Source organism: Euphorbia lathyris, chromosome 9 (assembly GCF_963576675.1).
Source record: "Euphorbia lathyris chromosome 9, ddEupLath1.1, whole genome shotgun sequence".
In the NCBI taxonomy this organism is placed as follows: Eukaryota; Viridiplantae; Streptophyta; class Magnoliopsida; order Malpighiales; family Euphorbiaceae; genus Euphorbia; species Euphorbia lathyris.
In genome coordinates, this window is record NC_088918.1 from 43,493,654 (window position 1) to 43,565,742 (window position 72,089).

The 72,089-nt window shown below is 37.4% G+C and overlaps 3 protein-coding genes and 1 long non-coding RNA gene across 6 annotated transcripts; 1 reads left to right on the plus strand and 3 right to left on the minus strand.

Annotated features, from left to right (window-relative positions):
• Positions 1 to 3,299: 3,299 nt before the first annotated feature.
• On the minus strand, positions 3,300 to 12,631 carry LOC136205199 (uncharacterized). The gene is made up of 3 exons (XR_010675855.1): positions 6,186 to 12,631; positions 6,062 to 6,107; positions 3,300 to 5,906 (listed from the first exon to the last, which is right to left on the minus strand). It is a non-coding gene; the product is annotated as an uncharacterized lncRNA (long non-coding RNA).
• Positions 12,632 to 14,299: 1,668 nt separating this feature from the next.
• On the minus strand, positions 14,300 to 18,265 carry LOC136206950 (uncharacterized). The gene is made up of 6 exons (XM_065998161.1): positions 17,694 to 18,265; positions 16,886 to 17,053; positions 16,678 to 16,803; positions 15,649 to 15,849; positions 15,156 to 15,320; positions 14,300 to 15,045 (listed from the first exon to the last, which is right to left on the minus strand). Exons 1-6 carry the CDS (start codon positions 17,928 to 17,930, stop codon positions 14,581 to 14,583), a joined length of 1,362 nt encoding a protein of 453 aa, XP_065854233.1. The 5' UTR covers positions 17,931 to 18,265; the 3' UTR covers positions 14,300 to 14,580.
• An 11,905-nt stretch (positions 18,266 to 30,170) lies between these two features.
• Positions 30,171 to 33,563, plus strand: LOC136206217 (uncharacterized). Its single transcript, XM_065997184.1, has 2 exons — positions 30,171 to 30,438; positions 31,280 to 33,563. The coding sequence occupies exon 2, from the start codon at positions 31,280 to 31,282 to the stop codon at positions 32,999 to 33,001; it is 1,722 nt and encodes a 573-aa protein (XP_065853256.1). The 5' UTR covers positions 30,171 to 30,438; the 3' UTR covers positions 33,002 to 33,563.
• Positions 33,564 to 42,280: 8,717 nt separating this feature from the next.
• On the minus strand, positions 42,281 to 45,177 carry LOC136206794 (protein PIN-LIKES 6). 3 transcript variants are annotated; one of them, XM_065997969.1, is made up of 9 exons: positions 44,882 to 45,177; positions 44,704 to 44,772; positions 44,287 to 44,606; positions 44,082 to 44,206; positions 43,690 to 44,003; positions 43,330 to 43,404; positions 42,963 to 43,063; positions 42,820 to 42,872; positions 42,281 to 42,741 (listed from the first exon to the last, which is right to left on the minus strand). In XM_065997969.1, exons 3-9 carry the CDS (start codon positions 44,562 to 44,564, stop codon positions 42,431 to 42,433), a joined length of 1,257 nt encoding a protein of 418 aa, XP_065854041.1. In that variant the 5' UTR covers positions 44,565 to 44,606; positions 44,704 to 44,772; positions 44,882 to 45,177; the 3' UTR covers positions 42,281 to 42,430. The 3 variants fall into 3 exon arrangements, with proteins under 3 accessions (XP_065854041.1, XP_065854042.1, XP_065854040.1); XM_065997970.1 differs by lacking the exon at positions 44,704 to 44,772; XM_065997968.1 differs by having other exon boundaries at positions 44,704 to 45,177.
• Positions 45,178 to 72,089: the final 26,912 nt, after the last annotated feature.

A 72,089-nucleotide genomic window follows, 5' to 3' on the forward strand; every position in this document is an offset into this window, starting at 1 on the left:
GGCCCATGGACATAAGGGGGTCGAAATTCATGTAGTGATATACATGAATAATTAATTTGATTTTGTTAATCCTAATTAAATTAGGAATATGAATTAAATTAATTAAGAGATAATTAAGTTAGGAGTTTTAATTAGATTAATATACTCCTATTATTATCCAATAAGGTTATTATTATTATCCTTAATATATTAGATATATAGTGAGATAATAATTAGGAATTCTATTCCGAATGGAATTCCTATTCAGTAACCTAATTCTATCTAACTAGGGATTAGATACAAGAGATTATAAATACCCTTCCCTTGAGATTTTCGAAATCCAAGCAAGCCATACCCTACTTGTGATTTTCGAAATTCACCTAGTCCAAGAGAGAGAAAATTCGACACCCCTAGTTCGAGGACGAGATTTCTCTACGGCTTCGTTTGATCAATTGATTTTCATCTATTTCTTTTATCCTTGATCTTGTGTTGATTAGTTAGAGGCAATCTACTTTGGTTGCTATTCAACGGTTGATACTAAATTAATCTTCCCGTGTTTTATTTCGTGTTTGGGAACTCGAAGAATAAAAACAAACAAAAGGGAGAAATTCGTTTTACTACTCCTACATCAGGTCAGTTCACGCTTTCGCGGATTTCTGGAGATTGAACCGTCGGATCGTCGCGATATTTGGACAGGAGCTTCTAGACATATTCTTCCACGTTTCCACCGAAGGGATTGTCGTTCGGAGGTCTGGAAGGTCTGTTTCGGATAGGGGCAGATTGGTAGACAGTTTCTATCTCTTTTGAAGTTGTGGGCACTTCGTTTGCAATGGTAGATAGAACTTCTAAAATGTATTTCTTCTTATCCTTCTTTATATGAAATAACGGTTAACGGATCTTGTGGTTAAATGGAAATAGGTTAAAATTTTTATATTTCCGCTGCTATACATTAGCCTAATTTCCAACAGTATTATCATGCAATATTACATAGTCCTACATGCGTATTTTAACCTGTTTTTGGCGAAACAAGTAATACAAATTTTTACACGACAACATGCCACGTTCGTGCGGCATATATACAGAAATTAAAAATGTATAACCTAATATATTCAACATATGAATAAATATATGACAATATACAAATAAGAGAATTATATATATAAACAAGTATAAGTGATATAAACAAAGGGTATTCACAAATGAATGCCTAAACTAACAAATCGACCTTATTGCAGAAGAAATAAATCCCCGGCAACGGCGCCAAAAACTTGATGCGCCTCACGGTGTGCGGTACCGCAAGGCTCACTAAGGGATAAGTGTACCCCGTCGTTATTTGGGCTTAATCTTCTATAGGGTCGTCAATCCTATAGGCACTGACTAGGTTAGATTCAGCTCGCAATATGTGCCAACTTAATTTTGGGATTATCGAATGAGTTAAACCAATCAGACAAAGCGTAAGACAAAGATTTAAGCAATAAAACAATTGAATAAACAAAACTATAATATATATTAAAGATGAAAAGTATTGTCACGAAGATACAATGAGCCTAGGATTCATAACATGGATCAGAGGCTAGACAGAATATAAAAAAGAAAAATCCCTTTCAGGGAACCTGTCTACCAATGCAGGCGTCTTCCTAGAACTTAAGGATGGAACTTGAGCAATCCTCGGTGAACGGAGCTTCGGAGGTGTCTTCAATGGAGGTTTGAAGGAGATGGAGGAGGTGGAGAGGATTTCTCAAGGTGGAAGCTAAGGAAATTACAAAGATAAAAGATATCTATTTTACAATTGGAAAATCCTATTTATAGACGTGGTTCGGGCCCTCTTTCTGACCTAATTCGTATCCTTTTGCAGGTGGGAAGACGTGGGGTCGATCGTGGCATCGTGGGACCGAGAATCAGTCTTTTGACTGATTCCCGCTGGGCGAGCCAGCTCACCCGAGCAGGCCCCTGAGGGCTTGCTCGGCGAGCTTGCCTATAGAGGCCAGCTCGCCCGGGCAGGCCCCTGAGGGCCAGCTCGGCTAGCTGGCCTCCAAGGGCCAGCTCGGCCGAGCTGGCCCTTTAAGGGCCTGCTCGACGGGCTGGCAGTGCCAGCTCGACGATCTGGCCCCAAAAAGGCCATTTCGACGAGCGGGAATGCCCATAACACTTTACGTTTCGGGACATCCAGCAGTCGCGCAAGGTGTTCTGGGCATTCCCGCTCGTCGAAATGGCCTTTTCGGGGCCAGATCGGCGAGCTGGCACTGCCAGCCCGTCGAGCAGGCCCTTAAGGGGCCAGCTAACGCAACTTTCACCCGAACTTGTTCCTGTTTTAGCCTACACATGCACGAAAACTCCAAATAACATTAGTTTCGAGGCTAAATTGACCCGTCAATCGCTCATTTTGAGTAAACACTCCGTTTGGTGCGACTTTTGGCGGATCAATTAGCTATAAAAGGTAATGGAAATTTAACGTACATGCTAATTTGGCCATATTTGCCTAAAATAATCATAAAACGAGCCTAAACAACGAAAAGTAAATAGAACATATACAATTTCTAACTAACTCACACAAAAGCATATAAATGCGAGAATTGCTCGCTTATTCATAAAATAACGCTAAAAACCGTCCTAAAACCGTACCCAAAGATAGGGGTTTTTTACCCCTATCACCCAGCACTTTCATATTGCTCGCTACACATCATCTTCATTAACAGCTCCTGTATGTGTATTTCATATTGCTCACTACACATCATCTTCTTTAACAGCTCCTGTATGTGCATTTTTATCTTAGCGGCTGCAATCACTACGCCAAAACCCCTTTCAGACGATGGTTAAAAACCGTTGTCCCGCGAGATATAAATCTGTCACGGGGCTCGCTGCCGTCTGTTGCCCCTTCAGAGGACGGTTAGGTTCTGTCATGTGACGGTGCGACACATGACATTATCCTATCTGCGTACTATCATATTAATCTTTGTTACGATGCAGCCAATTTATTATTACCGTCACCTTTAATGTCATCACATGACATACTAATAATTAAAACCGTCAAGTTTACGTGTGGGAATTTGGTATATTCAATTTGCGATGACAGTTCGTATAATAATTTCTGCCATCGTAGCTTGTTTTAGATGGCATATATCTTAATCAATCATGTCAAATGATGTATTTTTCAGATGACAGATTCGTTTATTTCAATGTCTTTTTATTGTTCTTTATATAATAATTTTTAAAATTAAAATGTCACTTTTTGCCTTCTTCTTCGTATGGATTTCTGGTTTTTACCTGAATAATTAATACACTCGAATATGAACATGAAATTCTGTATAACAATGGTTTTAATTTTATTGGATACTAATACTCATAATCTGTTTACATTTAACATACATTCCTGAATTAAAACTAAAAAAAAAAATAACCATTACATATCCAAATTCTGAAATAAATCGATCAATTCATGTATCCATATCTTGGAGTCATTATTAGGCCTATAATCCCAAAGTCTTGATATCTGCAAAACCCAATGCAGGTCTTAATATATAGCATCATTACACATAACCCTAACCGCACTAATTAAGACCCTTCCCCTTTCACGACCTTTCACTTAGCCACCACTATCATATCACTATAAATAACAAGCATATCACAATCGTTCAGTTTCCATTCAACCCAGAAAACTTACATTATACAATGGATCACCTTGCGCTTGTTCAACAATGGATAATTGCTGAGATGGAGAAACTGTACATTGAGAGCCCAGGGTGGCTTCTAGCCATCGATGGTATGTCAATCCATATGTTGTTCTTCAACTCTTCCTGGTTTCTTCTATTTACTTGTAATGATTCTTCTTATATTGGATGATAACATGTCCTCTGGATGATAAATTCTTCAAATGGTCGATCAGAATAAAAGGCCCCCAATACACCCCATATGAAAGGGGTGTATTTGAAATCAGAATCAGCTACCCTCCGGATTTCCCAAACAGACCTCCAACAATAATATTAACTTATCTCCTTAAGATATATGAACCTACATGACATTGTATACATATACACTAATCAATGTCTCTTCTTATTCTCAGTTTCGCTTTCGAAATAAGGTTTATCATCCTAACGTGGCTCCTCAGGGGATGATTCATCTTCCCCGTCTCCTTACTCACCCTCCCTTTCCCATTGCCACAGTTGAGATATGCCACCATTTATCTATTTCATTTGATAAACACTTAATCATGTTTGTGATCTAATTATTCTATGCATTTTGTAGCTTCTGTGGCACATATATGATCTACTACTACAACCCCACATTAAGGCGCCATATCCTGGGCAAGAAGCAGTTGCTGAGCAATACCTCAGCATCAGGGAAGTGTATGGTGTGCTCGCTTGGAGATGGACTGAGCAGTATGTAAGGTGGATATGAGGGTGTTCAGATCTCCTAAACTATCTTGACTAAGAGAAAGGAGAATCGAAAGGCAATGTGAGCTCCAAATGTGGTTCTCATTCCAATTCCAAATTTCCTTTCTCTAGTCAAAATAGTTAAGGAGCTTTGGACCTTCAATTACAACCGAAGGGCAACACTCATCCCCCCTTTTGTAATATAACATAGAGCTTTGCTATTCAGTTCGTATGTATATGTATATTCAAGCCATATCAAAAGACATCAGTTCGTATATATATGTATATTGACCCTTTTACAATGTTCCTCCCACTTGGATTTTACTTGTTGAACAATGAACTTCGTAATGAGGTTTATGATGTTGTCACCATAAGGGACTCCCTTTATGTTGAATGCATCATAAAACTATCACCATGCCGAATGCTTTTGTTTACGATAACAAGCCAAGTGAAAAGGAACATCGTAAGAGTATTCTCATATCACAATGAACATTCATATTGTTAGACTATGCCTAATGATGCTACATGTCCAATGAACATTCATACACATACTCAATCAGTCTAGCTTCCTAAACAGAACATAAAACAAGCCAATATGTGCTTCATACACATACACATACTCAATCAGTCTAAGCAATATAGCTCGTAGGTATAAGAGTATTCCCATGAGTTCTAGCTTCCTAAACAGTTGTATAGCAATGCACGTACCAATAAGTTCTAGCAATATAACTCACATTCATACCAATCACTTCATGCATTGTTAAGGTATTTAAGCAAGCAGTTAATAGCAATGCACATACATAACCATTTACAATGTTCCTCCCACTTGGATTGTACTCGTTGAAAAGTGAGCACGGTGATGAAGTTTGTGATGCTCTAACCACAAGTTCATAACTTATGCTGATAGCATCGAAAACTCATCACCATTCCGAATGGTTTCAATCAGATAACAAGCCAAGTGGAAGGTACATTGTAAACCTATCTCAGCAGCATCACCCACAACATCATACATATACTCATTGAGTTTTAGTTTCCTAAACAGAACATCAAACATACCCACAACATCATACACATACTCAGTCAGTTCTAGCTTCCTAAACAAAACATCAAGCATAAACAAGCCAACATGCTTCATACACATACTCATTCAGATAACAAGCCAAGTGCAAGATATATTGTAAACCTATCTCAGTAGCATCACCCACAACATTATACATATACTCATTGAGTTCTAGTTTCCTAAATAGAACATCAAACATAAACATGCTTCATACACATACTCAATCATTTCTAGCTTCCTAAACAGAACATCAAGCATAAACAAGCCAACATGCTCCATACACATACTCATTCAGATAACAAGCCAAGTGGAAGATATATTGTAAACCTATCTCAACATCACCACCCACAACAACATCATACATGCAACCAATTAGTTCAAATCAACATAACAATAATATATACTCAATAAGTTAAAAAAATCTTCCCATATGCTAAACGCAAGAACTGATTGACAATCTCTTTAGTCAGCCTTCACATGTAGCATTCTTACTATCCCTGCAAATATTATGTTCAAATAAAAAGAAATCAGAACATCTTCATCATCAAGCATTGTATTGCCCTAGGTTAAAAAAGATAAAGACCCAAGCTTTTCAGCAGTGAATCTAACAATGAATACAATAAAAGTAGTGTATTTAAGCGAGAGATCCAACCCTTTCAATGATAGGTCTGAAAATCAATAGATCCTTATTCCAGCTGCTGAAATTGACATACAAAAAAGTAAATCGGATGAGGAAAAGATAGAGTAAGGAATAATGAAAATCAATAGATACTTACCAGTACCGTGTTTCGAGCTCACTGATTGCATGTAGGAATCAACCATGGAGATAGAGAGAGATGAGAGGGATGAAGATTGCGTAACCTAAAAAATGGGGTTTTGGGTGAGATACAGGGTTTATATATGAGCTGAAATTTCAGTTAAACCATCCAACGCCTAAATTTGGTATATGGCCGCGTAAGTGAAATTTCATTTGCTGCTTTTTTTGTTTTCCTTATACAATGACAATCATTTATTGTAGGTGTCATCTGATGAGTAAGTGAATTTAACAAAAACACGCGTTTTCTTTGGATGACAGGATTCTATAATCGTAACGTCATCTAAGAATCGAGCGTATTTTTTATTTCTCCTTCAGATGACATAGAGTTAAAATACTGTCACGAAAAATATTCAGATGACACGGAAACAAATGTATGTCATGTATCTTGTGTCATGTGAAAGGGAAAATGGTATAGTGAATTACCGCCTTTTGCTCTTTGGAGGATTTAATCATCGATCTCTTCGATGATTGGGGCGTCATCTAATGGTCTGCTGGTACTTGGCACGACTAGAGATCTTTCTTGCTTTAGAGCTCTCCTTTCTCCTTTGGGGACCATGAAACATTTTTCCGGCAAGCCAAATTTGTTCTACCCAATAAATCTGATTGGACCAAAATCTCTTCCATAGAACTTGGCATCTATAGCATTTGATGCTGCTACAAATGGTTTCTCGTCTGCCCAGACCACCTCTACCTCATTTCCTTTCCAAAACAACAAGAACTGATGTAAAGATGATGGCACACATCAATTCGAATGTATCCAATCCCTTCCCAATAGAACCTGGTAATTGGTTGAGGAATCAACCACAAAGAAATCATACAGATCTAATCTGGTCCCCACCTTTATTTCTAGAGGTAAAATGCCCAAGGACTTAGTGACTTCTCCATTAAAGGCTGACACCGTGACTTCGGTATCAATAAGATATTCTTTGCCCTTTCCCAAAGCTTGTACCATCTTCCATGGCATGATGTTCACAGTTGACCCATTGTCTATCAGTACCCTAGAAGTAGGTCTTCCATTGAGATGTGCCTTGATATACAATGGTTTGTTATATTGAGTCATCTGGACAGAAGACTTTTTGAATACAACCTTCTTGGGGCCTCTGTTGGAAGAACCTAAATTGTGATTCTGCTACTAACCTTGGGCACTTCCTTTGGAATCTCCCAAGCCTCAAATTTCGCTGTCATCTCTTGTACCTCAGGCTCTTGAACAGTGTACTCTCTTCTCATGCTCTCTCCTTGGAAATACACGGGCAAAGTAAGTGATATTGTATTAATTAGGATTACAATATCACCTATTCCGATCTCCTTTAGCCCTGGGCTCTTTGTGCTTTGCGCTTTGGGTTTCCACACTTTCTCTCTTTTCCTCATCTTATACTTCTCAGCTAACCTTTTCCTCTGTAGTCTACATTTTTGGGTCCTGGTCAACTGTGCGGGGAACGTTTTGTGCTTGACGACCTGCCAATCCTTGCTTGGCTTTATCGGAGAAGGAACCACAAACCTAGGTTGGTTCCTAGTGAACTTAAGTTGTGGATCTTTCCCAATAGAGCCGTCATTCCTACTTCTACTTGGGAACTCCAACCTCTCATGAATGCTGATCCTCCTCTTTAGCACCCAACACTTGCTTTGGTTCAGACTAGATCTTGGTTTATACTAGTTTGCTCTTCGACCTCTTTCTGAACAACTCCTTCGGTTGTCCAAAACCTATTTAAGATCAAAAGAAGTCATGTTAACTAAAGTCGTAGATGGGAATGGATCTTCGTCTATGATCATGGGCTATTTCTTTTCTGGAAACTTCAGCACTCCCTTCTCAATACGATCCTGGATAAGGTTTTTGAAAGACCAGCAAGATCCCGTGGAATGAGTCCACGTATCATGGTATTTGCAGTAAGTCTTACCCTTTATTTCTTTTCTGGCAGACATTATATAGTTTGGTAGGAAAGTGATGAATTTTTCCTTCACCAGGTGTTCGAAGATCTCCTCAATTTTGCCTACATCAAAAGTGTATTGGACTGCATTCTTTTTCAGATCAACTTCCTTGATATGTTTGAAATGGGCTAGGCACACCTTTGCCCCCTTGTTCAGCAACTCTGCCACGGCTACTTCTGCTTGCTGGCCTCCTAAAAGTAAGAGCCCATTGATGTTTTCTTCCGATAGTTGTCTTCTCTTAACAAGTCATCGTACTCCGACACTTTCTGGTCCAGCTTGCAGAAGTCTCTAAACTCCATTCCCTGGAACTTCTTGTGGAGTTCAATATCTAGGCCTCTTTGAGCCATTTTGACAAATTCATGTTTAGGAAGGAAAAATCGGCATCGGCTCCTCAAGCATTTGAATCGTGCGATATAATTATCAGCCATCTCTCCATTCCTCTATGAAATCCTAGACAGTTCTGCTACACATACCTCTGGCTCTGCATGATAAAACTGAGTATGAAACTGTCTCTCTATGTCCTACCAGGTGAAAACTGAGTTACGAGGCAGTGATAAAAACCAGGTAAAAAGTCACACCGGTAAGGGAATTGGGGAACAACCTTAACTTGAAATAATCAAAGTTAAAAAGATTGGCCAGTTCCCCACATTGAATAGTGAACCTTGCACATGTTCCAGTGTGGATTGTCCTTCCTCTATAGAAAAAAAGCCTAAAGTCAGGAATATGATATCCTCTTGGGTAAGGATTCTCTCGATCGATGGCCACTGGATAAGGCTTATGAAACTCCGGCTTTCCCACCTGTCTGAGGTCAGGTCTATACAGCTCTTGAACCATGTCTCTTACTACATCCATATTCATGGTTGAATTACCTAGTTCTGATGAGTGCTGGATTGTAGACAAAAAGATCCACCACATGAACTGCTCCCTCCACCTCTAAACTTCATACCCTCGAGTCATGAACTGCTTCTTCCTTCAGGCGTAAAAATAAGAAGCAACATGCATATTTTTGTGAGCCTGTAAATGTACAGCTGGTGTGACAGGTTGGTTAGATCTGGTACCAACATGACTTTGGCTCCCAGCATTGGTGCCTTTCAGGCTGCAATCTTCCCTTAATGATGGTATCTGGTACTTTTCAAGCTGTCCTATAGCCTCTTCTAACACAACTACATCATCATTCCCCTTTGCAGGAGAAAGAGCCATGATTGGCTCCGTTTGAACCATTATGGTTCCTGTTGAAGCCTTCGTCTTCCGATTCTGTGCGAAACCATCAGTGATCTGTCTAGATATGTTCTCTAATGTTTTCTGCATATTATACAATGCACTAGCAATTGCCATTGAATTCTGTGCCTCGGGTATCTGCACGGAACTTTCTTTGGTTCGACTTGAGCGAGCATATCCCATATTACCAGGCACTAAGTCTGCATCAACAGACGCATCAGAGTAAGACAAACAGTCTGCAGAATAAAACAAACAGTCTGTAGAAACAGACAAAAGTAGCACAAGCAGACAAAGCTACTCATAAAAGGACAATATACAACTTTCTATGTGCCATTAAAGACACACGCACAACACTATTTGTTTAGATTTTATTACATTAGCCTTGAAACTCCATATTCCTCCTTCCCCAAGCATCTACCTCATGTGACCTCTTTTTCTCTCTCCTGGTTTGACCTTTCTTGACTCTTTTAGAACAAGCAAAAGCATCGAAGAACAACCAGCACAGATAAGGCAAATTATAAGGCTTTATGAATAATAATTGGTTCACTTAAACTCTAAATCAGGCCTAAATCCTGTGATTATATGGATATAATTTGCACTTATTAAACACCCCCAAAATAGACCTTGCTTGTTCTCAAGCAAGAATGAAACATAAGAAATGGTAGGGAAAAGAAATGATTAGGCAGCAAGAAAGGTAAGATGGGTTTATTTCAAGTCTATAATCATAGAGCTATTAACAAAACAAAAAGGATCCCACATGTGTTAAGAGATGCTCAATCCACCAAAGGATGCCAAATAGTCAAGCTTTGAAATCATGTGTTCGAAGTGGTTCTGCAAATATGATTGATTAAGTGCGATGAAATAAAGTCCTAGCCAGGTTAAACACAACACTCAGATCTTGGAATGCCTCACGAAGTGATTTATGCACTTTCTCTCAATGTGTTTAGGATCAAAATTAATCACTCAGTCAGCCATGTCATGAAATAATTAAGTGCCATATGCTGGCTAATCGGTCCATACTTTGCTACTTGTTTTTAGAATGTAACACTATCTGAAGGGCTTTTTATGGTGGTTTGGGTTTTTTTGTGCGATGGTTAAATTATTTTGCCAATATTTATTAAGAGTAGCTAAAATTTAGACATTTTGTCTTGAATTGGTGAGACTGCATAATAAATTAGAGTTAGACTTGTTTATTTTTAGATGGCTTTCTTTTCTGTTCTTTTCTTTCTAGCAGCATGGTTTTTGTTACTCACATATGGTTTTTCAGCAATTGGTTATGGAAAAAGTGGATGTTTGAGGGGTTAGGTAAATTTGCCTTCATAATATAGATTCCATTCTTGAACGTGTAGCTTTGTTAGGATAGCCAAAGCAAGTTCTAGACCTAAGGACTCATACAAGCCCTCTAAAAAAACTTGAGCAATACATGGATTGCTAATTGTAGGCTTAAATGCTCATATTATTTTGGGTTCACGCATTCTAGATCTTGAGAGTACATGATTTAACACAGGCCACAACTAAGTTTCAAGCAAAACCGGGCTCAAGTTCTTTTAGTCAACCATCGAGTTTTTAATTTCTTTCTCAAACTAGGACTCATTGGAATCCTAAGGGGATTGAACTTAACTCAAACCTTAAGGGTGCCTTAAAATTCTCCTAAAAGCTCTCGATCTTTAGACCAAACAATGGTGATAACATGCGGTGATAGGGGGTATGAGTATGTGTGGGAACAATGGAATAAATTTCTTAAGGACAAACAAAATCATAATTCCAAGGGATGGGGTCCAACTTCAGCGGACCCCAAAATAAGTGTGTAAGCCAAATATCAGTTTGTACGAAGGGGCCCAACTTTAGGGGACCCCCAAAATAAGGCTTTTACAATATTTTCATATAAGCAAACAAAAAGATTTTTTAGGGGAGGTCCAAAAACATGGGACCCCCCAAAATAAGCATCACACAAGCATATAAAAAATATCATATGAATATTGGGTGCTTAGCATGCAATAATATAATGAAAGTATATGCATTCATATACTAAGCCACCCCTAAAATGAAACAAGTAGTGTCCTTAATGCGTAACAAAAGATAAAGAATTTAATTACCATGTTCTGCTCAATCAATTAAAGAGAGAAGGGTTCAAAGACATTACCAGAAGAGAGTGAAAGAGGTCAGGCAGGAAAATCATTTCATTTGTTAAGGGAGGGAAGAGAGTTGTTATCCTCCCTAGCCTTTTCAATTGTAAGCACATTTAAGGCAGGAGTTTGTTTGATTACCAGGTCAAATGATGGGTTGTGACTGGAGCTCATCTACTGCTCAATGGGATGTGCAGCTTTTTCAGCCACCGGGAGTCTAACCTCAGCCAATTCTTTCTAGTAATCATTGCATAAAATCTCCAAGGCCCTGACTTGGCCATTTAATTTGCTAAGTTGCTCAAATACCTGTCTCATGGAGAGATCAGCTGCATCACTAGGCAGAGTTTCATCTGTGAATAGTCTTCTCTTTGGCTCGGGAGTTTCTACCGATGCTTTGCTCTTCCACATACTTTCCCTTATTTTCCTCTTGCCACTCTTTTCTTCTCTTGCTTCTTCTTTGGCTTCTTCGGTTATAAGGGCCCATGACTTCCCTTATTTGTGGCAAATGTCCAGTCTGCTCATGGAATTACAGTCGAAAAGCTCCATCTTCTCAACAACTATCAATATATGCAAGGATGGTTGAACATCCCCAACCCCCCTGGCCAGCTTCCTCAAATTGGCCCACATAGAATATAATTGGAGCTGCGCTGCTCCTGCCTAGCAAGGTGAAGTCCCAACTAGTGGCCAACATTGTCCCTTCTCTTGTTTACCATGCACCAAAGCACAAATAAATCGTTTGTTGGAACATTGCTCTGATTAAAGCGGCCAAACAGGGTTATTGCCAAGTACTTCTACAAAAATTGCATCTCGTGGGTTAGAATCTGGGCCGAATTTTAATCACTTGGGTTGTATCCACTGGTATTGCTAATCTCTTGCCAAAAGGTCTCTAGCTGGAATTCAGATGAGATCTCAGTCAGACTTTCTCTATACTCTGGTGTGCCTATCTCTTTGGCATCAATCAGCCACAGGTAAGCGTTGAATGTGTTCAGTGTGAGGGAGATGTTGATACCCATGATGCGAAAACTGAACTTTTCTTTATATGCTGGATCTTTGATTTTTGCATTGAAAGCGAAAGTGGCAAGGAACTCTAGGGTTAGTTCCTTATACAATTCCTATATGCTTTCACACATTTTCAGTAAACCAACGTTTCTTCTCCTCCAGGCCTAATGTTCTCAAACTCGACCAGCAAATGCTTCTCATGGGTAAGAATCTCATGTCTTTTAGAGTCTTGTACCTTATCGCCTCAGATTCTACAAAAAAAAAAAATGTGGTAAGCCTGGTTGCGAGTTCACCCGATGTTTCTTTGGGTTCACTCTAATCCGAAATCTGGGTCACGACTTGCTTTGCCTTTGCACTTCTGGTTTTTCTGGCCATTTGCGATTCTGGGTTTTGAGAAAGAAGGGAGTTTATGTTTGGTGGGGGAAGAAGAACAGTGTTTGAATGAAGGAGGAGAATGGCGGTTCTTCTTCTAGGCTTAATAACTGCCTTTGGCTTTGGGAAAGTGAAGAGTCCAAAAAGGAGTGGGAAGCGTGTTTGTTAGATTTCCTTAGAAAGGAGATGTTGGCAGTTAATTTTACTTCCTCAAGGTGTCACATGTCGTTTCTCATAATGATGACAAATTATCCTTTGTGAGGACAATCTCTTTCTGTTGCACACTTAAAAATAAAATAAAGAAAGCTAATTAATAGTTAATGAAAAGGAAAGACATAAATAGAATTCAAACTTGTGCCTCAATTGGTGCTTGAGACGGGCACAGCCTGTCCGTCTGTTCTGTTAGGGGGGGGGGTGATAGCTGATGCATCTCCCCCTCTTTGCTTTCATCGGCTTGGTACAACTTCAACCTTTGTCTATTAACCTTGAATGATTTCCCACTGTCATTGGATATCTCAACTGCTCCATAACGAAAAACTACTTGTACAGTGAAAGGGCCTGACCACCTACACCCAAGCTTTCATGGGAACAACCTGAGGTGAGAGTTGTATAATATGACTTTCTGACCAGGGTAGAACTCTTTGGTTTGAATCCTCTTGCCGTGCCATCTTTTTGTCTTTTCCTTGTATATCTGCGCATTTTCATAGGAGAACAACCTGAATTCATCTAGCTCGTTCAGCTGCATTTTACGTTGTTCTCCTACTACATGTTCATCAAAATTTAGTAATTTTAGTGCCTATAATGCTCTATGTTCCATTTCAATAGGTAGATGACAAGCTTTTCCAAACACTAGCCTATAGGGAGACATTCTTATTGGTGTCTTATAAGCTGATCTATATGCCCACAAAATTGAAAGTTGTACACCAAAGTGTGAAAATGGGTAAAGATTGTATACCACATATGTAATTTACCCAACAACCAACCATAGGAATAGTTATTCCTAAGAAATTTCTATTCTATTCTTTTGGAATAACCATTCTATTTCATTTCATTCGATTCCGCGAACCAGACGGCACCTAAATGAATAAAATAGATATTTTCCGATAATTGATAAGTACTTAAATTCTTTAAATTTGCATAGAAAGTTGGAAATGTCAATAAGCTTATTATTTTGGGATGAGAATGAAATATTTCTAAGGGAAGTCAATTATTTATATAATGTAATATATTTTAAAAAGTTTATATGATAAAAAAAAACATGTTTGAGTTTGAATTCTGCACTCGGTTAAAAAATTAATCCGTATCAATAGACAATATAACCTATGATGTGAAACTATTTACTGATAGTTCTGATTAAATTCTAAAATTTGATTATCAAATGAATGGTTTTATATTTTTATTTTTTTAAAGTGGCACAAGGCAACAGAACAAATTGGTAGATCCAGTCGACAAAATAAGTAACATTATTTTTCTATTTATCAGTATCTGTAACAACAAAGATCGCTTTATTTAGTGACAAATAATGCTTGCTGCATACAAAAAGAGAAAAGCTTACGCTCACCCAAAAATTAAAAAAATAATGAAAAGAAAGCCTCTCCAGATATAAAACAAAGGAAAAGAACAACTGAAAAGAATTGAGAACCAATATGCCACAAAATTTCTTCTGTTAGTGAACAAAGGAACATGGTGATATATGCAGACAGAGACAGACAATTATGATGTTGTTTCCGCATTGTGCTCGACTTGTACTGTAGTACCTTTTGCATCTTCTTCCTTGTTCTCGTTTGCTGGTTTGCTTTCTGTTTCTCCTTCTGCTGCTTCATCAATTTTTGGCAGAGTTGAAACAGCTGAGATGTCACTCGTTGAAGCCTCCTGCAATTCTTCAGGCGGGATAGGGACCGGATATATCTCCTTTGTCACCTCCAGGCTTGGAGATGCATTAGTATCACAAGGTGAGAGTGGAGATATGGGAGAGGTTGGTGTAATACTGAACATCCTTGTAATTGGATATACTTCACTCACTTCTTCACTGCCTTCATCAAAATAAACAACATCTTGCATGGTCAGTTGGTGGTATTCAACTATCTCTCTCAGAAACCTGTTCTCCCGTGAGAATATTGAGTTCTCGTGCGCTAAACGAGCCTTTTCAGCTAATAGTGTCTCCAGTTGAAGCCGAATCTGATGAGGATGCATAATTTGACAAGTAATTAATTCAGTCAGTATAAGAAGATGAATCAGTCTGTCTTAAACAACATGGCTATTTCAATTAATTTACAAATGTATAATACCAAATCATCGTCTGCTGGGTTGCCCCCCTTTTCACGACTCTCCCGTAAGATCTTATTCTCGTCCTCTAGCTGTGAACATCTTTGTTTCGCGAAGGCCAAATCCGCTTTAACTGTTTTCAGTTCCCGAAGAAGAAGTTTTGCTTTGGCTGCTGTTGCCATTGCAACCTGTAAAGAAACAACAAGGATAATCACCTATCATGAGATAGAAAACATACTCCAAACCCAGTTAAGTCAAAAACTTCCAAAGTAAATTCCGAGTCATCAAAACAGTAGAAATGCAAATCGTGTTCTTTCGTGACCCACTTTTACATCCAGAATTTTATGACCGTGAACCATCAAATTCCATCTATATTTTTCAGTAAGCATGGTAAACTTCTTACACTCCACACAGCTCCTGATTAACTTGAAAGACATATACATATTTAAATTGTAATGTCTAAGTTATTATTTCCCTATGAACTTGTGACCCACAATTACACAGTTGCCACCTTACGTCGCGAGATGCCTTCAATTGAGTTTCGTGGTTCATTTGATTCTGTGGAAGCTTAGGTTGCATCATAGGTTGCTGCCATGAACTAGATGTGCTAGAAGCTTGATTTTGTGCCTCAAGACCGTTCCCTTTTCGCCTAATTTGCAGTTTGCGGGTTTCTTGGATGATATCCGCAGTTTTATTTTCCATGATAATGAGACCTTCCTGGAGAAAAACAGCTATTTTTAAGGAAAAAAAAATATAATTTTCGAGTAAAACATAGTGCATGAATCAAATTCGAAGGTGTGCATTTCAGTAGTTTGCTAATTTCTTTCTCACTTGCTTTGAACCATGTCCTGTCTGCAGGAAAAAATATAATAATAATGAAGGACGGTTTATTTGCTACGACTAGACTACTATATGATTCCCCAAACCATCCACTTATCAAAGCTAAATGGAGTTCATCATCTTCACATAGGAAGGACAGTCATAAGGGAATTGAGAATATGTGAGAAATTTGTATGGATATAATAGCCCGAAGATCAATTGAATTTGGTTGTGAGAAAGCAGCGATTCATCCTCACTCTTCACCACTACCAAAAGATAACTACATGTACTTTTACATAAAAACTGATAAAGTTGCCCATTCAGCAAATGTAAAAGGTGATCTTCTATAGGAACTTGCTTGGAAGTCCCAGTGGCTATCTTTAGGAGATTCTATAAATAATAGTTTACAACAGCTAATCTCGTAGCTTGAGCTGGCTTATATTACATTGAAAAATTATGAAGGCTGAGTATGTAGGATATGGTACAGCATACTCTTACTCAAGCACATTCAAGAACCTTGAGCATAGCCATGTACAAGTAAGAATACGGACTAACCAAAGAATTAATATTTCGTTATGCCAAATGGCCAATGAATATCAAAATGCTTTTCGGGTGAAATAAAATAGGGAATTAGCACAATGAACCATGAATAACTAGATTCATAAAAGAATGCAGAAAGAAAAGAATTGCGCACTAGTTCAACACAAACAATTCAGAATGATTTACCTCAAAAGCTTTTTCGAAGCTGTCACCAATCTGATTAAGGGAAGATGTGAGTTTGTCCAAACCCTTCCGGAATGTAGGACTGTCTATTTTCTTAGAGCCTTCCTGTGATTGGTTTGATCGAGGAGACTGTAATTGGGAAAGAAAGACAAGGGATTAACAAAAATCATATATTAAAATGTTCAGTCTTGTGTTAAACATTAGGACCTACCTGGCCATCCATAGGCGTATCTGACATCTGGAACCTCGACCTTGCAGGCGTTTCAAATTGTTGTGAGATATTATCATCCTCTAGAATTGATTTGGCTTTCTTAGCAAGAACACCCCAAAAACCCTTGTTATCACTTCTTTCTGACGAGTCCTCATATGCATCAAAGACCTACAAATTCAGGCATCGAAAAATTCAATAAAACTCATAATAATTTTTTAAGAGAGAAATAGAATTTCTGATAAGTAATTAACTATAATAACCAAAAATTGCTAAAAGAAAAAAAGTATACCATATACCATAAAACTTTATAACCTAAATGCTCCTTAACTAGAGCTAATTATGGAACAATACGCATTTATTCATCAAAATGCAGTAAATCTTGTATATAAGAAAAAGAATCCAATTCGTTATTATATATGTTAGTGAAATGAAAGTTGATAACATCTCTCATCCTAAACTATTTTACCAAATGAAACTAAGGAAAAACGGAGTCTGGAAGAGATGAATGGGGTATAAATCCGTCAGCTTATCTATAGCATCATTTGTACGCAAATTGCAAGTTCACAAGAAAAACGAGACCAGAATGACTGCAATCAATAGATTAAGGATCCAAAAATGCATTGAGCAATCCTCAAAGCAACGATTTTGAAATTAAAAACGAAGAAATTAATGAGACAGCGATCCAAATAAAATAAAATAAATACAGGTAATATTTAGAGGCAGAAATATAATTTTCAATGGAACAGAAAACATTAATCAATGAGTAGATTAAATTAAAAAAAAAGGTATTGATTGGAGAAGAATTAACCTTAGATCTCTGAGAGACGGAATCTCCGGTGTAAGCAGAGGAAAGAGAAGAATCACGGTGGACGGCGGAAGCCCTGATAGCCTGAGCCGCCAGAGAGGAAGAGGCATTAAAAGTATAAGAAGACCTCAATTTACTAGTTTTAAAATTGTCTTTGTAGGTTTCATCTTCTGGCTTGTGATATATCTCTTCTTTAAAGGTGGAGGCTCTTGTAATTCCCTGCCTTCTCCTATAAGCCATTTCCTTCTTCTTTGAGACGGATCACCACAACCGTACCGTATTTGCCCGTCACAGTCGCCGCAACGCAACGGCCAGAGACAGGTAAGAGGAAGAGGGAAAGGGAGAAAAGAAATCACCGCCACCACGGCCACCACCGCCCGATGAGGAAAAAACTAAATGCAAATATGAATTGAAGCCTCTGGTTTTTGGAATTGTACAACGAAGTTTGCCTTTTTTAATTTGTTGCCGAAGAAGCCATCCATTCTCGAATGAGAGAGAAATCATTACCAGAAAAGTAAGCCTAAGGTGACGGTTTTCTCTTGCATGCTTTTTTACCCTTTATTTTCTCCCTTTTTTCATTTTCTTACGCCTTTTTATTTTTCCTAATTCTTGCCTTTATGAATTTTTCTCACTCATTTTTTAAATATTACTCCGTAATTTTTTTTTACTTATTTTCTATCTCACAAAAATAGATTTATTTATATCTTTTTCTACAAAGAAGACGAGTTTCCGCTTTTTAATTATTTGAAAAATAATAATTATTGTCTTGGTAAAATTCATTTTTGGTTTTTTAATGTAATATAATATAATAAAAACAATTAATTATTTATAAAAGATAAAATTGAAGTGAGAGAACTTTTATATATATACACTAGTTTTTGGCCCGTGCGATGCACAGATTCATCTTAATATATAAATATTAATAAAAATACAATCTAATAATTACAATTAATGATATAAATGTGTTATATAAATTAAATATTATTATTTGATTTTCACATTTACTTTAAATAATATTTTTATAGATAAATATAATAATAAAATAAAAACTAATATATTATATATTATATTATATTTTTTATCAGTAAAAAAGGAGGAAGTGACACCTCAGTTCCATCGTTACTGTTTTATATTATATATAGATATGTAGAGAATTAGAGAGATTTTAGGGATTAATTTAAATTCTGTAGTAATCTTAAATACATGGGATAAAATAATCTTTTTATAGATAAATATACATAATAAAATTAAAATTAATATATTAAATTTTTTATCACTAAAAAAGGAGGAAGTGACACCTCAGTTCCATCGTTACTGTTTTATATTATATATAGATTTGGATTGGAAGGGAAGGGAAAGGAAAGGAAAGACGTGGAAGGGCAACATAACAACTCAACAAATGTTGGAAGTGGGTCATCAAATCAATTTTTTGCTTAGTAGATCTTCGACGTGAAGCTTTTATAAGCTTGCAAGAGTGTTGGAACAATGTTATACGTAATTTATTATCTCAAATCACTAAAAGTTTTTTTTTTATACTCTCTATTATTTAAGAGTTTCTATATTTTTATTTCATTTTTTATTAATATTTGTGTTGGAAGTAAAACTGTATGGAGGAAAGTTCTGCCTGAACAGTGTCTTTCTGCATTCTTTTCCTATTCAGAACAAGACTAGTTTAAGGAGAGTGTTGAAGGAAAGTTGTTGGCTGAGCTCGAACATGGAATAATTCTGTTTGCTGTGGTCTGCCACCAAATTTGACATTAGAGGAATGTTGAGGTATTTGGAGAAGGAGCGGTTGTCATTCCTAATTTGTTGGCTTTCTTCTTCAGAAAAGTTAATTCAATAATTGAGAGTTTCAAGGTTGATAGTTTAGCAGGTTCTATCCAAAAGACGATTGTTCATCTGATAGGCTGTGATAGACCAGGTGAAGGGATGGTAAAGTTGAACACCGATGGGTCGCGTAAAGAGGACGGAAGAATTGCTGCCGGCGGTGTATTGAGAGATGCAGGAGGTGCTTGGTTGTCAGGTTTTGCTAAGAATCTGGGTTTAGGCTCCTCTTTTATTGCTGAGCTCTGGGGTATCTTTTCTGGGCTTAGGGTGACAGAGGATCTGGCGATTAGGAGGCTGCTAGTGGAGTCAGACAATCTCGAAGCAGTCAAGATGATTTCTAATAAAATGGCTCTGTGTTTAGGGAGCCAGAATTTAGTTAAAGCAATTAGAAGGATTTGTTCCTCTTTCGATTCTATCAACTTTTGCCATGTTTTCAGGGAGCAGAATCGGGTGGCAGATCGGCTTGCTGTTGAGGGCCATAGGCGTCTCTATTTTCTCTTCTCAGAATATTGTTGCGGATGATATTTTTTAATCACTTCTCAAATCACTAAAAGTCATTGTTTATATTATTATTAGAGAGTGGATCAAATCTCTAATAATTGGAGTATCCAATCATTATCATATCACTAATTTACATTGTTACAAAACACTCTCATACAATCCTGACCAAACACCTATTCTTGGATACTATATTAAGTTGATTTGCATAAGAAAATAAATAGAATAGATTATTGTCTTTTATTAATTGAAAAAATGTCAAAAACAATGTCTCGGAACTAGAGCATACACTAAGAATCGATTGCCTATGATGATTGACACATACAAATGTAGCAAATGGCATTATATATTTGTTGATATGTTGTGTCAAAGCTCACAACATCAATAAACTTCTAGGTTCGAATCCCACCTTCAACATATTTTTGTGATGAAGCTCTTAGCCTGCTGGTTGAGAGCTTACCTATGATCCTAGAGGTCATGGGTTCGAATCACATGGGGTGGGGTGGATTGAGGGTTTTCCTTTCTCTTTAATGTAATCTTCCTTTATTTAATATAAGTGCATTGTGCACAACTTTTTTAAAAAAAAGCTCACAACATCAATAAATTCTTCAAAAGTTGCTTTTGAACGAGGAGGAATAAAAAAAAACATTCTTTAAATTCCTTTCATCACCCTTCTGAATTCGATGGAGAAACTCTTTATCTTTATGCTGCATATTGACAAACATCTTATTTATTGCCTCTGCATCACCATTGATATGGAACTTTTTCGTAAACTCCACTTCCAACTGCACTCCGATGACCCGAGATCACAAAGAAGTCAGAAAAGGGGGCCGATGTTCCAGTGAACCCTCTCCAATGGTTAAATCAGAAGATATTATAAAGAATATCAAGCTAACTTAAAACAAAGAAAGGAATAATGAGATAGTTGAAGTGAGATACATGTGTCGTGGGCTTCCATGCTGATATATTGTATAATGAAGTTGGACCTCAAGTGGTTCTCAGAGGCCCATTAACCATACTTTTGAGCTGGTCTATCTAGGGTCCCCAAAGGTATGTGGAAGAAATAGGAGTAATGGCTTCGGATCTCAATTACACGCTAAAGCCATTTGGAATGGGAATGTAGATTCCGGACCAATATGGTGGTGACACGTGTATCTAAGCCTAAGCTCAAATGTCTATAAATAGGAGCTTAATTCGAAGAGGAAGGTACTCAATTCTAGACATTCAAACTTATTGATATAACTTAGGCATCAGAGAGGGTTCGTCGTTCTCCGGCCCCCTGTCTAATTGTGTTCTGTTTTACAGGTCTTAAGGAGCTGTATTCCGGCATTTTGAGGATATTCTGATATCACATGCTATTTATAAGTAAAAATGAAGTGTACCTGAACATGTGGCAATACTTGATTGGTCTTCGGACCCTGTCTTTCTATGCTTAAGATATATGAGTGTGGGGAGCGTGCTTTTGGAATCTAGCATGCTCATTAGCTTAAACCATGGCTTCGACCAATAAGAATGCAATTATGGGCTTTGATGAAATTGGACTCATATGATGACTTTGGATCATGGCCAGGGCCCAACTGTCAAAAGCCCAAATAACTTGATACCGTATCAACCATTATTAAGCCTTAGTCGGGTAAATTACATACGTGGTGTACAACCTTTACCCATTTTCACACTTTGGTGTACAACCTTCAGTTTTGCACATTAGAGTGCACAACCTTTTGGTGACCTCCCACTAAAATGTACAACAGGTAATTGTGACCGGTCAACCCGAAGTCAACGCACCACCTCAGCAATTTAACTTTTCTAAAAATAAAAAATTAACCCAATTAATATAAAATTACTTTTATACCCTTTATAACATCATCTTCTTCAACCTCCATCCTTATTTTCTTTCTACTCCATTTTGAAAAATGATTTCTCTCTCTAACTCTCATCTCTCTCATTCTCTCTCTAACTCTCATCTCTCTCTTATTTTCTCTCTCCTCTATTTTCTTTTTATAAGCATCACTCCTCTCTCTAATTCTCCTTTTCTCTCTCCAACTCTCCTCTCTCTTTAATTTCCCCTCTCTCTCTAACTCTTTTTTGGAAATGTATGCAAAATTTCTCCTTCAAAAAAGCAACACACTCAAATCTGCTCTCACCTCAACTGGCTGCTTCCAGGTTCTCATCTCAATTTTAATTTTATCCTACAAATTAAATAGTTCAATGTTGCTCATATTTTAGATTAAGTTTACCTTATCTAATAAGTACACGCTGATATATATTAGATAGGAATTAGGTAGTAGGACATGGCATTTCTAGTTCATTCCTTGATAAGGTGTGTGGGATTGCATATGAGTTTTTTGATCTTCCAATTGAAGAGAAACAAAAATATGCTCGACTTGCCAATGAAATTGAAGGCTATGGAAGTGATAGGGTAGTTTCAGAAAATCAAGTTCTTGACTGGAATCATCACCTATGTCTCAAGATTCTTCCTGAAGATAAAAGAAGATTCAATCTTTGGCCACAATACCCAAATATATATTTGCGTTATTTAAGTTGTTGTTTGGAGATAAACGATCTTTCTTCAATCAGCAATATATATATATATATATATATATATATATATATATATATATATATATATATATATATAAGACAATCATGTAGGTGCCCTATATTTACATCTAATGTTTACATCTATAGTAGTACGTATAATGATCTGCCCTGATACAAATTTGTCGAATGCAATTCCCGTATATATCATGTTTACAGAATTTTTGTTTTCCGAAAAGAGCGTTTGTTGCTACGTAGGAGTTCATCAACAACTCTTCATCTCCGATGGAATCGGCGATCCTTTCATTAGTTGACACAAAGGCAGCTTTACTTCTACTACTCATCAACAAAATTACCAAAACAGATAAACAGACTCTCGTGTATTCTCTCACTGTTTCATATTATATTTTGCATACATTTCCAAAAAAGAGTTAGAGAGAGGGGAAATTAAAGAGAGAGGAGAGTTAGAGAGAGAAGTGATGCTTATAAAAAGAAAATGGAGGAGAGAGAAAATAAGAGGGAGATGAGAGTTAGAGAGAGAATGAGAGAGATGAGAGTTAGAGAGAGAAATAATTTTTGAAAATGGAGTAGAAAGAAAATAAGGATAGAGGTTGAAGAAGATGATGTTATAAAGGGTATAAAAGTAATTTTTATATTAATTGGGTTAATTTTTTATTTTTAGAAAAATTAAATTGTTGAGGTGGCGCGTTGACTTCAGGTTGACCGGTCACAATTACCTGTTGTACACTTTAGTGGAAGGTCACCAAAAGGTTATACATTTTAGTGTGCAAAATTGAAGGTTGTACACCAAAGTGTGAAAATGGGTAAAAGTTGTACACCACGTATGTAATTTACCCAGCCTTAGCCTCCTCATACTTTCAACAAAAAAGTAAATTCCCTTTGTGAGAAACCTATGTTTTGTGGTCCACCATTATGAACTTCCAACAATATATGGTTCTTACTTGTCTTTAACCTTGTTATACCAAACATTTCAATTGCCTCTTATATTGAGTAGTCAGATTCCTTTGACTAGACATCATTCTAATCATGTTTGGAATCAACTCGTGGTTGTGCCCATCTACTACTTGAGTAACTTTCCAAACACCACTTTTGTCTGATGCTCTTAGCCTTGCTTGACAGTTCTTTTAGTCTTTTCTGACCTTGTGATTTATTTCCTTTATCACAACGTAGTATCCTATATTTGACGAACTCGCCTACATCTTTGCTGCTAGATGCCTTGAAAATGCATAAACATTTTACCTTACCATATTCTTTGTATGCATATTCTAAGGACTTAAAACTTAGATATTTTATACCTACAGACGAAAACACTAACACGTTTGTGTTGTTATATGCTTCAATGTAATCTTCTCTTAGCAAACCACCATCTTCCAAGTTAGCATGATTAAAATCTTCAACATCATTTTTATGACACCATGATTAACCTCTCCATTATCATTTGTAAAATCCCCATGTAATCCTTTATTGATGTTCCAAGCGAATCATGCATTGAAATCTCCATTGTAGGTTGCTCATATTCCTCCATTGCAGGTTGCTCATATTCATAGTGTCCTGAATCATCCATCTTGATTATGAATACAACAAAACAACCAATTTGATTTTTCATGAAAATAAATCTTTTATTTAACAAATCAGATATTGGTTGTGCAAATTGCTTAAGAGAAATTAGGCAGAAGAGGAAGTTCGAAAGACGTTCATTCATGATGAAGCATGCATTTTTTTTTAACAATGATTACAATTTTCGAGAATACATATATTTTTTAACAGGCTAAAAAAGCACATTATAGTTTTTCCAAAATATAACAAGCACAAAATAAGCGTGTTGCAATTACATTATCAACTTCTCGCGAGCTTAACACTTTTTGTTAAAAATATAACGGGCACAAAAGAAATGCGTTGCAATTGTAGTACCGTAATGTAACGGGTGCATAAAAGCATGTTGCAAACTTCTATTTTTTTTTTTGTATCACGTACTTTTCCACGACCATTGCAAAAACAAGTTATTGTAACAGGTTTAATAAATGCTCCGTTTGTAACATTGTCCTGCATTACTTAAAGCTTTTTTTTTTACCGTTATTCCTTTTCTTAGTCTCTTCTTAAGGAGGTCAAGGGCTCAAAGAGGTAATGAAGTTTGGGGTTAACATACCTATCTTTAATTTGATTTCGGCTAATTATTAGATTTTTCAAGAATAAAGAGTATTAATTGGAACATATTTATGCCGGTTGTGGTTTTTGGCAAGGGAGGAAGTTGTGCAAAACATTAGAGAGACAAGATGGAGTTTCCCACCATAATAAACTCATGTTGGGTCTGATTTAATTAGGGTATTATTGTAACTTCAACCTAGCTGAAAGACTTGCATCAAAATTAATTGATGTACCGTGCACGAAATAATAGCATTCAATGGAAATTTGCTTTCCTTAAAAGTTGAGAAATCTTAAAAAGCTACTTTTTAGAGAAACTATAATATGTAGCTTTTGGGAAAATAATTTTCACATATTATAAGAAAGCTGAACTTTTGACCATATTAATACCAAACTAGCCCTCAATATATTTCAACATTTTAATTTGGATCCATCTTTATTAATTTCTTTGTTCGATCAATCTATAACACATTAAAGACTATTATCGAAGTATTCACATGCCTAAAACTTTTAAGAAATAAGAAATATTAACTATATCCTGGTGTGATACACTGAGTAAATTACACCAATGGTACCTGAATTGTACTCTAGTTCACACTTTGGTACCTGAATTATATTTTGTTACAAAAATATACCTTAAGTAACAGTAACCGGACAATTAAATACGTTTAGCCGGTCATTGTCAAGTCAACACGAACTTTGACCATTTTTAATTAAAGATTTGACTAATTTTTCTCCCTCTTCTATTTTTTTTATGTTTTTGTCTCTTCTATTTTGTCTCTCCTATTTTTCAGGCTTCTTCCTCACCCCATTTACGCCATTGAGAAGATCTCATCTGCATCTTAAAAATCACAGTCGTCGTCTTCTGCTCCAGTAACTTCATCGACTAGATCGCGGCTTACACCACCACCAGTATCTGCTTCTACTTCGTCTCCAGTTCTGAAACCACTAGTTTCTTCTCCTTCTCCATCGATTAATGCTCCATCTCCGGCTACTGTTAACTCTCCTCCATCTCCTCCGCCTATAGCAAGGAAAAACTGAAGCTTGTTTGAACTTTGAACTAGGAATGAGAAGAGTGGACAAATGCATCGGTACCTAGTTTCACGAACCAGATCAGATAATGGGTACAATATGGTTGGTCAGAAATTTTGATTAAATGATGGATCCATGGCTACCGTCTGAGATAGAGATAAAAGATTAAAGAATTGAAATTGAAATTGTCCCTTGCCCCTTCTCCTTCTCCGAATGCTTCATGGAATTGTGTTTAGAAATTAAAGCTTGAATGGAAGAGAGAGGGAGAGAGAAAGAAACTAAGAGAGAAGGGAAGAAGCTCTCCATCCCGAATATGAAAATTGATGAAAATTGAAGTGAAGGTTTACATAGTTGGGTTCAGACACCCCTTGGGCAATAACTTTTGCACAAAAGTAAGAAATTTGTCAGACTTGGAGAGAAATGGAAACCAGCCAAATAAAAAAAATATGTCGAACAAAATGGAAGTGAAATGGAGAAAAACAGTTAGGAAGAGAGAGGAAGAGAGAGATTCTAAGAGAGAGAGAGAAAGAGATAGAACCAGAGGGACACGAAGAGAGAGATGAGACATCTCAAATTTTTAATGAAACAAATAGTACAAAATCAAATGAATAGTCAAAATAAATAGTCAAATCCGAATTTACTGGTTATTACCGGTTAAAATTTTTAAATTATCTAGTCACCTATAATTAGGGTATATTTTTGAGACAAAATATAATTTAGATATCAAAGTGTGAACTGAGGTATAATCCAGATACCATTAGTGTAATTTACCCGTGATACACTACTTGGGTTCGTAATTATTAATACTTTAGCCAATTTTATCCTTAACATTTGAAAATTGGACCAATTTACAATTATTATTAATAGAATACTCTTTTCAATCATGAGTCTCATTATCTCCACTCCACATGTGCATCACGTTATCACTCATGACTATCATATCAAAGGTATATATATATATATATACATGTGATTTTTTTTAAGTTTATCTCGTGTTCAGCACCAGATCAAAGGCATATGGTACATATACCTTTAATCTGTAACTAATGAGTGAAAATATAACTGTCTGTAGTATAATTATAGTTAGGGGTGAAATTGGTCCAACTTGCCAACATTCGAGTTATGATTGTACCATTTATAACGTTAAGGGTAAAATTGTTCGTGATTGTTAATGTTGAGAGTATTTTTGCACCTTATCCTTGTTTATATGATTAAGAGTGTCAAAATAGGTTGTCCAATAATAATATTGATAATTTATATATTTCACATGATTATATATAATATAAATGCCATAAAATGAAAACGTATCAAATAGATTTTATCAAGCGAATTGTTCATGCAAATTGTATTGTCATAATATAAATTAATAGTCAGGTGATCAAGTCTCAGTTGATCCATTTTGAATTTAGTGATGAAATTTACTTACTTGAATCTCATCCTTATAATTTGAATTGCAATTAGACCTATTTGTGCGCTGAATTTAGTCTAATCGGACTTGATATATAAATATTTTATCCAAATCCAATTTAGTTCGCACTAATTTCCAATTGGATTCGGACCGGACTGAATCACGTTAAGGAAACTAATTCTTAAATCGCCCAACCCCTCGACTAATATATTTATATTAAAAAATAAATTATAATTATGAACTATAAAAACACATCAAACTAAAATTTAGTTAATTAATTTAATAAAATTCCAAAAATATAATCTTAAATAAATAAATAAAATAAACATTTAATAAAATATTAAATAATATATATATTTATTGGTCCGACTCAGACGTTAGAAATAAATTTCAAATTAATTGGGTCTAGATCCAAACATATAAAACATCAAATATATATCCAAATTTAACTTATGAACGAGGGATCAGACAGATCAGACCAACTATAAACATATCTAATTGCAACTAAATAATGAATTTTATTTTCATTTTAAAATAATTAAAAGAAATTGTTTTCTTTTATTGTGTGGTAAATACAGAAAGGATAAAGTCTTTGGGGCCCAAGAGAGAGAGAGCTCTGAGTTGTTCCTTTTTATGGAAAAGGTGAATGCAGTGTTCTCAGAGTTTTGCTCTAGGATTGGTTGGTCGGTGGATAATGGCAGATCTATTAGTTTTTTGAAAGATGCCTAGCTGGGGACGAAGCCTTTATTAGAGGTGTGTACTTCTCCTCCGCCCCTGGAGGTTCGTGATTGGAGTATTGCTGATGTGGTGGATTCAGAGGGAGATTGGATTTGGTCAAACTTTGAGGCTTACCTAAATCTGGAAACGCTCCTGAAGATTCGAGGAGTTAAGGTAAGCAGTGATGAGGATGATGGGGATATTCGGTGTTGGTCCCTTACGAATAACGGGGCCTATTCTTGTAAATCTGCGTTTGAGACGTTCTGTATCAACTTGGATTCTCCTCCTTCTGTCACTTGGAAGAACATTCGGGCCCTGAAGGTTCCCTATTGCATTAGGAGTTTCCTGTGGCTGGGTACTAAAGACAGGTTGCTCACGAACGTTGAAAGAAAAAAGACGTCATTTAGTGGAGGCTGATACTTGTAGTAAATGTAGAGTTCAGGCTGAAACTACCTGCCATTCTCTCAGAGACTGTGAGAAGAGCAAAAAGGTGTAGAGGGAAATTCTCCCGGGCTATTTACTTCCAAATTTCTTGGCCTATCCGGGTAATGATTGGTTTATAGATGGAGTTAAGGTTTTTTTTATTACCTGAGCTGGAGCATGGTAATATTCTCTTTGCTGTTGTTTGTCACCAGCTTTGGCAGTGGAGGAATGCTGATATTTTTGGAGAAGGAGCAATCATCTTTCCTAATTTACTTGCTTTTTTCTCTAGAAAAATTAATACTATTATTAAGAGCTTTAAGGAAGAGTGTTTATCTAATACTTGCCAGAGGAATGTGGTTCATCTGTTGGGTTGGAGCAGACCTGGTGAAGGGACTGTGAAATTAAATACTGATGGTTCATGTTTTTCAGATGACAGAATTGCGGCGAGTGGAGTCTTGAGAGACGCTGGAGGTGCTTGGGTGTCTGGCTTTGCTCAGAACCTGGGAGTGAGATCTTCCTTCACTGCTGAGCTCTGGGGAATCTTCTCCGGGCTTAGGTTCGCCAAAAGTCCGGACTTAAAAAATCTTCTGGTGGAATCTGACAACCTTGAAGCGGTTAGAATTATCTCTGATAATAAGGTTTTTTGTTTGAGCAGCCAAAATTTAGTAAAAGAAATTAAAAGGTTATGTTCTTCCTTCGACACCATCAACTTTGGGCATGTCTTCAGGGAGAAGAACAAGGTTGTTGATCACCTTGCGGCTGAGGGCCATGTGAGATTACTTGGAGTTTCTACCTTCCCGTCACCTCCGGACTTCCTTTCCTCTTTGCTTTCTGATGACCGGGTTGGGGTTAGCTTTCCTAGGCTAATCACGGGTTAGTTTTTTGGGTTTCTTTGTTTTTTCTTTTCTTTGCCTACCAAAAAAAAGAAATTGTTTTCTGCTATTTTCTAGAAAATGGTAGTCAGTTTTTCTTTTTTTATAAATAGTTAATTAGACAATGTTATCAGAACCGGACCGGACATCAAACCGGATTTGTAACTGGGTCACGGGTCACTTGGTCGGATCGGATTGGTCGGACCGGATGACCTAATAAATAAATAATTATATATTAATTATATATATATATTAAAATTATGTTTATAAATCTAAATTCACTTACAATTAAACCAACAATTTAGATTTACATTTTGACAGGAAATGAACAAACATAAGTCAATATATCAAAGCATAAATCAACAAGCATAAAAGTGTCAGTATCATTTAATAATAAAAAAATCAGTATATGTATTAGTTCCAACTTCCAAGAGGAATTTCAGCATAGGAGTTCAATTTTTAAAAGGGTTCGATTAAATTAAAAGAAGGTTTGGTATTTCTCCCCTGTGAAGTCGATGCAGTCAGAGGCGGAGGAGGCGCTGGGTGGCGGAGGAGGCGGAGGCGCTGGCGCTGGGTGGGTATGAGAAGGAGGCCGGCTGCGATTTTGGGGAGAAAGAAGAAAGAGACAAAAAACTTTTAATTTAGGGTTGGTTTTAGTACAAATCTTTGTTTTTTAATTGGTTGGTGCTACTGACAACTTTTCATTTAGGTGGAAAAAATCGAAAGTTTAAAGACCCGGGGTCACACCGGTTCCCGAGCTGACCGTCGGGTTCCGGGTTTACCCCGGGTCTCTCCGGTTTGTTGAGGATTCAACAAACCAAAGTGGCTCGGACCGGTTTTCTGGCCGGTTTCCGGTCCGACCGGTCCAACCGGCCGGTCCGGTCCGAGCCTGATAACATGAAAATTAGAAGAAGAAAGACAAAAGAAAATAATAAAAAAAAAACCCTAAAATTCACCATTGAGCGTGGTTGAAATTATGTTAAGAAGTTTTGATAAAGAGATGCTTGGTGGGGTGGGTCTGGGTCTTGGTCTTGGTCTATCAACAAACATTTTTAAAATTAGTAATCATAACCAATGATAATGAACGCCATTTGAGAACTCTTCAACCTTACTGTGTTTCAGATACGCAATTCTTTCTGACTCAGACCCCTTCTAATTTCTCCCTTTTCTCGGATTTTACCTTTCTTCCATTTTTATGTTTTTCTTTTTTTTTTTTTATTTTGCGTCGGGAATTCTCAAGATCGAAGCTTCTACTTAGTCTCCAGAGCTGGTAATTTGTTTGAATCCTCAATTTTGTGGTTTTCTTTTTTCTTTTATGCAATTGAATTCATCTTTAAACTTTTAGGTCAAGTTTCTATGTTATGGGAAAATCCCTTTTCTCGAAACTCACTTCAGGACTGATTCCCACTTTAACATTATCATGGCAACACATTATTTTCCCCTGTTTTTATGTTCATCTTGACCTGGTCATTTGTTTTTATAAGAACTCTATGCTCGGATCTTCTCATAACGATCTCTTTGAGGTTAAATATGTGTGAAACAGAACTTGTACTGGTTGTGAAGGTTAATAGATTAACATCACTACACTAGCAATCAATCTAATTTCATTTGGTGGGTGGTCTTTTCCCTTGTCTTGTCTCAATATAGCAAATAGCTGTTTGATGATTCCCATTGGGAGTGTCAGAATTTTAATCTGACAGAAGCCTTCATGAATCCTTAGTGTTGAAGCATTTGAGGTTGTGAAGGCACATTGAGAAACCCTTCATTCATTCATAAAAGATATTATTATACAAGTTATGCAAGGAGAGTAGAGAAGATCTGTATCTATCCAGGTTAACCATGACTGTAACATTCTATAATGACATTGACCATCTTATGTGGTTTGTTTTGTGGGTCTTTTCTTGCATACTTATTTTTTTCCTTTTATTTGCTGGTTACATTACACCACAGAACATTAACCACCAAAGCTATCAGTCTTTTTGTTGGGAAATGTCAAACTTTTTTGTGATTAGAATTTGCATTTTCTTTTATCTGGTTGTCTCTATTCATCTTCAGTTAAAGTCTTTCTTTCTCCCATTTTATCAGCCTTATGCTCCCTTTTCTACTTGCAGATGGATGCTAACTCAGAAATGACATCAGAAGATGTGCTCCTCTCTGCTGCTCATGGCCATTCGGATGCTGGATTAGTGAGTGAGCATGCTGTGACATGTGTAATGTGCAGACGAATGTTTGCACCTGATAATGATGATCATGAAACTATAAATGTATGCGGAGACTGTAAGTTTTTGCTTCTTGAAGACCTTGGGGACTCGACACAAGATTCCCTCCGGACGAGGCGTCGCAGAGGAAGAAGAATTAGATATAGCAGTTCTGAGTCGATTGAAAATATTTTTTCTCAACAAATATCACATATGATTAATTTGGTGAGTTACAACCATTCCACTGTATCTGGCCATGAAAATCAATCCATAGACGGAGATTCTTCTGGTAGACTGTTGCAGCACACAAGTTCTCTTACAACTCCGACTGGTTCTAGAAGATGGCGGCGGGTGTTCTCGGACACTGAAAGTGAGGGTTTTGGTAATTTTGATTCTCCTTATGGGGAGAATGTAACTACTCCGAGTTCCAGTTGGTATAGAGGTTATCATGGTGAGAGTGATGCAATATCTTTTAGCACGTACGGAGGGGATTCTGATGTATCTGTTGATGGACATAATGTTCTTGATATGGAGATTCTGAACCAACAAGATGAAGGAAGTAATCTCGATAGCGATACGGACATTGATCCAATGAATGCTGCTCTTGATCAGTGGAATTCCGAAGAAGAAGAAGAAGAAGAAGAAGAAGATGATGATGATGATGATGATGATGGTGAATGGGAAGAAGCTGATGTTGAGGAATACACAGTTGAATCTGCAGATATGGGACCGCCCCTGCTTCAAGACTTCTTAAGGTCAAGTTCATATGAGAGGAATCAATCGTTTACCCGGCGTCAACTGTTTGATTCTCCCGAATCTGAAGGCCTGGTTCACTGGGGAATCAGGCATGGTAGGCAGACATATAATAGGGGCATCTTCAGTAACTCAGAAGAATCAGAATTACCACAATATGTAGGCAATTCTGGGGATTATCTTGATGCTAGAGGATTTGAAGAATTGCTTGAGCATCTTGCTGATGCTGACAACTCCAGAAGAGGAGCACCTCCTACATCTTTATCATTTGTGAAAAGTCTGCCTCATGTTATCATTAATGAGGAACATGAAAAGCATGGTGATTTAGCTTGCGCAATTTGCAAGGATGTTTTATCAGTTGGTAGTGAAGTTATCAAGCTTCCTTGCATTCATCTATACCACCCTTCATGTATTTTGCCATGGCTGAAAACCCGAAATTCATGCCCTCTCTGTAGGTTAGAGCTACCAACGGATGACAAAGATTATGAGGAGAGGAAAAGAGGCAGTAGCATCAGATTGAGGATTCATGAAATCCAGCAGCAGGATCCAAACGAGGACAGTTTGTCAGATGGCTTGGATGGAGGTGAAGCAATTGAAGCTCATGAATTTGTTGAAGGTGGAATGATGGAGCAAGGGGGGCTTATGGATGCTGTTAGTAACTCTGGAGAAGAGGGCAGGAGAAGGGGTTGGTTTTTACTTGCTGCTGCTCCAATTGTCAGTATTGTCGGTATTGTCCTTGTGTTGTGGCTAGGGAATTCTCAAGGAAGAGGCCAAACCCAAAGTTACAACCTTCCTGAAAGGGGGCTTCATCGGTTACATGTACCTATCCCCGCCAGGAACCAAAGGGCTGATAGGAGTCGGAGATGGTGGTCTCTTTTCTAAGTGATTCCAAATTGGATTTACATGACTGGCTTAACTTAGAATTTTCTAAGATGCTTCATCACCAGTAATGCTCTGCTGACGTAGCAGACACACAGGAAAGTGTTAGTGGCACAAGTCTGAGAATTAAATTGATAAAGATTTTTATAGTGTTTGCATTGGTTTGTATCTGAATTACCGAAGGAGCCATTTTGCAGTGTCCAGCTACTTGAGAACAATGAGAAGGTCTCTGCAAAACTTTGGTTTGCCCCCCTTGGGATAGCAATGGTAAGAAGTGATTAAACGATCTGAATCTCAAATTGACCTTTGTTGCTGCTTTTCTTTGAATCATTGAATGCCAAATGAAATGATTAGTATAGCAAGAGATTGTTCAAAACTTTTACTTTGTATATTCTGGGCTTTTATTTCACCATTTGTATATGATTAACTTGCAGCATGATTTTCTAAGCTCATGTGTCAAAATTAACTCTCTCAACTCTATGTGTTGGAGGAGAGCAGATTTAGTCTCCAAGGATAGAGCATTGTAATTTTTAAGTTGATGTTTATTCGACAGTGCAATTGTTTATTCGACAGTGCAATTTCAAGCTTAACGGAAGATGATGGGCAATTGTAAACTGTATTGGGTAAAGGTATAAAAAAGTGCCAACACAAATGGAAAAGTCCATGATCATTTTTCCGTTGGTTTCTCTACCATTCAGGATCCTCTCCAACTTTTCCAATTAAATAGTTGTCATCTCCTTTTGGCTCGTTTAAGTGTAACATTGAAACTGTTTTTTTTTTTTATTTTCTTAACGAGTTAGTTATGGTTTTGTGTTAAGAAATTCTGCTGATTTTATTCACTCTCGAAATGGTAGTCTTTCTTTTATGTCTCATGTGTTTATTGCTGAGAGCCTCAGTTATGCTCTTCTTTCTCGTTGGTCTCTTTACCATTCAGTATCATCTCCAGCTTCGCCAATTAAATAGTTTCCACCTCATTTTGGCTCGTTTAAGTGTAACGTTGAAACTGTTCTTTTTCCGCTTTCTCAACGAGTTAGTTATGGTTTTGTGTTAAGAGACTGATAGTCTGACTTTTACGTTTGATGTGTTTCTCGTTGAGAGCCTTAGTGTTCGGGAAGTTTTGAGCTGGTTGAAGGATAATCGTTTTTAAAATGTCATTGTGGAATCATATTCTCAACTTTTAGTCAATACTATCAACGATAAAGAGAATGTGAATTCTATGTTGGTCGTGTTCGGATTGTCAAGAGATTTGCGAATCTAGTAACTTATATTTTAACTAGGACGACTAATTCTATGTCAGAATTACGGAGATTAGGTGCTTTATCCCTCCTTTCTTATATCAGTTTTGAGAAGTTGATAACAACCCAAATTATTCTTGAATAAGGAATAAGGGAAAATTAATAGAAATAATGGCAAACCATTATTCCTTCTAAAAGAGATATTTATACATGATTAATGTGGAATTAATGATAATTAATGCAGGGGAGAATATGCAAATAATGAGGAAAAGGAATGAGTCTCTAGCATTATGCCACGCCACGTGGACCATGGCGAGATACGCCATAACGAGATACGCCCGATGAGAGTGAGTAGCGGAGACCCGCCATAGCTCTCAAGGAGAGCGTACATACGCCTTGACGGATCAAAGAATACGAAAAGGGATATTCATCTTACTGACAGAATATTATCCCAAGGACCAAAAGGGATATTCACCGCAAGAAGAACCGGATGGCGGATCTCCACGGTTCAGCTCAGTGAGATCCGCTGGCGAACCTATGAGGCGAATCTCCTCTTTCACCTGATTCATCACAGTAACGGCTAACCGCCGACTCGGCCATAAAGACCATTAATGAGCTATCAATTAGCTAACCGCCAGGTTAAAGGTAACCAGTAACCGCCAGCTTAAAGGTAACCATTAACCGCCATTAATGGAGCATTAATGGAGACCTTCTAGTTGCTGAAGGTTACGACTTCCTAGCTATATATAGCCTACATCCCTAGGCTATCAAGGTACACTTTTACTTACCCTTTGTCAATTCAGTTTGCTCTCTTGATCTTCCTTACTGACTTTGGCATCGGAGTGTCCCCGACCGATCCCAACGGCGCCTCACAGGGAAGGGCTCCGATCAAGGATTTTTCCCCGAGTTATCAATTAGTGCGGTGATCGTGGAGTTCTAACAAACAGAAGATCACAAAATCTTGATTGTATAGAGTTTCACAAAGAACAAAACAATGGAGTCAACAAAATAGAAATCACAATCTCAAACTTTGGCTCAATCAGTACAACAAATCTATCCAAAGATACAGTTCTCCATATATTGGTGGGAAAGAGTTTTCTACATTAAATCTGGAATTTTATGATGAAAAAGATAAGTTTCCTCCCCTTTCTTATTCCATTTTTAATTAAAGAAAATTGAGATTCCTCACTCTTATAAAGTGCTATGAATATCATTACATGTTATTATGATAAATCTAATAAACTGTGAAAGATGAAGTCATAAACACAAATCTTTCATTAAATCTTGCATGCTTACTATGCCCTCATATTTTTATGCATGACAAGTGTAATATGATATTATTATTGAATTAGTACAAACGCATGTATAAGACCCGTAATCTTGGGATTTACAAAAAAAAATCATCCATTCAATGTGATTTTGTCATTTGATATTAAAATATCATAAAAGGCCTCATGTAATTACAAATGATTTAAATCTGGTCGGTCTTTTGGATGAACATGCATATAACTATTAGAAGAAATTACAAAAAAAATCATATTTGGTTTTTCCTTGTACTATTCACCATCTATATATGGCTTTTCTCCTATATAGTACTTTTAATATCAAAAATTCATATTTTTGAATATTGTTTTGTCAAACAGTTATTTCATTCCCTTTTTTACAAGGATGTGTCTATTCATATAAAAACTGTTTATTTGACATTGTTAGAATTTCTGTTACCAACACAAGAGACTTGAAAATATTGAGTCTATTTGTAATTATCCTGTAATTTTCCCTAACTATTAAGGCCATTATTGGCTGATGAATTACCAAATTGGATAAACAAAACTTTCATGTCCTGAGCTAACTACAAAATAGTGCAAGTGTCGGTTTCGGATCAGAACATTAATTTATGCGAAATTCTTAAGATATACATGAGAATTCCTTAAAAATTGGAGGATTGTATGTGAAGGTAGGTGAGAGTGAATTTTGAGTAATTTTCCTTACACTCCAAATTGGAGGAGAATCATGATACATGTATTTTTCTTCCAAAATTACCCTTTCTCTTTTATTTTATTCGTACAAATGAAATGATATAAGAGTAATTTTATATATAACTATATTATTAAATCACCACTTACCTTTCTTTAATTACACCTCATTCAAATGAGGCTTTAATGATCTCTGAATGCCATTAATGTATGGATGCACAATATTAATTGCAAGTAAATAGCAACTATGTAAGATATCTTACCCAATATAGAATGTCATAACTTTTATGACGTTTAAAATAAATATGCTATCTTGGATATTAATGCGCATTGAAATACAAAAGGACATTATTCTTAAACCATTCTCATTATGGTTATTTATTAAGAATTCATTATGATATTCATGTGCAGTAGCAATCTTTATGGTTATGACCGTTATACGTGATATTATTATTAAAACAAGCACGATTAAAATTCTATTATGAATTTGTTTGACATATAATATTTACTCGGTTTTATCCTTTGACTAAGTTCATTCTAGAGTCGGGGACCAACGCGAAGGAATTATTAAGTTGATTCCAAGATAAATTAAAAATTCCATAAAGAGATATTGCATCATACATGATATTTGCCAACAAGGCAAATGCAAACATTCTTTTGCTATGAAGTATGTTCCATGGATCAAGCCATTGATCCCCAAGGTAAGTGAATATAGCTTTTATGACTTACCACAATCTTTTAATAATGGACATAGCATGCCCCACTTCTGGAGTTCTTTCAGTGCTAACCCACAGGTACAAGGGAGTTGCTAATACTACAACCAGTGCAAACACTGATATGAAAAATAAAGCTCAATCCAAAGAAGTGTATATGCAGAGTCACTTCAGAAAAATTCCTTGACTATGTCATTGGCCAAAAAGGAGTTAGAGCAAATCCAGATAAAATAAAAAACCTTGCGAGGAAAAAGGTGAAAAGAGCGCCTAAATAAAAGCCATGCGAGGAAAAAGGTGAAAAGAGCGCCTAAATGAAAACCCCACAATGGGTGAGAAAGATCCAGAGGTTGAACGGGCGGATCATCATACTAGAAAGATTGTCAACAAGCATATCAAGGTATAAAACAATTCCTAGCAGAACCACCCTTGATGAGCAGACCAATCTGAAGGGGAGACCTGCATTTGTATCAATCTGTCATGGATAAAGATATGTGCACCGTGGTTATTTAAGAAGAAGAAGGTCAGCAGTTCTCCATCTATTATGTTAGCAAAATGTTGAAGGATGCGGAGACAAGATATCAGAAGTTAGATAAAATGGCTCCCACGGTTGTGACAACATCCATCCGCGTTAAACCATATCTCCAAGCATAACCTCAACATGATCGAGATCAAGATCAAGAACCGGCTTCACCATCATGATTCAACATTGAACACACGAATGATGAGATTGAAAGGCGAGTGCATGCCGCTCTATATAGACAAGAGATTAATGCAGAAAGGTACGCCATCAAGTTAACATGAATTCGCCATTCACAGCACGGATCCTAGGGTACGAAGCGGACAGAATGTTTAAAGCTTCCAACTTGCCACAATATAAAAGAAAAGATTCAATATAAGCGGTACATTACATATCCCGAACCCAAAGGAGGGGAGCATGTAACCGTTGGAAGAAACGCCAAAGCGTACTACAGGTTGGCCACCACATTGGTTGGCCACCACACTGAAGCTTGCTGGGAGCTGGCAAACTAGATAGCTTTGTCCAGAATAACAAATAACAAGATGACAAGCAAAAGACAAATCCCAAAAATAAATTCAAAAGTGTCATTAATGTCATAGCAGATGGACCAGTGTATCAGCCACCCGTGGAAAAAGCAAAAATATCCGCTCTAGATAAAACATCCCTCCATTGCTCCTTTTGCAGAAACAGGTCTGGTAATCTCTCCACATGCAGATGCATTGGTAGTAACAATGGCGATTCAAGGATGGGAGATAAAATAAAGCAAGTAAAGACACGGGAAGTTCTCGCAATGTCATCACCAAAGGTGCATTCGCCAAACTAAAGGTTGATCCGATCCAAATAGAAACAACCATTGTTGACATCATTGGAGTGACGGGTCACACTATCCAGACCAAGGGCCAGAGGTTGCAGCCCTAATTTCCATCCGTCGTCTGACAATGTACATTCCCACAAGCAAAGGAGGAGTAATGATTAGCGGGAACCAAAAGGTGGCTAAAGAGACTTATACTCGGCGTCACTATCAATCCGCCCACAATCCAAAGAGGACGAAGGTGAGAAATATTAACTTGTCACTACAGCTTTGGGCGACACAGAAACGCTCCTTATTGCTGATGGAAAGCGGGTGCGGATCGCCAAAGGATTAAAACTTGAGATCAAAGAGGATGTTAAAAAAGTCCTCATTGAGTCTGAAAGCGTATTTACATAGGAGAATGAGATCCCCACAGGAGTAAGCCCAGATGTGATTACTCATAAGTTAAACATCATTGAGGATGCGGTTCTAGTTGCTCAGAAAAGACGGAACCATGGGCCTAAAAATCAGTATTTTTACATATTCTTATATGTGCATTAAACTGTTATAGTATCCTACATTTTATAATTTATTCTTTCTCGCCATACTTCTTATATTCATTTGCCTAGCTTTTAGTGCTGATATACGCCCAGTGGCTGGCGAATGAAAAGTTCCACAGGCGGATCAATTACCTCAAAGATAGGACAATTGATCCCATCACGGGCGGATCCCCTTTCTATAAAGATAAGAAGCACAGACCCTCAGGAGCTTTCAAATGAGCTCAACTCTCTCCTCAAAGACAAGAAAAGGATTCACCACCATCAAAAGCGGGTTAAAATCGTCTCAAACATGAGATCATTACACCCTCAACTTTCTCCTCAAAGATAGGAGAACACTCTAATGGGCGGATCCATCTTTAGATGATCACCATTCGAGAAAGAGTTAAAACATTCCTTGGACGCAAGGACTTTACACTCTCTCACTCCCTTCCCAAAGAAGGGTTCACAAGTCCTACGGGCGGATCGCTTCACCTCAAAGATAGGTAGCAAGTTGATCCCCTAGGCAGCTTTACTTCCTCTAGAAGGAATAGAACGGCTTCTAAACCTTCACAAAGGTTCACACATTGGGGTACGGCTGGCCACCTACCCTAAACAATCGGAGAAATCCTAAACCAGATTCTAGAAAATTACTTGCTAAAAGATATAATGCATTAGTAAAAATAGTTCTGGAAAGCAAATGGTTCATCCAACTAATGAAGCCTCTTCTTCTTTCAATTCATGAAGCCTCGTCTTCTTCATTCAATTCATGAAGCCTCGTCTTCATCTCCAAGTAATGAAGCCTCGTCTTCATCTCCAAGTAATGAAGCCTCGTCTTCATCTCCAAATAATGAAGCCTCGTCTTCATCTCCAAGTAATGAAGCCTCGTCTTCATCTCCAAATAATGAAGCCTCGTCTTCATCTCCAAGTAATGAAGCCTCGTCTTCATCTCCAAACAATGAAGCCTCTTCTTCTTTCAATTCATGAAGCCTCGTCTTCTTCTTTCAATTCATGAAGCCTCGTCTTCATCCAATTAATGAAGCCTCGTCTTCATCCAATCAATGAAGCCTCGTCTTCATCCAATCAATGAAGCCTCGTCTTTATCCAAACAATGAAGTCTCGTTTTCATCAAAGTAATGAATCCTCATCTTCATCATAGAAATAACAAAGTCTCGCCTCCACAAAATGCACAAAAGTCCCTAAATGGCTGATCATTATTACTGATCCCTAAGGGCGGGTTATTCTCCTCAATATGGCAGAACTGAAGAAAATAAGTCCCTAAAGGCGAATCATAATCCTATGGGGTAGGAACAAATGGTCCCATAAAGGGCAGGTTATTCCTTTCTAAAGGAAATATAACTCTCAAGAAGCCCCTAGAGGCTAACAATGGATACGGTTGGCCACCTATCCACGAAGAAGCAAAATCCCCTAAAAGCGTATCATATCCGTATATGATCCCATATAGGGCGGATCTTGTTCATAAGATCCCGCATAAGGAAGCCCCAAAAGGCGCATCATTTCCATATATGATCCCCCATCTAGGGCGGGTCCACTTTCCTCCAAGATAGAAAAATAAAACACCATTTAGACAGCCCTAAAGAGCTTTTTATACCTTTAGGGGGGCCTTCTGATAACAACCCAAATTATTCTTGAATAAGGAATAAGGGAAAATTAATAGAAATAATGGCAAACCATTATTCCTTCTAAAAGAGATATTTATACATGATTAATGTGGAATTAATGATAATTAATGCAGGGGAGAATATGCAAATAATGAGGAAAAGGAATGAGTCTCTAGCATTATGCCACGCCACGTGGACCATGGCGAGATACGCCATAACGAGATACGCCCGATGAGAGCGAGTAGCGGAGACCCGCCATAGCTCTCAAGGAGAGCGTACATACGCCTTGACCGATTAAAGAATACGAAAAGGGATATTCATCTTACTGACAGAATATTATCCCAATGACCAAAAGGGAAATTCACCTTGAGAACGCCGCAAGAAGAACCGGATGGCGGATCTCCACGGTTCAGCTCAGTGAGATCCGCTGGCGAACCTATAAGGCGAATCTCCTCTTTCACCTGATTCATCACAGTAACGGCTAACCGCCGACTCGGCCATAAAGACCATTAATGAGCTATCAATTAGCTAACCGTCAGGTTAAAGGTAACCAGTAACCGCCAGCTTAAAGGTAACCAGTAACCGTCATTAATGGAACATTAATGGAGACCTTCTAGTTGCTGAAGGTTACGACTTCCTAGCTATATATAGCCTACATCCCTAGGCTAACAAGGTACACTTTTACTTACCCTTTGTCAATTCAGTTTGCTCTCTTGATCTTCCTTACTGACTTTGGCATCGGAGTGTCCCCGGCCGATCCCAACGACGCCTCACAGGGAAGGGCTCCGATCAAGGATTTTTCCCCGAGTTATCAGAAGTGATCAATAAATTTCTTTGTTTTTTTTTTTTTTTTAAATGTATCATATAATAAAATATATTATTTTATCTCTATCAAAATACCAAATATAGAATAATAATTTTAAATTATCTTACTTTTAACTCTATTTCAATCTTTTATTTATATTTTTTATCCTAGGTGCGTGAATTGCAGATGAAAGCATGTATTTGTCCTTGAAACCCAATCAAAAATTCAGTAAATGTGTGCGCCCGCCATTAATAAATTGGTTCCAATCCAAATTATTCTTCACTTAACAGTAAAAATCTATAGTTAAATATCAATTTTTTTTGCAAAAAAGAAAGTTTATAAATTCCTATTTACTGTTTCAAAAATAAAATTCTTATTTACTTTAATATATCTAAATCTCTCTCTCTAATTTTAAATTTTTTAGTTCAATTAAATAAATTAATCACATCATTAACATTTATTCAATTAATAATAAATATTAATAAATTTTTTTATTCAATTAAATATTAATTTATTATCAGTTATATTATTAATATAAAATAGAGTAACTAATTAAAAATAAATATATATTATATTATATACAAGTGAGACCCATCGGATAATGTTGATCAAGAGTTTCTGGTAGATGGCAGATGAAGTTTTAAAAAAAAATAGTTATTAAAAATGAGAGAAGTGACGTGATTTCAATTATTAAGGTTGCTCTAATATTAGAAAGTACTATAAAAAAATGACAAAATTTAATATTTACCATACACATTATATATAATTTACTTTAATTATAAATATTAATATTATCACAAAAATGTTTCAATAGAAACAATTAAATTATTTTTTACATTAAAAAAAAGGTTAAAAAAAAGTATGATAAAATGACAACATTGATTGAAATTTTTAAGTAGTCAATCAAGCATCAAGCACCACCTATTGGAATAGAGATGCTCTGTATCTTTGTATGAAAGAGTTGAATACAATTCCGGTAGTAGAAACTGTAGAGGAAAAAAAGGTAACTAGAGTTTGAAGTCAAATTATAAAATTTCAAAATTTAGGTTATACACGGTAATGAAAATTCATTAAATCTCCTAATCAAAACAGAAAGCAACAAAAATATTGCATATATAAAATAAAACGAAATTAGGAGTAAATAATGAATTTGGAATGTCTGATGAGTTGAATGAGAAGCCTGTCCACAAATTCCAGGTAACATATTATATTTTGGTATTGACATTAAAAACAATAAGAATTTAGAAGAGTATGTTGAGATAGAGTACAATCCATCCTGCCATTGAGAAAATGGCAAAAACATGTACCCAGAAGAGAACAGCTGCGGCCTCTCTCCCACAACCCCTCAGATTGGCGACGGCCCCTGAAAGGACAGATGTAGGCATTGTATGCTGAAGAAGTAGGACAAACCGGAACATCTTATCGTCAGCAGGAAGAAAGCCAAGTTTATCAGCCAATGTAACAATCCCCAGTCCTGCAGGAGGGACCAAAACTAACCGAGCAAATATAATAGCAGCTGTTGTCCGTAAACCGAGTTTAGAACTTCCAGGTCCTGCAAATCAAGCCAGCACTTGTCAATAGACGACACCACAAAACTAACAAATAAAAGATTTCTACAAGTTGAACTTACCATCAACAAGGTTGCCTCCCAATGCCAACAAAATGCATGGAATCATGGCTTCCCTGACAACCACAACAAACATACAGACAGGTAAGTAAACATTGGAACACTTAACTTGCTAATAATCTCACTACAACAACTCTCTAACATACCCAAGGATATTGCAGCTGTCTGTAAAAAAGTATAGTGGAGCATCAGTTGTAAATATGAGTTTCTTCAAGAATGGCACCGCACCCAGGAACATTGCTAGGATCTGTAACCAATTTAATTGTTTCATTAATGGATTAAACCAAACAAGAAACACTCAATTCTAGGCCACTTGTGTACGGACATGTCAAGCCTTTTGAGGCTATCTAATATTGAATCTTCAACTCAAATAACAACTTTCTCATTATGAGCATCATTAAGACACAAAAGAAATACTTTACACTCTTGATTCATGTTAACGTTTCCTAGCACTACTCAGAATTTAGAAATAGTTGAATATACTTCTGAAAAGAAAGAGAGATAGAAACTTACAGAAGCAATTATTGGAGGTTGGAGGATTTGCTTGAGCTTCAACTTTTCATATAGAAAGACTAAAAGTTTTTTGAACTGCAAGAAACAAGAGATAGATATGAAATTACTGTCTCTGTAGATGAGAAAATACAGCATAATACATAAACATTAAGGGGACAAACTACCAACAAAGTAAAAAATAATGAAACTCCCATTTATTTTAATTTAGTACAAAATCACCAGTTACCATAGCTTTCGCAGCATTGAAATTTTAAGGTTATAACTTAAAAGTATTCTGTATTTATTTGAGGATACCACACTTAGAATCTTAGATATGTGTAGATTCATTCATTCATAAATAAATACATAATTGATTCTGACCTTTCCTTCCTTTGAAGAATTAGGGGTGTCTACATCCTCTTGGGGAAGAAGTGGAACTTGCTCTGGAACCGGAACACCATCTTTAGGAGGGGCCTTGATTGGAAGATTTCCTTCCTCAGCGATGTCAAATGTTCCTCCAGGAGGAGGTGCCAACATATTAAATACATATGTATATAGGATGATAGCTCCAACCCATTGACCAAATGAGATATAGGCAGTTCCATCTGTGCTGCATTTGTCTGAGTCACCAAAGGGATTGGATGTATCTCTACATAGTGCTGCAATCAGGACAAGTGGGACATTCCCAATGTTCCCTGCATTCAACAAACACTATTATCATCATGAATCATATAGGTAATAGATGTTGAAGTTGAGATAATCAAGTAGCTCACCTATTCCTATTTGTATAATTGTGAACTTGAAAAATGGGTATGGCGGTTGGACAATGTATGAAACAATAAATCCTATTAGTGAGCCGGAGATGGCACCAAGAACAACATTTACAGGAATGAACCACCTGCAATAGTATAAAAATGATTTTGAGCTCAAAAACTATAATGAATTAACCAAAATAGTAAAGTAGAAATTGATAGTTACCACTCCAACATTTTCTGCAGAGTAACAGCTTGACCAAGTTGGGAGAATATCAAACAAGGAAGCAAGAGTGAAAACACCAAGCCATTTAATAGTCTCCTACCATTGGTAGGCAAGATGTTAACATACTTAGAAGCCATAAGAAATCCCAAAAAACACATGGTAAAAACTTTTGCAATTGGTAATACTGCAATTTTAATGGTTCCGATTAGTGACTCTCCGGCAACCTGATTGTCTGGTGAGACTAGTGCAGACAAAAACCTCTCCATGGTGTGAGACATTACTGACTTGAACCAAACCTAATTCCTCAAGCATTCACCCAACTGCATATACATAAAATTAAATTTCAACTTAATTCTACACAATATTTTGATTTTGATTGAGAAAATCCGAAATAAACAAACAAACATAGTTACATACCCAAATTCGAAGCAAACAGATCCAAAGTCGTTATTTATTTTTTCAATCAAAGGGTTTATCCTGAATTCGCTATATATAGATGGAGGAGTTGAATTGTAAACAGTTTAGGATTAGGAAAAGAAAAAACCAAATCCGAGAAAGAGTAGAAGTGGAAAAAAACCCTAAAGAGAATTATTACCTCCAGAAATCGGAATCAAATAAGAATGGAAGAGGCATACACGTGGAGATACAATGAAGTGAAAAGAAAGGAGAGAAAAACGATTTCTTTGGTTGTTATTCTCTCTTGATCTTCCTCCCTCCCACTAAAAATAAAAATAAAAAGAGTACGTTTTTTAGTTACTAGTAGTAGTTTGTAACTTAAATGGAATTGGGTTTAGATCGAATAAAACGGGAATGAAGTAGTAGTCTTTGTTTGAAAGTCAGGTATAGTATAGGGCAGGAAGGACAGCGCATGGGATGATGGAGGGGTAAGACTTTGAGGTTCTGTTTTCTTCTTTTTTATAGCAAAACAAAAATAATAGAAGAAACAAACAAGTCTTTTTTTTTTTTTTTTTTTTTTTTTTTTTTTTAAAGTATCCAATTTTCTGATTATGACCTACACTGGAATACCAAGATTTATGTTATGTTATGTGCCCTCCTTCTTTTACATAGAATATATTCTCCACTAAATAAATCATTCTTATCTATTCACATTTTTATAAATATATTCTCCTCTCTAAAACTATAACAATTTATTTTTTTTTTTTCTGACGGAAAGAATTCCATAGATCAAAAGTTCGAATCCAGAACAATAGTTTTCTGCAGCCAATCCGGAGCAGAAAAAGCAATAAAAGTACTAGTATTGGACAAGGCATAACGTGCTACGACATGAGCCCCCATGTTTGCTTGTCTCAACACATGAGACACTTTAACATCGTGCATGCTACTCAAGAGGACATGACAATCATGTATAATTGATCCATATTCTGATAGATCAGACTTGACAGAACACATATTTATATCTAATTTATATATTATAAACCATACAAAACACACATATATACATCTCCCAAGCTCGACTTATGCCCCCCCCATAAGCCTTCGGTTTTGTCACACAATCCCAACAAATCAAATGAATCTTTTTCTCCCAATCTAAATTCCTTAAAGGAAACCTCGATTCAAGGAGTTAATTTTTTTTACAAATGCTCTGGAATCGCTGAAGTTTGCATGGTAAATAATATCATTTGGATCTCAAAGGCCTATGGCCTACTTTTGGACCGGCTCATTCAGGGTCCCCAAAAGGTATTCAGAAGAGGATCAAAGTTTCGGACCTCAGATACACGCTAAAGCTATTTGGAGAGGGAATGTAGATTTTGGACCAATACGGCGATGACACATGTATCTAGGCTGAAGCCCAAATCATTATAAATAGGAGCTTAATTCAAAGAGAAAGGTATTCAATTCTGTACACTCAAACTCATTGTCTATTCTTCAAACTTGGTATTCCCGTACTAACTTAGGCATCGGAGAGGGTTCGCCGGTCTCCGGCCCCTTGTTTAACTGTGTTTTGTTTTACAGGTCTTGAGGCGCTATATTCTGGTATTTCGGTATCATTTGGTGCGGTGAAGGTGGATCATAATTCGTTTCAGGATGGTTTACGTTCAATCTTCTGTAATTCATCCAGCAATGGAGTCTGTACTTCAGCAAGTGAATCCTCTAGTTGTTCAGCCTGTAATTCCTTCATCTCATCTAGTCAGTTAGATAATGGAAGATGTTCCAAGCTCTTCGGTCGTTCTTCCTCGAGGTTTATTGAATACTAGTAATCATCTGATTCAGCCTTTGTTTGTGACGTCTGCTTTAGATCAACAGATTGAAGCCTGCTTAGGATCTTTGGATCCTCAACAGAGATGTTTCATGGATGGACTCACTAAACACTCATATACAATATGGGCTCAGTTCAGGAGTCGACGAACATTTTGATAGCTGAGCATGCTTCACAGATGGAAGCAATGCAGTTGGAATTACTAGAAGCAAGAAGGGCAGACAAGCATGAAGGAGATGGAAGCTCTGTTGCATGCACTACGGGACATCATAAAATAAAGACATGTCCGAGGAAGAGGGAGCCTTCAGTGGAGTATCAGTCTGAAGGAAGAAGGGGCAGATCTAGGGAAAAACCGGTTAGTCCTTATCACCGAAGGTACCAAAACTCTCCTTCACCATTAAAATTGACAAATGAAGAAAGAAGTTCGAGGTCTCCAAAGAGGCGGAGGTATTCTCGGAGAGATTCTCCTAAAGGTGGAAGGAAGCAAGGCAATCCTCGAAGGAGGTACTCTAAAGAGTCTAAATCTCCTTATTACCGAAAGCCTGCCGTGCCGAAGCAAGCTTCGAGAGAACTTTCATTAAAGGAAGAAATGTTAAACTTGATAAGGGGGGAGCTGAAGCAGACAATGAAGGATGAAGGGTTACATGCAAAAGGAGTTGTAGCAATTGAGACTGAAACTCCTTTGAGTGCAGACATCATGGGCCAACCGATGCCCATGGGTTCAAGTATCCGGTTTTGAAAGACTATAATGGAATGATCGATCCTACTTTGCACGTGAAAAACTTCCAAAGAGCTCTTCAGGCTACTACGACTACAGATGTTGTAATGTGCAGGCTCTTTTCCACAACTCTTCACGATTCAACGGCTTACTAGTATGATCAATTATTAATAGGTTCTATCCGTTCATTCAAACAAATGTCACAAGAATTTTGTGATCATTCATTACATCCATTCCTGAGAGCAAAACCATACAAGATTTGAACTACTTAGTTCAGGAGCCGAATGAATCGTTGAAGGAATAGGTGGAAAGGTTCCAAAAGGTGGCAATCCAGATTAAGAGTCTCAATGTGGATGGAGCAGTTGAGGCAATGGCATGGAATTTTCTAGCAAAGATTTGTCAAAAGAGTTAACCACTAGAAGACCTCATACATTTCCCGATCGCATGAGAAGAGCTAGAGATTTTGTTAAGTTGGATGGTCATCGTTTGAATCCTTTGTTGAAAGACAGGTTGAGTTCGGTCCATCAGCTGAAGGAGGGAAGAGGTGACAAAGGCAGTGAAGAAAATAAAAAGGCTAAAGAGCATGCTGAACGTAATTATATTCCCTTAAATTCCTCTAGAAAGGAGGTCCTGTATTGGGTGGAGAGCAACAGAAAACACATTCAGTATCCTCCTAAGCTCAAGTCATCTGGAAGAAGACACAACAGTTTGCGTTGTGAATTTCACAAAAGTGAGGGGCATGATACTAAAGATTGTAGACAGTTGGCTGCTGAGTTGAACAAAATGGCGGAAGAAGGAAAACTGGATAGATTTTTCAAGAATGCTATCAAAACTAGAGAGCCGAAGGAGAAGCAGCAAAATGATCGTGCTCCAAGGGGAGTGATAAATGTGATTGCTGGAGGAACTGGTGTTGATCATTCGGCAAAGCGACAGAGGTTAGAAAAAGGGAACGAGAAGATTTCTAGCTCAAGAGCAGATTTTTCTTTTGGAATTTTTAATCGACAGACACATAACGATGCCTTGGTGATTGAAGCTAATATGGAGGAATTTAAGGTACGAATAGTCTTTATTGATACTAGAAGCTTTGTGAATATTATAGCAAGAAAGGCGTATGAAGCTTTGAATCTTGAGCATGATCGGTTTATTCCTACAATGTCACCATCAGTAGGAATTTGTGGTCATTCTCTGCCTTTGCTAGGAAGTGTGTATTTGCAAATTTCCATTGGTGATGGACCAGTTAAATTGGAATCAAGAGCAGAGTTTTTGGTCATAGATTCGATGCTACCTTATAACATCATCATAGGGCAGCCTCTCGTGGCCGAATCCGAAGGTGCTTTGTCAATTAATCATTTGGCATTGCAGATCCCAACGAAGGAAGGAATGGCAATAGCTCAGGGAAGCCAGGTCATTACACAAGAAACCTATTTGGCTTCATTAAAAATGAAACCAACACATGATCCTGTGGTAGAAGAGCGAGAGCGAGCAAAGACTGTAGATGATTTGGAAACTGTGTGGCTGGCCGAAGGCAAGTCGGTCAAAAGGGCGTCGGACATCTCTAAGCAACCGAAGGCGGATATTGTCGACACTTTGAAAGCAAATGTTAATGCTTTAGCTTGGTGTCCTGCGTATATTACAGGTGTATCACCAGATCTAATGATGCACTCATTAAACATCCAGAAGGGGGCTAAGTCGATCAAGCAGAAATTGAGAAATCATAGCTTAGAAAAACAGCAAGTGATTAAGGCCGAAGTGAAAAATCTGTTAGATTGTAAGCATATTAAGAAAGTGGTTTATGCGGAATGGATCGCTAATGTTGTGTTAGTGAAAAAGGGGAATGGAAAGTGCAGGATGTGTGTCGATTTTACTGATTTGAATAAGGCATGTCCGAAGGATTCATATCATCTTCCTTGCATTGATATTTTAATTGATTCAACCGCTGGATATGAAATCTATTCACTTCTGGACGCTGCAGCCGGATACCATCAGATTCTTATGAATCGCAAGGATCTTGAGAATGTTTGTTTCCGAACTGATGAGGGGACTTATGGTTATATGTGATGCCCTTCGGATTAAAGAATGCAGGAGCGACTTACCAAAGACTGATAAATAAAATATTTGGGGATGTTATTGGTGACAAGGTGGAGGTATACGTTGATGATATGATTGTTAAAAGCAGATCGATTGAGGAGCATGGTGCGGATTTAGCTATGGTTTTTTACTATGTTACAAGAGCACAACCTGAAGCTGAATCCTAAAAAATGCACCTTCGGGGTTTCGTCTGGGAAATTCTTGGGATTTGTGATCTCGCAAAGGGGAATTGAAGCAAATCCAGACAAAATCCAGATAAACGCTTTAGGGTGATTTATTTCTTGCTCTACTAGAAGGTGTATGTCGTTTTACAAAAGCTTAAAAGGAATAAAGAATTTTAGTTGGACTTCTGAATGTCAAGCATCATTTGACAAACTGAAGGAGTTTTTAGCAACACCACCACTTTTAAGTAGACCTTTGTCGGATGAAACATTATATTAATATATTAGTGTTTCAGAGGAATCGGTGGGTACGATCTTGGTTCGGGAGGAACGATCGGAGTAGTTTCCAATTTATTAAGTGAGCAGAGTTTTGAGGTCAGCTGAGATTCGGTATCCAAAGTTAGAAAATTTGGCATTTGGGGTAGTGTTTACGGTTCAGAAGCTCAGGCATTATTTTCAAAGCCATTCAATAGTGGTACGAATGGATATGCCACTTCAGAAAGTCTTACAAAGACCTGAGGCTTCGGGAAAAATTTCTGAGTGGGCTTTAAAACTCACTGAGTTTGACATCAGGTATGAGCCACGAAAGGCATTCAATGCTCAAGCTTTGGCATATTTCTTGATCGAAATACTGGAGGACAAGAATTTAATCTCTAGTAAGTCAAGAGTCTGGGAAATTTTTGAAGGGAGGGAAGTTACAATAAGGACGGATCCAGAATTGGTGTCTTTGTTCAAGGTCCTCAAGGAATAAAGCTTCAGTATGCATCATCGTTGGGCTTTTCAGCTTCCAATAATATGGTGGAATATGAGGTTTTGTTGCAAGGATTGCGAATTCTGAATATCATAAGCCTGATAGGGCAATTTTGAAGAGTGACTCACAATTGGTAGTTTGCCAATTAACTGAAAATTTTGAAACTTGCACCGATTCAATGAAAAAATATTTGGCGTTAGTAAATGATTTGATGTCAGAAAGTAAAGCCGAAGGTCGAAGCTTGGAAGTTCAAAGAATTCCAAGGGAGGAGAATGTTGAGACAGATTATTTGGCAAAGTTAGCTTCGACTCCGGATGGGTCAAAGAATTATGCTTGTAGAATTGAACAAATTCCTACGTCAAGCATTGATCAGATTGAGGTGATGGCTATCAATGAATCTTCTGAATGGTATTATCTTATTCTTACTTATCTCTTCACATGTGCTTTACCTGAGGATAAGATTCAAAGTGTTAAGATCTAGAGGAAATCTGGGAGATATTCGGTGGTTGAAGGTATTTTATACCGAAGGTCGTTTGATCGATCATGGTTAAAGTGCATTGGTTTTAATGAAGGAAAACTTATCCTACAGGAAATCCATGAAGGAATTTGTGGAGCACATGAAGGAAGATATTTTTTGGCAAGAAAAGCACAGCTACAAGGTTTTTATTAGCCTCAAATGGCTTCGGATGGAGCTGAGTTGGTCAAAAAATGTGTGCAATGTCAACAGTTCATGCCAATTGTCCAATCACCAGCTGCAGCCATGAGATAATTCAACCAGCTTGGCCCTTTGCAACTTGGGGCATCGATATTTTTGGAGCTTTTCCAAAAGCTAAGAACTAGAAGAAATTCCTGATAGTGGCAGTGGATCATTTCACTAAATGGGTGGAGGCCGAAGCAGTGGCTTCTATTACTTCGACACAAATCATAAATTTTGTGCAAAAAATGATTTTTTGTACGTTTGGAGTACCAAACACTATTATAACTGATAATGGGAAACAGTTTGATTGCAGGGCATTTCGAGAATTTTGCAATTCTCTGCATATCAAACTTCGGTTCACTTTCGTAGCTCATCCACAAAGTAATGGGATGACTGAAGTAACAAATCGAACCATTGTTCAGGGATTAAAGAAAAGATTGGGCAAGGCAAAAGGCTCATGGGTAGAGGAGTTACAACATGTCCTATGGGCATACAGAACAACTCCACGAGCAGCAATGGGAGAAACACCTTTCTCTCTAACATGTGGGGCTGAAGCCTTTGTACCAGTTAAAATTTGAAGTTTAAGCCCAAGAGCAACATATCATTTGGTAGAAGAGAATGAGGAAAGAATGAGGCAAAAGTTGGATTACTTGGAAGAACGAAGGGAGCAAGCAGCTAGTAAAATAGCAGCTTATAAACAGAGAATTAAGGCAACCCATGATAAACAGGTTCGACCTAGGAAATTCTTTCAAGGAGATCTAGTTATAAGGAATGCCAAAGCTTCACAATCCAGACAGGATAAGGGAAAGCTTGGAAGAAATTGGGAAGGTCCATTTCAGATAGAAGAATCTGTGGGTACTCACACCTACAAGCTTCAGGACTTGGATGGAAGATCTGTTCCCAGAACTTGGAATGCAGTCACATTAAGAAATTTTTATCAGTAAACCTATCATAAAGATAGTTTGATTCATGCTTTGTTTAATTCTGTCCATTTTGTAAGTTCAATTAACATTGTAAAATCCTACTTTTTCAAGTAGTCAATTCAATGAAATCTGTTTTTTCTATCAATTTTAACATCTATAATTAGAATTACTTAATGATTAAATTAAAACCTAATCCTATACATGCTAAAAGGGTTCTAGCAATAATCATTAAGCAACAAACATTTTAATTAACGATAATAAAATTACAAAAGTTTAAACATTCAAGAATATGATAAAAATGTTCTAAAGACCAGCAGGATCTGGAAATTCTCCTAGAAGAGGAACCTCAGGAACATCCTCATTATCCTCTGGAGGGAATACATTCACCCAAAAAACAAAATCAGCTTCGGGATGTTTTTTCCGAAGTTGATGGAGGAATCGAACTCTGAACTTTATAGAGCGACTAAGCCCTAAAATTCTTGCTTGCTCAAGAATATTTTGCATTTCCTGATTTAGATTAGCAATTGAACAGACAAAAAGAGTGGTGTTAACAAGCTGATTTTCCCTGAGCAATTCAAGTTTGGCACGAAGCGCCGAATTGGATTCCCTGGCAACATTAATGCCTTTCTTCAGAAGTTCATTTTGTTCTTTCTTGGCATCTGCTTCTTCATGTGCCTTAGTCAATAAAAGGTCATGACTCCCACATTTTTCATGAAGAACGTTCAGTTCAAGGGAGAATTCAGCAATATTATCTTGAGCAGCAATTTTCTGTTTATCCAACTGATTATAGCTATCTTGAAGAACTTAGAGATTGTGAAGTTGCCTTCGGATGATTTCATCTCTTTCTCCAATAAGTTGATTGAGATCATCTACATCTTTGGCTTTTTGCACGGTAATCTTCTCTCTCTTCTCAGCAGCAACTCGCTCTGTTTTTTCTTTTTCAGCTTCTTTCTTGGCTTCGGCTAATTCCTTTCTTAGGGAAGCAAGGCCATCAACTTGTTTCTTATTCAGCTCAAGTTGTTTTTTATGCTCCTGGTGAAGTTCATTGTATTTTTCAGCAGTAGTTCGGTATTTCTCCACCAGGATGGTTGTGGATGCTTGGTCCTGGTAAGAAAAAGGAGAAGAGTAAGTTATATGAAAAGAAGTTATAATAAAGTAACAAAACAAAAGATGATTACTGATGCTTTTCGTCTCAAAACTTCTTAACAAACGGAAAGAACATTGAATTGTTCAAAAATATCTACATCTTGAGGTATAACAGAAAGATGTGAGATATCTTCTACAATCCCCGGAATGTCAAGGGACACATCTTTCTCAAAAAGCTTATTTCAAAGCTGTAAGAGTCAAAAAGTTAAATCACCGAGTAAATTAGAAAGTATGAAACATTAGAGGATGGGCAATCTACCTCACGGCGGTCATATTGATGGAATCGGTACAAGTCATTTAAGCTAACAGTATCAGTCACTTGATTCACTGTTTGGTAATTTACTCCTTTCCAGGTCTTGTTCCTCTTCGTATTCGGTTCATCAGCGGAAATGGAAATTTCCCTTTTGGAGCGTTTTATGGAAAAGGCACAATCAGTAGGTAGAGAAACTATCATTTTTTTTCCAGTGTGGCACTTTCCTCCATCTCTCTGTATAACGCTCAAGATGAAGCCACCTTTCAGTATTAGATATGTCAAAATCTGTATCTGAAAGAGTGCCTTCATTAGTGGTTGTTTCCGGAGCCTTGGAAGAGGAAGCTATATCTTTCTTGGAAGTTTGAGGCAAAGGCTTCACTGGAGGAATATTTTCTTTTGGGGTTGGAGAAGTTGAGCAAGAGTTCATCTCAGTTTGAGGCATCTCTAGAATCACCTCAATCTCTGGAATCACCTCAATTTTTGGAATCACTGGGGTCTCGCCAAAAGGACCAAGGGAAGGAGGAGTACTTACTTGGATTTTGAAAAATATTCAAGAGGAATGATACTTTCGAGGGTGGTTGGCTTCGGTGCTGATGAAACAGGTGGTCTTGGCAGCATCGGTTTTGAAGCAGGAATGGTTTCAGCAGCAATAGTTGGCTTCGTTTTTGTAATATTTGAGGAGGTGCCCTTTGACCGTTGCTTTGTTGCAGCTGAAGGAAGTTGCTTCGGGTTCAGTTCAGAAGAGTTATGCTCATCAACATCCAAAGGTTGATGTTCAGAGTTCGGTGCCATATTCTTTCTTGCTGCCTCATGTTCCATCTGCACTCTCCTCAAATGATCTAACATGATTTCAGGAACATACATGGTCAGATTGACCTGCAAAATAAAAATTGAAAGCAAAATCAAAAATTAAATTAAGGAAGTCACCTTCGGCATCAACAAACATGAGAGTTTTTGGGTAAATAATCCCATAATCGCGGGAGTAGAAGCAGGTTCGGCTACGAATTTGAAGCGCTCTAAGAATATGTTTGTAGTTCCAATCATATTTATAAGCTTTAATCCGTGAGCAAGAGGCTTTCTCAACAAGAGTCAAAGCACATTCAGGTTTCCATATGGCAGAAGAGGTGGGATTAGCATTCCATCTAATAGGAAAAGGATATCCATACAAGGCATAAGGATTTTTGTTAAGATCCAGGCCATTTGGCTCAATCCAGAACCACTTCAATTTGAAGTCTTTATGACTCAGAACCTTGTCTTTAATGAAGCATCCGCGTTTAGTATGATACCTCCAGTATATCATATCATCATTTTCTTTTTTAACAAGTCTCCAATAATATCGAAAAATGGAGCCAGTGAGGTCCAGACCCAAGTCTATGCACACCTCATTAAAACTTAACAATTCCAACCAAGCATTTGGAGTGATTTGACAAGGACTAAGGTTGAACTCATTCAAAACTAAAACCACACCTTCGGGCATAGGGAAAATCATTTCCCATTCTAAGAATTGGGAAAAGATCCCTAATTTTAGCACGGAGGGGGGAAGATGAGCCCTTTCATCAGATTTGGGAAGAGATATGGTCATAGTATTTAGCCATTTATGTTGTTTCCTCGGATTTACAAAATCTTTCTGGGTAAAGGTAGAGGGTTGGTTAGGAACCCTGGGATTTAATTTTTTAGGTTTCTTAACCTTTTCCTCTTCCTCGTTTAAGGGAGGATTCGAGATTGGAATAGAAGCTTTGGGTTTGCGAACTTTTTTAGTTCCAGTTTTAGGTGCCATAGAAATCAAAAGAGAAGAAAACTTATAATTTAGTCGAGGGCAGCAGAGATTGAAGAAGAAAGCCTTTTTCCGGTCTAAACAGAGAAGAAAGAAAGAAAGAGAGGATTTTATGAGTCATTTTTTGAATTAATAGAAAGAGTAATGATTCAAAACGGCGGGGGTAGCCAAAAGATAAATATTTTCCTTATGCAGGTTTGACATCATCAAGTGGTTGTAATGATGGTGGTTCATTACTCGAGGAAGTCCTAAAGAACGGTTCTACATCAGACTTTGGGGGGGGGGGGGGACTTCTGATATGGTAAATAATATCATTTGGATCTCAAAGGCCCATGGCCTACTTTTGGGCTGGCCCATTTAGGGTCCCCAAAAGGTATTCAGAATAGGATCAAAAATTTCGGACCTCGGATAAACGCTTAATCTATTTAGAGAGGGAATGTAGATTCTGGACCAATACGGCGATGACACATGTATCTAGGCTGAAGCCCAAATCATTCTAAATAGGAGCTTAATTCAAAGAGAAAGGTACTCAGTTTTGTACACTCAAACTCATTGTCTATTCTTCAAGCTTGGTATTCCCATACTAACTTAGGCATTAGAGAGGGTTCGCCGGTCTCTGGCCCCCTGTCTAACTGTATTTTGTTTTACAGGTCTTGAAGCACTATATTCTGGTATTCCGATATCACATAGGAATAGCAGAAGTTACAGATTTGACAAGAGTGACTATACCTACCATTGGGAGACATCAAGACTTCCGGCATATAAGCCTTGTCACATTGTATAAACAAATCAGAACACGTAACACTTTATGGACCCTCAGATTTAACACCATATGTAATAGCGTTGGCCTTCGGATCCATCAAGAACTTCCGCAGAATGTTTCCCATTAAGGGATATTGTAACCCCTCACTAGTATCACATGGCATCTCACACAACATCAATTACACATGTGCTTATAAGTCTCAATCATTTTCATTATAAAACTATATCCTTTAATTTCCATTTTATTCTTAAATCACTACGTCATTTTCCCTTTCACATGATACAAGATATATGACAGACATTTGTTTTCGTATCGTCTGAATGTTTTTCGCGACACTATATTAAAGTTATGTCATCTAAATGCTTATGTGAAAAGAACCTCAAAGCACATGTTACGATGACACACATCTGTTGTTGAAACACAATTTTCAAGAATTTTTTATTCTGACAAAAATAATTTAATCAGAACCCCAAAATCAGATTAAGCAATAAATCTTAAGTTTAAATTAATTGTTATTCACTAACATGTTTGTTGAGTGTATTAATGAACTTGAGTACAATAAAATTAAATGGGCTTGAGAAATTAAAAGCTTGAATAGCCTCCAAAAGCCGCAACAATCTAGAAGCCCACAAGGCAAAATGAATGGACAACTGGCATTGTACGTATGGTCCCAAGACCTGACATGAAGTACAATGCTACAAAAGGAGTGTCCCCTAACCGTACCTATGTCACAGGCACAGCCGAAAAGGTTGTAGAAAACCACGGCTCAAGAACAAAAGAGCCTCTAAATATGCAATAAAACTTTTCGCCTGAAAGACAAAAGGTGCCAGAAGATAGTGCGACAGGCTCCATTTGTTCATAACAGCTATTTCAAATTCAAACGAATCTTTTGCCAGTCTCTCCTATAAATACCATGATATACGCTCCACTTGAAGATGACGGAAATATACAAGCTATCAAGAGAGATCAAAATCTTTAAAAGAGCTAGAGCAATATTCAAATACACAGTCATTGTTCATATTTATGTTCATCCTAAAAATATTATTTAGATCGTCATGTGTTCTTCAAAAGAACTTTCTTTGTTCATAATATTCTTTCAGAAGCTCTGTTGTTTACTTCGGTCATAGGCAAGCAATAGAAATATAGATAGTTGGAAGATTATAGAGGAAGGTACTTTCCAGAGGCTCTGTCTATTTGTATAAAGGTTTGTGCTCTACCCGTGAAAGAGTGCTTTAGTGGATTAAAGCTCAAAAGAAGGAATTATAAGGACTGGATGTAGGCTAGATGCCGAACTAGGATAAATCTGCTGAGTAACTATTTTCTAATCTCTAACCTACTGCTTCTAATTATTTATGCTCTATATCTGATCTTATATAACTGATAAATTGCTTATGTTGCATTATTGTTTGTTAAAGTATATACACCTTAAACAGAAGCTTTGTCAAACTAGATGATAAGCCCAAAATATACCTAAAATAACATACATAATTATGTCTATTTCATGTGAAAAATATGTTAATTATATTCTTTTCGAAGGATTTTACGTTGGTATTTGTTTCTATTGTGCAAGGTGTTAAATTATTTGGGAAAATCCAAATAGGAGCTAAAATGGAGCAAAAACGAGAAAGAAATCAAGTTTTCAGTGAAATACACGTATGAGATTCAGAGGCCGCACCAGAGATTCAGCAATCAACCTAAGGAAGAAATGCAAAGTCCCTGTCACGATCGAGATTCTGGAAATCTCGATCGCGACACGCATTTTGATGCTTCAGAAACGCGAATTTTAGCCACTTTTCCCTTACTCCAAAGCCGCGACAGATATAATCAGAATCTTTACAGAAACAACAACTTATTAAGACATATTTTACATGTTTTAGATCCGAAATGACGCATCCTTTCATCCGGATAGAGACGACTCTTCACCTATGGACACATTCCTTCGACACACCTCTTGAACAACTATAAATAGAGGAGACATTTCATATTAAAAGAGTTAGATATTTTTAGTTTCAATTTTGTAAGAAGCATACTTGTTAAACAAGTTGTTCAAATAGTTAGATACAAGATACAGTTCTTATAGAGTTTACATTAGAGTTGTGTTTGAAGACGAGTTTATGCTTTGTAGTGATCGAGTAGGTACTATTTCGAGGATTTAGCGAGAGGAACCAGTGTAGAAAGCGCCCCAAGGCCTGACAATCCTACGAAGTTGAGGAAAAGATTGACAACCCGGAACTCAATTAGTTAAAATGCTATCCAAGCTTCTTTTTCTCTGTTAACTTGTGATGTTTCAAATCAAACTAATGAAATATCTTTTCAATACAATTCTTTCTTTAATGTTGTTATTCTAAGTCTGACCTAGGCGATATTCTTAAGTAATTTAATTGGTGATTTCATAAAAACATTTTATAAACAAATCTGATATTTTCCATGAAAACTTTGTTGAACACTTAAGCAAATTCAGGTTTATATTTGATCATTGCGGGAGTACCAAATAGTCGGTTTAGATTCCGAATTTGATTAAGGTTTTCAGTCCTAGGCCCAAATGAAAGATTGGTTACAGTTCAAAGCTTATTAAATTGAATTAATTGATAAATTGTTACATCGTAATAATCATATCAAAGTTATAAGTTGTTTTCTTGCTTAGTGTAAATAAGCCTTGAATACTACTTTAATCTAAACATAATTTCTATAAATTGTAATCTAAACTATTGGCAAAATTAGAATCAGAATACATACCTTTTAAACCATTTAACGATTTTCTATTAACCTCGAGAAAACGAATTTAATCAGAATTATAAGTTTTTATTTATCAAAACGTTCCCTGTGGGATCGATATCTTTTTATTACTACAAACGAAAGTCGTGCACTTGCGGAAATCGCTCAAAAAGTTTTTGGCGCCGTTGCGAGGGAACGCCAATTTGATTTTTTTTAAAAAAAATTTGTATTGTATTCCGAATTTTGGTTTATAGATACTTATACTTATATTTTATATATTATATTTACTTACAATTTTATTTTTCAATTTTTTTTGAAGGTAATTTCAGTTTGTGCGTGTAATTTCCGTTCATGCGTAGTACTATAAGTTCAGACATTCAACCGGAATCACTTAATCCAGAAATTGAGAGAACACTTAAGAAAAATAAAAAGAAAAAGAACAAAGAGGCACAAAATCAAGAACCATAAGCAGTAGAAAATGGGAGAATGCCCTAGACTTGTGGATTACGCTACACTAGGGGTTAACGGTGTTACCAATAGTGTAGTTAGATCTCAAATCAATGACACCAATTTGAGATTAAACCAACATTATTGAATATGCTGCAAAACAGTGTTATATTTTATGGATTGCCTAACGAAAATCCTAATGCCCATTTGACTAACTTTCTTGAGATTTGTGACACCTATATATAGGCAATATGCTTACCGTCGCACTCAGTTCGATCTATTCAACACGATCGGGTGTGCGTTCAATTGCACCTTGCCCGCCTAATGTCACATAACATTTATACAATTAGCCTTAACATAAACTTAATGAAAATATAAACTAATAAATGCTATATGATTTACAAGACACTAACTCCACAAAGTTCATGTAATCTAATCCTTTTGTCTTAGATCATCACATGACCTACCTGCACACATTCTACCATAACTCTCTCTATATAAATCTAAATGCCCTGTTTCTTGAACCTACTGAAACTAGACATATATGGGTATAACATATCCCATATTCATATTAATATCACTTCTACACAATATATGGCATGCAAAATGATTATGTCCTGTTTCCAGCCAAGAAACAGACTACCCAGATTTGCATCTACCATAATTCACTCAACCTAGCTCACACTAAACACAATGGATTTCCAAATCCTTTTATAGACATCTACTTCAAGTAGTTAGGAACACTTTTGTATGAATAAACTGCCCCAAATTCTGACTCTAAGGTCCTCAAAATGTTACATCAACATGGCTGCCTTATATGACATTCAATTTCGAGGCAGTCATGTTCCATCTAGGTTTTTGTCATCTATATATTGAATTAAAGTCTCATATTTAACAGAGAGTTTCTTAACATATATAGGAACATAGTGTATTCTTTGTGTATCTCCAAATTCGAAAAATATCAAGATGAAAAACATGCTCCAAGATGACTGAAAGCAGTACCCTATATTTCTGTTTAGGGCACACTTGATACATATCTTTCATTTGGACAGCCTAAAACCAATTTCAACAATACCAAAACTAAAAAAATGCAATCATAACTTATCCAAAACAAATCCTATCATCATACCTAGGTATTTCAGAATCTCAAACTCATAGAAAACAAACTAAAACAGCATACTAACCTTCAATTTGTGTCTAATCACCTAGTATGCTTCCTAACTTGACTTGTTTGGCTTGAAAATGGAAGAAATTGGAAGAGTTTTCTTTGGAGAGGTTTAGGGTATGTAAGAGGAAGGTTTTCTAAAGCTATGGTCGAAATTGTGGCTGAAAATAATAAGGAATAAGTTGTGTACATCCTTTTGAAAATGAAGAGGCATAATTTGTCTTACTATTGGGTGACACCTCATGCTTAGTGAGGTGCTTGCTCACAAACTTCATTTTCAGCCCTCCATAAGTATAATTTAATCAATTAAGATCATGTTTGTTCATTCATTTAATTCCTAACTCAATTAACCAATCGTTACATCTTAACGACACACTAATCGCACGGTAATCGCATTATGCATATGAAACTTCCAATGACAATGAGATGAATCTAAAATGTATGTATTCAATCATGAAAACATATATGAATGTGGGAAGACTCATATGTTAGGGTTTTAGAGATGTTACACTGGATGACCAGCAAGCAGGCAAGTCAGGAAGAAAATTTATTCCTTAAAATTTGTCTGTCGCGACCGAGATTTCAGAAATCTCGATCACAACACGCGGGTCACAAACCTTTTCTTTTTCCACATTCATTACACATCAATCACATTTATATTCACCTCACCTTTTCACCAATCAATACACTTTTTCTCTTCCCCAAAACAAGATTTTGTTCTTCCCCATATATTTTTTCCCTATTCAAGTTTTCTCTCATCTCTCTCTATTTTCTCACACCAAAAATCAAACACCATGCCTAGACAAAAGAGAGTTGCACACAAAACTCCAACAACTTCAGCTAATAGATTACGGGTCCAGTATGGAGCGCCCATTGATATCTAGTCGGATGCGGAAGGAAGATGATATATACACTTTTTCGATTCCAAAATCGAATTCACCAATATGCCTTTCTTGGATTTTCAAACGGTAAGTGATTTTTCCTTTTCCGAAAGGATTAATGAATTTTTAAGCGTTCTTGGTTGGGAGCATTTTGCTAGTATGCATTTCCCTCATAGTGAAACAAATATTATCGAGTTTTTGGTAACTTTGGCCTATGACAAGAGAAATGGTAGAATTTCCTTTAGAAATTTGGGTAGGAGTTTTGATGTTGGCTTGAGGAGATGGGTAGATGGTTTGGATTCCCTATGCAAAAATTTTATGCTAAGCCTAAGAATTTTCAAACCAACCCGGTTTGGAGATCTTTGACGAATTTGGATATTTTTCGTCCAAAAAATACTTCAAGCAAATTAATTAAGGATAATTGTGTTTTCTATTTTCACAAGTTTTTATCCTATTCGCTTTTTAGAAGAGTCGAAGGGTCAAAGGTTCAAAGTCGGGATGTGTTGGTCCCGTGTAATTAGTTCCAAGGGGGGGTTGGAAACTAATGTAACTTTTTCGTTTTAATTATGAAATAATTCTTTGAGTTTCACAACTCAGTTTTGGTCAGCACGGCCGAGTGAGGCGTAAGACAACTTTGGTCAGATATTGACTAGAGCTATTTTACTTGCGAGTTAGGAAATAACACTTTTGTGGTCAGCTTCCAACTCAGCACTCTGATTTACTCAGTGTCAGCTTAAACAATTTATATACTGAGTAAATATAACAAGCAACACATACATATATATATTGAGAGAGAGAGAGAGTTAGAAATTACTCAGCATGACTTATCCTGGTTCGGCCTCTCCGACTACGTCCAGTCCCCAGAATCCCTCCGGGTTTTTTCAATCCAATACTGAGCTCTTTAAAGGTAGAGCACAAACCGTTTACAAGGCATTTGAATATGCAAGAGTACCGTCCTCTATTCGTCTACTCAACTCCTACTAAGTGCTATAACCGAACACCTAGATTTCTCTACCGCTGAGTACTTAAAACAGAGTACTCAGCACCACTCTCTCAATTTTACAATTGATACAAACTTGTTCTTTTTCAGACAAAGAACACTTTAGATGATTACAAAATCAAACTAGCTTTTACACATAGATAGAAATTTGGTGTAAGATCTTTTTCTTGTTTTGATGTGCTTTTTATGTGTATGCTTTTTCTCTTGTATTTTCGGCCAAGGATCCAAGAAGTGTACTTGTCCTTTTATAGATGAAATCTGAAGCAGAAATGATTTGAATTTGGAATTGTCCATTGGATTCAAACGGCTTTTTCTTGCGACATGTTCTGGTCAGCTTCAGATTTGCAGGCCAATCCTGTCGTCTGAATTCCGCAGGCGCCAGGCTTGTCTTCTTCTCGCAGGTTTGTCTTCTAGTGCAGGTTTCGCCATTTAGCCAGCGGACATTTGACCTATGCATCTCGAAACTGTATCCATCCATAATTCCAAAGCTTCTGAATTGGTGCAGATCACTGTCGGATTTTGTCTTTTAGCAAACGGATCATTAGTGATGTCCTTAAAATCATTCAGCATGACTTTGATAGCCGTTGTCTTTGATTGTTGCCAATTCCGATACTGAGTTGCCTTTCACTCAGCTTCCACGGTCAGCTTCGTTCTGCAAGATATAGTTCCGAAGAAGACTTCTCTTCTTTTATGCTGAGTTGCTTTTCACTCAGCTTCTGATATCAGCTTCATTTGTAAGCTTCGGTTCTGAAGAAGACTTTCCTTCTTTCGTACTGAGTTATTCTTTACTCAGCCCACGCTATGTTGTAACGCTGACTGTTGAAACACCTTTCCATATGATTTTGATTTGACAAAATTATTTATGTGAATGATAAAAATATTCCAACACATTAAATTTAAATGCTTTGATTTATTCATACTAATGTGTTTGTTCAATGTTGAGTTATTTGATTTATAAGACATTAAGATAAATGGCCCAAAGGCCCAAAAGAGGAAGTCAAGCCCAAGTCAACAGATCAAAGCCTCACGGCCCAATAAAACTCAAAACGCCGTCGTACTGAGTAAGGCGTTAGCCCAGCAACAAGAAGGATCGAGAAGCCTTCGACCAAATAGCTTCAAGACGAAGCTGTTGAGTTGAGCGACAAGGTAGTCAGGTCAGCGGCAGAACAGAATGAACTTGGAGACCAAGTATTTCTACTTTAGGTAAAGCTCAGAAGGCGCAGGAAGCTGTCTGGAAGACTTTGCCATAAATGTGGGAACATTCTGTTTCATCTAACGAAAAGCTGCTGAGCACCGGCGAAGACAGAAGATACAGGAATATGATTGGCCGAAGACGCTGAGCATGTACTGAGTGAAAGCGACAGGAAGCCGTTTGACTCCAACGGTTATTTCGAAATTAGAAATCACCGGTGCTTGAAGTGTCACTATAAATAGGCCTCTCAAATGCTTCATTCGATGCAGATCTTCAATTAAGTCGAAACGCTGACCAAATTCATACTTGAAGTTCTGTGAGAAAAGCAAAGCAAATCTTACACCAATTCCAATCATTGTGTAAAAGTCTAGAGTGATTTCATTCATTTAAAGTGTCTTAGCAATTGTTGTTTAGGACAAACACTTATCATTTCTAGAAGTATAGAAAGGAGAAGCTGAGTACTCGGTTATAGTACTCAGCGGTAGTTATAGGAGTGAGTAGAGGAATAGAGGAAGGTACTCTTGTATACTCAGCTTCTGTTGTAAAAGGTTTCGTGCTCTACCTTTAAAGAGCTCAGTAGAGGATTCAAAAAGCTTGGAGCGAGTTCCGGGGACTGGACGTAGGTGGAGAGGCCGAACTAGGATATGTCTGCTGAGTAACATATTTCTAACCTTTAAACTCCTTTATATATTGCTTGCTATAAAACTGACTAAGTAACGGACTCATGCTGAGTTGAGTGCACTAAGAAACTGAGTTCAGGAATAGACTTAAGTGCTATCTCCTGACTTAAGGAAAGAAGCAGACTTAGTCACCAGTTGACTAAGCTTGTGTCTTAAAACTACTTAGCGCCGCTGTGTAAACCTTTTCTCAAAGAAAAGAAGTCAGCCTTAACGGACAAAATTTTAAATAGTTCTTATCCCCCCCCCCCCTTGGAACTAACCTTGTCACGTTATACGGGACCAACACTGACTATGTTCTGTCTTATAACTATTCTTATACTTAACATTGAACAAACGCATTAGTACAATTAAATTAAAGCACTTAAATTTAATTGTCTTAATCATGGATTAACTTAAATAATTTTGTCAAATCAAAATCATGTTGGAAAGGTGTTTCAACAAACTCCCCCATTTTGATGTTGGCAAAATTTTTAATTATGGAACTCAGTTTTGAAATTCCCCATGATTGAATTGTCTTTCGTTCTTCTGAAATTACTCCCCCGTAAGGGTTGCATCTATTTGACTCAGTTTAACTCTAAACCTTCTAAGATTTAATTGAGAAAAATCAAAACATGCTTGTACTGACTAAGTTCAATTCTAGACCTTCTAAGATCTAATTCAGATGAGCCTAGGTCAGCTTTCAGAAGAGGTCAATATGTTGGAACATGCGTTTACTCGGTTTGATACACGTTCAGTTTTAGGTATCAGAGAGATTATATCTATGAATTTATGTATCAGAGCAAAATGTATTCATGTATCAGAGTAAATGTGTTATGAGAGTTTTTCACATGCATGTTCCCTCTTTTTTTCTTTTGATTTCGATTGTTTGTTCATTTAAGACAGTTCAACATATAGCACATTTTAAGTAAGCATCATATGTAGATAAGTCAGTTTAAATAAAAAGGATGCTTAAAATAGATAGATGGTTAGTCAGTATACAAAAATAGAAAACGCCAAAAACAAATACTACAAGTCAAGTTCTAATGACTAGTCTATTTCTTTCTGTTGACTTGGGCAGGATTAACTTTGCCTTTTCCCTTGGCGTTTCTTTGTTGATGCTGACTACCAGATGCTTCTCCTGCTTCCCCTGATTTTGTGCTGAGTTCCATCAGCTTATTCTTTCTCCCCCGTTTTGCCAGCATCGGTCGGAGGAGGAATGAAAGTGTCGTTGAGAGCAACACGAGTTAATTTCACGGAGTACGCCTTAAGCTTTTTCGTGCTTTCCCTTAGACCGTCGAAAACGGGAACACCATCGTCCAAGATGGAACCGGGAATTCTGACAAAGGCACTGATCATACTCAAAATATATTCTTGGGATTTCCCTACCCAGGTGATAGTGTCAGTCAACATGGCATAAGCTTGATGATACATCTTGAGCAAAGCCAAATCATAGAACTGACGTTGAGCATTCGTGTGGCGCACATGTTTGAAGGTGGCTTGGGAGTATTATAGGATTTCATTTGTTTTCACCAAGTCAGTGTCCATCTCTTCTTTACTCAAGTTGAGTAGACGGACAGCTTCGCTAATTTGCTCGATCGAACACTAGGAAGATGAGGAAATGAGCTCACGAGTACCGGTCAGCTCAGAATGTAACTTGGTGAAGTGGTGATCAACCTCAGCAGAGGTAGCATATCTCGTGTTTACTGCAGACAGAGCATTTATTTGGCCTTAGAGGGAATCCATATGATTCACCATCATTAACTGCAGTTCAGCCAGCTTCACTATGGAGTCTTGCTTGGGCTGTTGAGATTGAACAGTTGTCATGAAACTCATAAGATCTTTGAGGCCCTTGATCTCATTCAGGAGCTGAGTGACAGAAGAAAGTTGTGTTGACTCAACATTAACGAACCCAGCATCATCGACATTAGAGGGAGTCAAATCCTGGAGAATGGATTGAGCTGAGTCAATGATTCGACATCCAGACTCAGTAGCATTTAGGTAGGTATAAATTGCCCCAGGTGTTCGCTCAGCGGACGGTATTTGAGTAGGTTACTTTCCAGTACCAGATGGGCCAGCATGATCAACAGCTGGACTTTTGTTCAGATCAGCAGTAGGGACTGACTGTTCAACATTCTGCGTTTCAAGATTAGGAAGAGGTGGATCGGTAGAGATATTGACCTGCTCAACATTGGTTTGAAGTTGAGTTGGTGCAGGAGGAGGCAACTCAGCATTGTCATGAGCAGGATTTTTCTTTTCTTGCTCTCTATCAGCTTGGACTTCGAGCTCTTGCTCGGCAGGGATTGGATTTTCAGGGGTCTTGGCTTGTTCCTCAGTATGAGTAACAGAGGCTTGCTTTTGTGTGAATTGATCCGGAGTTGGCTCTATGACGGAGGAGAAGAATTCATACTGAAGTCCAGTTAGGTCAGTAATTGGTTCTCTAAGTGGAGAATTAGCCAATAGGTCTAAGGAGTTGGACTTGTAAGCTTTGCGTTTAAAACGCTTTTCAGAATTGACCGTTCTGGTTAGTGGTGAGGGGTCAGCAGCGATTGAGTCAAGAGACTCAGATGACGAATTGAGCTCTAGATCATCATTAAGGCTTCTCATAGTTTGAACTCTTACTGTTTGGTCAGCTTGTAGTTCAGTTGGCTCAGCATCAACTGACTTAGTTTGCCCAGCAGCATTCTTATCTTGCTCATCATCAACATTGGTTGTTCGCTCAGCTTCAAACTGTCCTCCAAAATCTCTTAATTCTTCTTCCTGTTCAGAGGGTGTTTTCTCAAGATCAATCTCTTGACTTCTCACAAAGTGGGAGTCGTCGAAGTCGACAAAGTCAAGAGGGGCAGCATCAATTGGACTGAGACCAGATGTTCTTTTCTTCTTCCTTAGAGGTGTTTCCGGAGTATCCTCAGTTTCTTATTCTTCAGCCACAACGGGCCTTTTCCCAGCTGACTTAGCTTGCTCAGCAACAGCTTTCTGTTCGCTTGATACAAAACGATTTTCTTTGGAACCGTGTTGACATCCTTTACGGCTTGGTCAGCTTTCCTCTTTTTATCTTGCCGAGTTCGGTCAGCAGGAGGTTTCACCACAACTTTCTTTCCCTTCTTGGTTGGCACATCTTGTGCTTCTTCAACCGTCGCTCCTTTTCCTTTCCTTGGTACAATTGGTTGGTCATAAGCCAAGCCGAATAGAATACCTGCAGAAATCTCCGTACCCCAAACTTGAATTTCTTCTGCTAAGCTCACTTGGTGATCTTGAAGGATCTTTGTAATAAGGGACCCCAACCTGAGTGTCCCTGTGCTCCGCTTAAATCCGCCGATAAGGAATACAGGCATGTTGAGTGGCTGGTAGGTCAGCATGTGCCATATAAAGCACTGCTCGAAGTTAGATGCAGAGGATTGAGCATTGATCTTGGAATAGATGAAGTTGGTCAGAATGTAATGAGCCATCTTTTGATTTTCACCCATACACGTACTGGCTATTTCTCCCTTGTGCTCCTTCGGTTTACAGAATTCAACGGGGTAGTCGATTTTACCGGAATCATTTGTGGTTCTGACTTCGGCTCCTTCGTTCTTTAGATTTAGAAGTGTAGCGAGATAAGGAGGGTTAACAAAGATCCTCTTCCCCTTGACCTCAGTGACCATGTAGTCACTGTCATCGTCAAAAGCTCCCAAGTTGGCATAGAATTCCCTTACTAACTAAGGATAAGTGGCTTCATGGATAGAGAACAACCCAGTCCAGCCATTCTTAGAGATCCATTCGCAGAAGGGCTTTTCAGCTTCGACAAACCCTTTAGAGAACCAGCGGGAGCGATCAATTTTCATCCCCTAACGCTGCCGAAAACTGGGGAATAGGTTCTTTCTGGTTCTTTCTTTTCCTTCTTCTTCTTCCTTTTTGAAGAGGTTGCGAGATCAGCTTGGGGGCTCTTGCTTGAAGTTTGGTTATGCTGACCTTGTCCTTGAGACTTGGTGGGAGTTTCGACATATTCCTGCTGAGCAGTAGATGGAGGGTTTTCATCAGAGTGATTGTCGTCATGATCAGCTCCGGAGATGTTTTGGGAATCCGACATGATTTTTAAGGATTCTTGAGAGTATTTGAAGATTAGGGATTTAGATAGAAATTAGTTTGCCAGAGATTTCAAAGTGTAAAGAGATGTGAGTGGGAATTCATCCACTATTTATAGAGGGTCGAGTTGATCTGGAACGTTGGAGTAGCCGTTTTACCTCGAGATGATCAAATGACAATAATCTGGCATTTATGACACGTTCGGCGCAGTGGTTTTCTAATTATTGCGCTTACATCATCCTAGGTGGCTATTTAATGCATGCGTGCTATTTAATTTCCAAGTGAATGTTACTCGGTATTTAGAATTCCAAACGTTTGAGATACTAAGTGCTCAGTTTTACGTAGAAGAAATTTTCATACAAAGTAACTCAGCCTATAGTAATCACTTAGAATGTATGTCTAGTCAGCATAAAGTGATTTTATGATATTCATATTAGCTCAGTTTGAGTAAGTTACTTAGCATGCAATAGCTACTCGGCATATAGTATAATCAGTCAATATTGATCAAGAATTTATTGAATGGGATTACACATACCAATAGCTTCCCTGAGTATGCTAAATTGCTCACGAGCTAAAGGCTTAGTGAAGATATCCGCAAGCTGTTCATCTGTTGGTATGTAGGTCAGCTTGATCTCACTTTTGAGTACATGATCCCTGATGAAGTGATGCCTTATGCTGACATGCTTCATCCTGCTGTGTTGGATTGGATTCTTAGATATGTCAATAGCGCTCTTGTTATCGCATTTGACTTCAATTGTTTCTGTTTTAACTCCGTAATCCTCAAGCAGTTGCTTAATCCATAGGAATTGGGCCACACAGCTTCCAGCAGTAATGTACTCGGCTTCAGTTGTAGACAGGGCAACTGATGACTGCTTCTTACTGAACCAAGACACTAGACAGCTTCCAAGGAAGTGACATCCTCTAGAAGTGCTCTTACGCTCTAGCTTGTCCCATCCATAGTCAGCATCAGTGTATCCAATGAGTGTGAAGTCATTTGAGTTTGGATACCACAAACCTGCATTAACTGAGCTCTGCAAATATCTAAAAATTCTTTTTACAGCTATAAGGTGTGATTCTCTGGGGTCAGCTTGATATCTAGCGCAATAGCATATTGAGTACTGAATATCAGGTCTACTAGTAATAAGATAGAGTAGAGAGCCAATCATACCTCGATATAACTTGATGGCTACTGACTTACCTTTCTTGTAAGCACAAAGGACAATATCAGTACCCATTGGGGTTGATATGGGCTTACATTCTTCCATATCAAACTTCTTTAACATTTCTTTGGCGTACTTAGACTGACTAATAAAGATGCCATTCTTCCCTTGCTTGATTTGAAGTCCAAGGAAGAAGTTGAGTTCGCCCATCATAGACATCTCGAACTCAGTTTTCATCTGTTTACTAAATTCTTTGCATATAGATTCATCAGTAGCACCAAAGATTATATCATCTACGTAAATTTGTGCCAGCAGGGTATTTTTACCCTTTTTCTTAATGAATAAGGTTGTGTCAGCTTTGCTTCTGACATAGTTCCTGGTCAGTAGGAAATTGGTCAACCTCTTGTACCAAGCACGTGGTGCTTGTTTCAGGCCGTATAGGGCCTTCTTGAGTTTATAAACGTGGTTTGGAAGTTTTGGATCTTCAAACCCTGGAGGCTGACTAACGTAAACCTCTTCGTTTATATATCCATTAAGAAACGCACTTTTGACATCCATTTGATATAGTTTAAAGTTCATATAACTAGCATATGCACACAATATTCGTATAGCTTCTAACCTAGCAACGGGTGCAAAGGTTTCACCGTAGTCAATGCCCTCTTGCTGACTATAGCCCTGGGCTACAACTCGGGCTTTGTTTCTGACTACGTTGCCTTGCTCATCTAGTTTATTCCTAAAGACCCACTTAGTTCCTATGGCCTTTTGGTTCCTAGGTTTTGGTACTAAATCCCATACCTCATTTCTTTTGAACTGATCAAGCTCCTCTTGCATAGCATTGATCCAGTGTTCGTCGTGCTCAGCATCAGCGAAACTCTTTGGCTCATGAACTGAGACGAATGCAACATTGCTGAGATACTTTCTAAGCTGATCTCTCGTCATCAGCTTGTTGTCAGCAGCATCAAGAATGGACTTCTCCGAATGTCCTCTTAGAATTTTGATTTCTTTGGGTAATGTTAAGTTTTTTGGAATAGGTGTTTCTACAATATCTGTAGGAGTAGTTTGGTCAGCAAAGGTAATTTCGGTTTCGTGCTTACCTTTGGTCAGCCCTTGTACTGATGACTCAGAGGCTCCATTTTGATCAGTGGAAGCTGAGCTTGGCTCATCTTCAGTGGACTGAGTTGTCTTTCCTGCAGGGTCAGTTTCATTGAACTCGATATGGACAGACTGTTGGGGTTTAGTGTCTTATAGACAATTGTTCTAGGATACAAACTTAATGGAAATGAAGTGTTCTTTATATCATTTATTTTAATGAGATATATGTTTTATAACTATATAAAGGCAATCCCTTTTAAGCACTAAATAAAGTCTAATAAAAGGAAATCCGTAAGTTTGTTTAAAGTGATCATAAAGTGTTCATACAAGCATGAAGTGAGACTAAACTTTATGATAAACTAATAAACTTAAAACCACCCCAAGTCAAGTGATATGCCCAGGATTGACATATCACTGTTGAGACTTGCATGTAACAATGTCTTTTGTCCGACAGAAAGTTGATCTCACAAGCTTCATATATGTAGATATCTGGACAGTTACGTGGATCCAATGAAAGGGAGTTCATTAGGATTGGGGATCCGATTTGAGATAACAGGATGGGTAGATTCATCCTTGTCACCTGTTCATCTCATTGGTATTAATAGGTATAACTAATCCTCAGACTCAAAGGAATGTTAATTGGTCATTCTGAATTACTGAATGTGAGACTTTGATCCTGTTGTAACACGATCCTTAACAGAGATGACTCTGGGGTGTGAACAACAAAGGTTGGGTGTCATAGGAGGTAATTTCAGGATAGTTATACATTGGATTGAGCATTTATCACTCCCGATAAATGGGAGATACATCCAAGGATCGCTTGTGGAAGACTCGACTCTAAATCCTTGCAAGGTGATAGCTTAAGACTTGAAATACAGATTTCACTTAACCTATCTATTTGAGTTGACTCGGCCTGTACAAGTAAAATGAACGTCTCGCTATATGTGACTTGACATCATCCATAGTCATAAGATTCAGTTCAAGGATGTAGTTGATAAAAGATCGAATTATACTGTAACTAATACGGAAAGGTTAACGACAGAATCAACCTGTCTTCTTATGGCTCTGGGGGAATGATTACGGACTTGCTAATCACATACTCTGTACATCATTCCGTTATGCAAAGATTAAATATAATTCTTTGAAAATCAATTTAATAGTTGCATACGGCCAGAAGTAATAGGAACCTAATGGGTCACACATAAGACTTGGAACCTAAAAGAGAGATAGATGTTAATTAATTGATGGAAGCCCAATTGAGCCCAATAAGGCCCATGGACCATAAGGGGGGGTCGAAATTCATGTATAATACATGAATGATTAATTTGATTTTAATCAATCCTAATTAGATTAGGATTATGAATTAAATTAATTAAAAGATAAATAAGTTAGGAGTTTTAATTAGATTATAATACTCCTATTATTATCCAATAAGGTTATTATTATTATCTTTAATATATTAGATATATAATGAGATAATAATTATGAATTCTATTCCGAATTGAATTCCTATTGAGTAACCTAATTCTATCTAACTAGGGATTAGATACAAGAGATTATAAATACCCCCTATATAGGAATTTCGGCCAACACACTAAAGGCTAACCCTAAGTGATTTTCGAAATCCATCCCTAAGAGCAAGAGAGAGAATTTCGACCCCCAGTTTGAGGACGAGATTTTCCACGGCTTCCTTCCGATCAATTGATTTCATTATTCCTTTTATCCTTGATCTTGTGTTGATTAATTAGAGGCAATCTATTTTGGTTGCTACTCAACGGTTGATTCTAACTTAATCTTCCTGTGTTTTATTTTGTGCTTGGGAACTCGGAGAAGAGTTGTGGGCACTTCATTAACAACGGTAGATTGATCATCAAAAGGTAATTCTTCTTATCCCTCTTTATATGAAATAACGATTAACGGATCCTAGGGTTAATGGAA

Excerpts from the sequence above, each read along its gene's own strand:
- LOC136206794 (XM_065997970.1), bottom strand. The coding sequence starts at position 44,564 with ATGTCTCACACCATGGAGAGGTTTTTGTCTGCACTAGTCTCACCAGAC. Across the intron at positions 43,405-43,689 it reads ATTCTTCAAAGGAAGGAAAG|TTCAAAAAACTTTTAGTCTT; the intron begins GTCAGAATCAAT and ends TGTTTCTTGCAG. Across the intron at positions 42,873-42,962 it reads GACAGCTGCAATATCCTTGG|GGAAGCCATGATTCCATGCA; the intron begins GTATGTTAGAGA and ends TGTGGTTGTCAG.
- LOC136206950 (XM_065998161.1), bottom strand. The coding sequence starts at position 17,930 with ATGGCTTATAGGAGAAGGCAGGGAATTACAAGAGCCTCCACCTTTAAA. Across the intron at positions 17,054-17,693 it reads CCGTCTCTCAGAGATCTAAG|GTCTTTGATGCATATGAGGA; the intron begins GTTAATTCTTCT and ends CTGAATTTGTAG. Across the intron at positions 15,850-16,677 it reads GCTTCGAAAAAGCTTTTGAG|GAAGGTCTCATTATCATGGA; the intron begins GTAAATCATTCT and ends GTTTTTCTCCAG.
- LOC136206217 (XM_065997184.1), top strand. The coding sequence starts at position 31,280 with ATGGATGCTAACTCAGAAATGACATCAGAAGATGTGCTCCTCTCTGCT.